This window comes from Diadema antillarum, unplaced genomic scaffold (assembly GCF_040938485.1).
Source record: "Diadema antillarum isolate AM-2024a unplaced genomic scaffold, OU_Dant_1.0 seq00000643_RagTag, whole genome shotgun sequence".
NCBI lineage: Eukaryota > Metazoa > Echinodermata > Echinoidea > Diadematoida > Diadematidae > Diadema > Diadema antillarum.
In genome coordinates this window covers 1,130,505-1,185,036 of record NW_027271557.1, presented here as the reverse complement: position 1 = coordinate 1,185,036, position 54,532 = coordinate 1,130,505, and the positions used below count along the sequence as shown (strand labels likewise).

Below are 54,532 nucleotides of genomic sequence, written 5' to 3'. Positions count from 1 at the left end.
ATGTAGTTCGCTTTCGCCACCATCACGTCAAACGTTCAAAGTCCACACGCTGACATTAATCAGAATTTTCATATAGGCCGAATATACAGTGGCGTATCTAGGGAAAACGGCGCCCGGGGCAAGCGCGAAAATTGCGCCCCTAATTTCTGAAAAAGTGTTCAACCCCAACCCGATCCCGGTATATTAGGGACTTTAAAAAAAGGTTCGCATGATATGCTTTTTCAAGCACCTAAGAGGGGTCTTTTGAGGGTGATTTAAATGAAATAAATTTTGATACATTTTGGCGAGCGAGCGCAGTGAGCGAGCCGAAAATTTTTGTATTTCAGCTTACAAAACATGGAATTCATGTCATTTTTTCTTATTAAATCTTAAAATTCTAATCTAGATATAGTGACGGCCTTATAGATAACGATTTATACCAACAAACTAAGGACTTGAAGAAATACTCTAAATTAGTATGCGCGAGTCAGCCGAAATTTGTATACTTCTGCGTCATCATTACGTTTTGTTCTTATCTTCTTCTTTTTTTTTGATAAATTTAGGCAAGCGAGCACAGCGAGCGAGCCGAAATTTTTTGTATTTCAGCTTACAAAACATGGAATTCATGTCATTTTTTTTCTTATTAAATCTTAAAATTCTAATCTAGATATAGTGACGGCCTTATAGATAACGATTTATACCAACAAACTAAGGACTTGAAAAAATACTCTAAATTAGTATATATGCGCGAGTCAGCCGAAATTTGTATATTTCCGCGTCATCATTACGTTTTGTTCTTATCTTTTTTTTTGATAAATTTTGGCGAGCGAGCCGAAAACTTGTGTATTTCAGCTTACAAAACATGGAATTCTTGTTGTTTTTTTGCTTATTAAATCTTACAATTCTAATCAAGATATGGTGACGGCTTTAGAGATAACGATTTATACAACAAACTAAGGACTTGAAAAAAATACTCTAAATTAGTATGCGCGAGTAAGTCGAAATTTGTTTATTTCCGCGTCATCATTACGTTTTGTTCTTATCGTCTTCTTTTTTTGATAAATTTAGGCGAGCGAGCATAGCGAGCGAGCCGAAAATTTTTGTATTTCAGCTTACAAAACATGGAATTCATGTCATTTTTTCTTATTAAATCTTAAAATTCTATTCTAGATATGGTGACGGCCTTATAGATAACGATTTATACCAACAAACTAAGGACTTGAAAAAATACTCTAAATTAGTATATATGCGCGAGTCAGCCGAAATTTGTATATTTCTGCGTCATCATTTCGTTTTGTTCTTATCTTTTTTTGATAAATTTTGGCGAGCGAGCGCAGCGAGCGAGCCGAAAACTTGTGTATTTCAGCTTACAAAACATGGAATTCTTGTTGTTTTTTGCTTATTAAATCTTACAATTCTAATCAAGATATAGTGACGGCTTTAGAGATAACGATTTATACAACAAACTAAGGACTTGAAACATTACTCTAAATTAGTATGCGCGAGTAAGTCGAAATTTGTATATTTCCGCGTCATCATCACGTTTTGTTCTTATCTTCTTCTTTTTTTGATAAATTTTGGCGAGCGAGCCGAAAATTTTTGTATTTCAGCTTACAAAACATGGAATTCTTGTCTTTTTTGCTTATTAAATCTTACAATTCTAATCAAGATACAGTGACGGCCTTATAGATAACGATTCATACCAACAAACTGAGGACTTGAAAAATACTCTAAATTTGTATGCGCGAGTAATGAGTCGACATTTGTATATTTCTGCGTCATCATCACGTTTTGTTCTTTTTTGTTGTTGTTGTTAATTTTTGGCGGGCGAGCGCAGCGAGCGAGCCGAAAACTTGTGCATTTCAGCTTACAAAACATGGAATTCTTGTTGTTTTTTGTTTATTAAATCTTACAATTCTAATCAAGATATAGTGACGGCTTTAGAGATAACGATTTATACAACAAACTAAGGACTTGAAAAAATACTCTAAATTAGTATGCGCGAGTAAGTCTAAATTTATTTATTTCAGCGTCATCATCACGTTTTGTTCTTATCTTCTTTTTTTGATAAATTTTGGCGAGCGAGCGCAGCGAGCGAGACGAAAATGTTTGTATTTCAGCTTACAAAACATGGAATTCTTGTCTTTTTTGCTTATTAAATCTTACAATTCTAATCAAGATACAGTGACGGCCTTATAGATAACGATTCATACCAACAGACTGAGGACTTGAAAAATACTCTAAATTTGTATGCGCGAGTAATGAGTCGACATTTGTATATTTCTGCGTCATCATCACGTTTTGTTCTTTCTTTTTTTGTTGTTGTTAATTTTTGGCGGGCGAGCGCAGCGAGCGAGCCGAAAATTTTTGTATTTCAGCTTACAAAACATGGAATTCGGAATTCTTGTGTGAACACAATAACACAATAAACATTGTTATTTGTCCGTGTCATCATCATGTTTTGTTTTTATCTTGTTTGATTTGGTTTTCTGCCCCCTTCTCCCTCCCCCCCCCTCCTCCTCCCCCGTCCGGGCAAGTTTTTTTTTCCCCTTCTTCTTCTTCTTCTTCTTTCTTTTCTTTTCTTTTTTTTTTCATTTTCTCGTTTTTTTGCGCCCCCAAGGAGTGGCGCCCGGGGCACGTGCCCCCCTTGCCCCCCCCCCCCCCCCCTAGATACGCCACTGCGAATATACGTATGTATTTCGTCTACGAGCGTAGTGTGGTATTTTCGCTCATACCAACATTGCTGTCCGTCATAGCTAGCCTATAAGGATTTTGCCCTCTTTGATATAGCTCGACCGCAGTACTTTACTTTTTACCAGGTCTTTACAGTTTAGTCAAGCGTGTGGAGGAGACCAATCCAGGCGAGGGAGTGAGAAAAAGATCAAGGTGTAACAAAGTTTTTGTTAAGACGACGTACATTCAATGGCAGTGTCCACGGGTCACTGAAGCAGTATGTATTGACCTCTGATCTCTCTCTCCCCCTGTCTTTCTTTTATAGAGATCAGTGGACACAAACTAACCAATGCCAATTTCACTCTCCATAACCATCCCTCCATGACGAGTATAAAAGAGCTTGAATATATTTTCTAACACTTTTAAAGGGACTGTACAGTACTGGTTGAGGTGGGAATTCAGGTCTATAACATTCCTAAGTGAGATAGTGAGAAACCTCTTATTAAATGTGAAAGAGCATGGGTAATTTTAAGAAGGATTCAATGTTTATTTCATGAAAATTGGTTTTGAAATGGCTGAGATAACCAAAAAAGAGCGATTCTAATAAAGTGTGGGACCCACACTTTATGACGATCGTTTTGTTTTACTTTGTTTTTGGATGTTTCAGTCATTCCAAAACCCGATTTTCATCAAATAAAATTTGAATTCCTGTTAAAATAGTATGCTCTGTACTATATCATAAGCGTTTTCTCGGTATCTCGCAGAAAGTTAAAAGCCCAATTCTCATCTCCACCAATACTGTCAGGTGACTGTATCATCCCTTTAAACTGCAAGCAGTCATAGTAAAGAAAAAAAAAAGCAGGATGAGTAATGGCGACCCTGATAGTCTCTCGTATACTCGTGTGCTTTATCAATCATCTATTTTCAATTTTCCACCGACACTTGTCATGTTCAAATAACTCAAAACATTATATAAAAAAGTAAACCCACTTGATTTTTATTAACTTTAAAGAAGAAATACACACCAGGATTTTGTCAACTTTTTAACAAAGAGGGAAGAATTCCCCACAGATCAACGCAAAAATGATCAAAATCGAATGAGAAATAAGGAAGTTACGACATTCTGAAATTTCACAATTCTTCGGAAAACACTTCTTGACCAGTCGTTATGAATATTCAAATCAGCAAGTTGATATTGTCATGCTCTCACAATTTTTAATTTAGGCCCTATTTCATGTGCAGAAATGACAAAAATCTCACATCTCAGCTTTATGAAAGCAGAACCTGCCTAAAAACCACCCAAAATGAATAATAACCGTTAACACATTTTGGTATTAGATCATGCTTTAACCTGTTTTAGCTGAAAATACATTTTTTTTTTATTCTGCAGAATTTCATACTGTATAACATTATGAAATATTTGTAAGGACTGTTCAAGAAAGATTTCCCGAAAAAATGAAATTGTATAATGTGCGACATAATATCTTTCTTATTCTTATCCAATTTTGTCATTTTTATATCGTTGTCTAGGGAATTTAATTTTTCTTTCTTTCTTTTGAAATTGATTTATTTCTTTTGGGTGGAGTTCCTCTTTAAAGGGGATGGCTAGTAACTGATCAGTGGAAATCAGTGGGAATGCTGGGGGATGATTGTTCCAATCCTTGTGGGATTCATTTAAGAGTACATGATATATCTATTGTTGTGTGAAAATTATTTGCTTCACAAAGGTCTCATATTCAAGTAATGTGCAGTTTAATGTCCCGTCACTGTTCAGGCATACTAACCTGGAGACATTAAAGGACAAATTCACCTTCATAGACATGTGGGTTGAGTGAATGCAGCAATATTGGTAGAGCACATCATTGAGAGTTTGAGGAAAATCGGACAATCCGTTCAAAAGTTATGAATTTTTGAAGTTTCTGCTCACTCAAGGCTGAATGAGAAGACTACTATAGCTTGTGATGTCACATGAGTACAACGATATAAAGAAATAATAAAGAAAATTCAACATATTCTCACTTTTCTCGCATAACAAAAGAACACTTGACTTCTCTCTTTCAGAAGGCAGGAGGAATAATATTACCCTTATTATGTCCTTAACAAGTCGAAGAAATGTGCACTTAATTCAAAAGATAAAGTTTTGTGAAATTCCCTTTTTATTTTCTTTATATAGTTGTACGCATATGACATCATACACTGTACTAGTCTTCTCATCCAGCAGTGACTACGCAGATACTTTCATAAATTCATAACTTTTGAACGGACGGTCCGATTTCCCCCAAACTTTCACTGATGTGTTCTACTAATATTGCTGCATTCACTCAATCCACATGTATATGAGGGTGAACTTGTCCTTTAAACTGCACATTACTTGAATATGAGACCATTATAAAGCAAATAATTTCCACACAACAAATGATATATAATTTACTCTTAAATGAATCCCACAAGGATTGGAACAATCATCCTCCAGCATTCCCACTGATTCCAACTGATCAGTTACTAGCCGCCCTTTAAAAGGTCATGAAGGAATTTTGTGAATGTTTGTGTGTGTGCTGGTTTGTCTTAGTGGCATTCAATGATCTAATTTGCGAACACCAATCATCATACATACTGAGCATTACCTGGAGTTAAGCAGAATAGAACAAACAATAAAACGTGCAAGTGATACACTGTAAGTGCACGCCGTTAGCTTAGTACTTGTGATAGTGTATGTGTCTGTGTTAGTGCTAGTGTTAGCATTTGTTTGTGCGAGATATATCTTTGGGTGTGCATAGGTTTATCTTTAGACTAGCGCAAATATGGTATTTCTTATTTCAAACTGACACCTTTGTTTTTATCCAATAATGAAGTAAGGTTCGTTATTCCGAAGGTCTGATGTTCTGAGAGATGAAATAAGATTCTTTATTCAGGAGGTTCGTTAATCCGAAAGGTTCGTTTAGTATACGCACGGCCGTCCAAACTATATCTTTTCAGATTAAGTTATTTCATTTTCGGAATTCGATCATAGTATGAACCTTTGAATGGGGGAACCTTTTTCTTTTTGATTTTCGGAACGACTCTCTATAAGGTATAATACGGAATTTGTGTGTTTCGATCGTAATAACCAATTTTCGGAATACGAATCTTATTTCATTTTACAGTTAAGAGACATTCATATTAACGAACATCCCCCCCCCCCCCCAAGTGGACACGCCTTCAAGACACATACCTTACATTAATTTGACTATGATCTGGACGTATATCTCCTTCTCATGTGTCAAATTATTCTGCCACAATCAAGACAACGGACTAGACAACAACATGTTTGCATGCACTTTGATCGTACACGATCGCAGAGATTACGCTTGACGTAATAATCATGATAAGTGTAGGCGTTTGAGATATTCTTCTTGAAAAGACGTATGTATTTAGATATAATTTTTATTTGAAGTATTCCTTTATACAGATAGATCAAAGCAAATTAGAAATGGTGTAAAGGGATTCGGTACGCAATACTTATCAATGATATTGTAATTATATGCTCGAAAAAAAACCCCAGCAAACAATAAAATGACGTCTACAGTAAGAATTGCATGAGAGGGGTAGGGAGAAAAATAATTATCTCTATCAAAATAGAACTGAATACGAAATGAACTTAACAGTTACCATTACCATAATGATTTTCAGAGCACTATGATAATGATGGAGATCAATACTATGGTGTGCATAGTAGCTGCTTTTTACCCCTCTGATGGCGCGTGTATCGGTGAATGCGGGAATTTACGTGCACGTTTCAGATTTTACCTAACAAAATCACAATAACTTACTGTTTTCAATCGTAAAATGAGGGCAGATGTTGAGTATTTGCTTTGTTTTCTTTTTTTATACAGTCAGTTTTCGATTATCATATAGCAAGGCAATAACGGACATGCAATTGATTGTGTTAATGGTGTGTATTGAGATCATGAAAGTGTCTGCTGTTTATCGTTTTCCCAAAGATGGTTTCTAAATTGTTCAAACAGGAAACGATCTTTGCACACCACGTGATATGACACACGTGTACACAAAAGGATACAGATGAGGGCTTTGAATGCCAATTAAATTAAAGTGCGACTGATCCACGCCAGTTGCAACCCCATTCTATTCAATTCAAATTTTATTTCTAATACCACAAATTCTTTGAAAATTACAACAAGTCATGTAATAGGGAATAATCACATTTAAACGTACATTTAAAAGCGAAAACTTATGCGTGATGGACAAATGCATAATCTATCGATGAAACTAATCGCGTTTCCTGTTTTCTACACACTAATCAAGGAGGTTCGAGAGATGGAGTTACAACTGACTATACCGGGTGTCCCAAAAAAAGCGGAACGGTGGATTTTCAGTACCTTGCTGTCTAAAAGTTATATATCTGTTGACATCATTGGAAAGAACATCTTCCGCAAAAAACAATGATACAAAAATCATTAAATTTGGTTCAGTATTTTTTATTCTACGCCAATTTCTGAAAATGCAGTCATTGCCAAATTTCGCCGGATTTTTGCGACTTATGAGATAATAATTTGAGTGCGACACGCGATCCATACGGTGAATATTGTGTATGCTCGGTGATCCATGTCTACAAAAGATACAGCTTTCACATTGGGCACGGGCCAGGAAAAAAAAAAAAACAGTGTGTGTGTGTGTGTGTGTGTGTGCCGCCAATATGAAAGCGTTATCTTTTGCTGACATGGATCAACGAGCTTACACAGTTAACCGTATGGAACGCGTGTCGCACCCAAATTATTATCTCATAAGTCGCACAAAATTGAAAATGACTGCATTTACAGAAATTGGCGTAGAATAAAAAGTACAGAACCAAATTTAATGATTTTGGTATCATGGCCTTTTGCGGAAGATGCTCTTTCTAATGATGTCAAAAAATATATAACTTTTAGAACGCAAGGTACTGAAAATCCACCGTTCCGCTTTTTTTTTTGGGACACCCGGTATAATTATTCAATCAGCCGTCAGTTTTCTATGGATGGACAAAAGAATTCCACAGGTGAATTTGTACCTTTGATGTTCGATGCTTGAAGCCGCCATTTTTCTGAGCAATCTGAAAATTCATTTTTAACGCTAACATAATATCGGGTATATGCTGCTCGTTTATATATCAAATGCAATGAAATTTCACCTAATGATAAAGCATATAAAACAAAAGTCAATTCCATTCGAAAATATGTGCAAAAGTGTAAATCTGAGCTGTATTTTGTGAAATCCACGGTGTTTGAAATTTTACCCTCATAGAAAGCCAGTTTTATCACTTTTCTCCTTATTTCCGCCAAATGAAACTAATATGGTATCATCTTCAAGTATAGTTCTTTATAAACTAATATGTCAGATTAGCGTACAGACACGTACAGTCGAATAATTTTGATATCTATTTCAGCAATATTTGAGCAATTTCTATTCGCGCACCTCCGTGCCTTTACCATCGTCTACCGCCCATCGTTTGTAAGTATAGGGATAGCGAAAAGTACCATCACAAAAGGCGTTTTCACATCAGCCCGATGTTTCGAAATAGCGCGCTGTTTTCTGACTTGGGAAATTAAAAAATATCTCGAGCTTGGATTTTTATCGGGCTGATGTGAAAACGCCTAAAGACATATCATCCTTGGAAAGTGGCTGGTGATTATGCAATGAGACACGAGTCAATTGTCTTCGCATCTGAGCGGCAGATCCATGTTTGACACATACAATTGTACTTCAAATATTTTTGAGTGGCCATATTGAAAACTTTCGGTCATCTGCGAAGCCGCGCTTCCGCGCGAACGCTACAACACGTAAAACGGGTCAAAAATCGACGCATTTTTCCACAAAATCTGCCATAACTTTTAAACTATTTAAGAAGCAAACTTGGGGCGCCCGGATTATGAATGTAGACACTTTAGGGATTATTTATGTGTACATATCATTATTGTAACATTTGTAGTCGTGACGCAAATTTGATCAGAAAAGTACCTTATGAGTAGATTTGTCTATGGCGAACAGTCCAAATTTGACGAATTTGAGCATATTTTGCCGTCTTGCAATTCTTCCACACGGGATATCTCGAGAACGGAAAGCCGCACGAACTTGGGGCGCACGGTTTTAGAAAGTAGAGATTCTGCCCATTTTTGTGATATAAGAATCTTGTTCATTGGTTGAGCAGTCCTGACGCAAATAAGCAGTAAAGCTAGACTACCCAGTCACAATTGCTGTCATAGGGAACGTGTACAATCCACACAGAGCTATCACGTGACGAGACTACCAACGAAAATTTGAGCCGTTGACCTTCACTGTCTGCCGTCGTCAGCAGTGTGAATTCCTGTGATTTCAAGCTTTTGTTTCTAGCCAAATATCATTTTCAATGCAATATCAAGATACAGTTGTATGTGAGACATTATCTAGATACGTAGCAGCCTTATGAGCAACATAACTGTTAAGTTTGGGAGCAAAAACAACCAAATATATTTCATATTCCGTCTCATTTTTCGATGATGGCTCTAGTCGGACTGGTGCATTTTCTTCGGAGGTGGTAATAATGTAAGTAGTTGCAACGGTCGCTTGCCACCTGCTGTCTGCAATCGGGTGCTTATATACACGTGTTGTGCACAGGTAATCAACTGAAATAATGTTGTCAAGGAATGATAAGGTCCTAGATTATATCTCAACTGTAGATTTAACCCGATTTCTGCCGCCTACACACAACACACTACGCGTGAAATTATGTGAACATGATGTCCCTCCACGCACGGTGCTGCAGGCCACCCCCGTTAACGTGTCGACTAGCCACTCGCCCCACACGCACTCACTTTCTCCAGCGTCTGCTACGTCGGATTTTCTGCGTGAATTAGGGCGAAAGTTTTCAATATGGGCTTCGAGCATGGGATCAAAGCGAATAAGACTGTTGTGACTCCATTTCTCGAACCTCCTTGGTTGTTGTTGGTGAGGAATGATGCATAACACACAAGAAATGCTGTGTTTTGTTTAAGGAATCCATTCACACCTGCGACAGAGCGCATGACTTCTAGGCGGATAGAAAGGAGAGATCCTTGTTTCTTCTCCTCTGATACCTTCGAGTTCAGAAACACATGCAACGTGAAAGATTCATAATAATTATTGTGTATTCTATGAGGCGATTACTATGACTTCATTACTTCAACTAATCTTGGCTATTCAGAGGAAAAAAATCGTGTTAAGGTTTGAAATTCCATAACCTTCTCATCTAACTCCCCATTTTGACGAAATACACAATTCTATTCGCTTATTTTGTTGGATTGGTTGCATTTCTGTCAAAGTGGACACAATCCCAATCATTCAGTCGTGACTCCACACCTTCATAGCCTTCTGATTCTATATGTAATGATTTTTGCCTAAACCTAGGCTAACCCATATTGTTCGATGATTCTCAATATCACTGTCAATATTTCATTGTCTGTATCTGCACTTTAAATCATGGTCCGTCTTGTTTCAAGAAACACTCTCGACTGATAAGAAAATGTGTGTGTGCAACCCGTAGAGTTATCACGCGTTATGCCCCACTCGTCTGTGAATAATGAGTCACTCAAGGGAAGCGAAATCATTCTGAAAAGTGGGATCAAAGTACATATTGTGTTAACACTCCGCTAGCTCTAGGCCCATATTGAAATTCATTTGTAATATCATACAGCCAAGGTATTATCTTCGACGTTGATAGCTCTTTGTGAGGGACGAATACTAGTAGTTCCGCGTTGTGGTATAGCGGCGGATCCGCACTCTTACAAGCCAGAGCCTCGGCCTCCCCACCGAAAGATATTACAACTATGGATCTCAGGCGACCATACAATGCTGTCCCACTCGTTCGATTATGCGTAGTGTTTTCTTTGGTCGCGGCAACCGTGGCCGAAAACGTGTTGATTTCGTGCACTGTAGGCGAAGGCTCACATTACTTCGTTGGGAAGACTATCGGACATTATCTTGTTAAAAGAGGACACAATGTTACGATGCTGCTGTCGAACGCGTATGCACACAGGGCGGAAAATCCCGACGACAAGGATCTCAACTTCGTCATATTCAACCACTCTGGCCCCGTGGAGGAGGTGTTGGAACGACATGGAGCCTTTTCAAAGGTATCACTGAACCTTAGTTCGCATTAACTTGTGTCACTCAGAAAGAGCAGTATTTGCCATTTTAGCCACATCTGAAATGTATGGTGTTATAGACTTGTGCGAATTTCCAAAGACGATTTGCGCACAGATGGATTACCAACCTATGTATTTCTTGTCGATGGGCAAAAGGAAACAAAAAAATGTTCGGGGCATTGAAGGTTCATGGAGGATAAATATTAGAAAGAACAGGATAAAAAAAGGCCTATATTAGGCATATCTGTTAAGAATGTATTTACTCTATAAATCATTTCTAACTCCTCTAAATTCTAGTCCCTACTTGCTGTTTATAGTTCACTTGACGAGAGCATTATAGCTCGACCCACAGTTTGGACAAAAGATGAGCTTGAAACTATTCCGTATTAATTGCGCAATTCGCTCTTTGAAGAATGAATATAAAAACTTACACACAAGAAAAAATAAGTAAATTGATAAGGGGTAACCTGTCTTTTTCGCTCTATTTTTGCAGCACTTCTCAAATTAAGCACATTATTCAAGAGCTATGTTGTAAATTTAGCAAGCATTTGTTGTATACAACTGAAATACACTGGTAAGATGATATAACTTAATAGTCATATTTTTCTTTGCTACAGACCCAGTGGCTATGCGGCGTCAAGAATTAATTTTGTACGATGCGTTTGTATCGTTTCTTGTTGACGCAACAGGGTTTATGTGAGCTATAGGGGCCAAGCTTTGCTAGTTACAAATATAGGACATATATTGCTTTGCAGCACTGACTAATAGTGCACTATTTTGGAAAATGTCGTCATTAAGAGTGACATATCATATACCAAGAAAGTATACCATGCAGTGTCTACCAGGCCAGTAGTCTGAAATAGTTCAAAATAGGGGTACATAATCACGTGAAGCTCTTCTGATACAATCAGCAGGTAGTTCTAATCCGAAATGTGTATCATGGAAATAGAGGGGTAACCCATGGTATATCTCATAATCATCATCGTCATTCGATGATCAAACAGTGAGATCAATTAAACTTAAACAGAAAGGTACCATATTCGAGCAAGGAACGCACGAAAATGTATACACATTGGGTGCGCAGACAATACAGAGCGCACTCAGAACCTGCGTGTACATTTGTTTCCAAGATGGCCTTAGAAACTTTCGACTTCTGGTTCCTCTACAAAGTCATAACGTCGCAGACTCAAGGCAACGTTAACGACTGCGAGGATCTGCTAGCCAGAAATCCCGACGTCATGCGCAGGCTCGAGCACGGTAACTTCAGCGTCGTCATCTTCGACCATATCTGGCCCTGTAGCCTGTTCCTGGCGATGAAACTGAAGACGCAGGCGGTCATGTCCAGTCCGATGGCCGTAGTGACCGCACTGAGTACGGCGATCGGCAACCCCGTCAACCTGGCCATTTCGCCGGAGCTTCTAACCGGCCTCAATCCACCGATGACGTTTTTCGAGGTGAATTTAAAGGACAAGTCCTCCGTCATACACATGTGGATAGAATGAATGCAGCAATCTTATTAGAACACATCAGTGAAAGTTTGTTGAAAATCAAAGATTCCGTTCAAAAAGTATCTGCGCAGACTATAGTGCAGTGTGTCAATGCGTAGAACGATATGATACTAGGTGTTACAAAAAAAATCCCATAATTATATACATATATATATATATATATATATATACATGTACATGTACATATTATATATACCTGTATATATGTTTAAGTGGCTCACTGTTTTGAAGTGGTGTAACTGAACCTCCGTTGCCGTTCATTAAAAGATCAAGTTCATAATACGAAAAAAGTGTCTGTATAGCATCTATTGGAAGACCTGATTATCATTAAAATAACGAGGCTATCAATTCTGTATATTATGTCATACATTTTCAGCGAGTCACTAACGTTCTTACAAACCGAGCCTTCCTGATGACAACATACGTGATCAACTCCCCGTTCAACGAGCTCCGCCACCGCCTCAACATCAGACCCGACATCCCCGGCACCATCAATCATCTTGTGGCCAGCTACCCGTCCCTCTATCTCACCAACATTGACTTCTCCATGGAAATCCCGACCGCGTTTTTCCCAAATGTCATCACTATTGGCGGTATCACAGCACGCCCAGCCGCCGCTTTGCCACAGGTTCGCAGCCTTTGAAAAAAACAATTACCCGTTAAATTGTAATTAAGACCACAAGATTGTTTCTTAACCGTGATTTTGTTAATTATTTATGAGCATTTCAAAATAGTTAATATCAAGACGATCAAGGAAATCTAGTTTATATCGCCTTACGTTTAGATAGTATGAATTTGTGCGAGGACACATTTGACAGAGCATTATCGTAAAGATTCCTGGCTGTTTTGTTTGAAGGATGTAAACCTTGGCCAGAAATCCTCTAATTTCTAAAAAATCAATTTACTGGGTTATCCTTGAAACACTTGAGTAGTATGCAGTTCCATTAATAGAATTAATGCAACACGATTTCAGTGACATTACATTATATTACATGGCTTTGTCATATACAAAACGGCAATGGGATGAATGTGACCACGTGATCACTAACCCTCAATTTGTAATCTTCCTCCACGGACAGAACATTCCCTATTAGAGAACATGCTTAGGAACGCAGATCTTGATAATCTAAGTTAATACTTTTCCCTCTCCCCCCTTATATAGGCCCTATATATTTTTTTTTCTCCAAAATCAACTGCTTTTAGCTTTATTTTTTTGTGTGTTTTAATTTGTCTCCAAACGTTGACATTCTTCCTACCCATTGCAATATTTCCATCTACCAAGTCTACCATGATATTAACTGTCTGTTCCCATGGTAACAGGAGTTGGAAGACTTTATGGAATCATCCGGTGATGACGGGGTCATTCTCTTCACCCTCGGGACGTACTTCCACCAGGTGAGGTCCGACTGGTTGGCACCGTTCGCTGAAGTCTTCGGCAAACTGAAGCAAAAGGTTCTCTGGCAGATGAAGTCAACGCCTCCATTTAAGTTACCTAGCAACGTGAAAACACTCCCATGGTTACCGCAGAACGACATCTTGGGTACGTCTTAAACTGCTGTATTTTTTTTACCCTCTCTTCTGAGTGATATGTTACAATATCTACATGTGACACAATCATCATTCCAAATGGATTATACTTAAAGTTTTTAAAAGAATTTTTCCCCCATTTTTGCTCAAGTGACGTATGTATACAAGATGCATCGACGGAAGAAAAAATATTGATTGGTATTCCACGTAAAGAAAGACAAACCTTCAAAATAGCAAACTGGATAAATAGAAAGGAAGGGTGATGGATGGATGGATGGATGGCTAGATAGATACGTAGATGAATAAATGGATAGATAAGTAGATATATCGATGAATGGCTGGATAGAAGATGAATAAATAGATAAATTGAAAAATGGATAGAAAAGTGGGTGAATAGATAGTATTATAGAAACATTAGATGAATAGATGGATGGATCGACAGACGGATAGACGGACATATAGTAGATTGATCACTAGATAAAAAGATATGTGAATAGGAGGACAGGTGGCAAGATAGACGGATGGAGAGATTAAAATATAGAAAGATGGACATAGACAGACGGACAGATAGTTGGAGATTGCCGTTTTCTCTTCATTCTCCAAGTAATGATCACATCATACTGCTAGTCTTGATTAAAATCGTTGTGATTGATAAGGGGGAAATGAAACAATGACCAACACCAAACAAACAAACTACGTTTGTCGTGAGGGATATTGTTGAAAGACTACATCCCACTTTTATTCCCTCCTCCCTGTACGCAGGTCATCCTAAGACACGACTCTTTGTATTCCACGGTGGAAACAACGGTTTCTACGAGGCCCAGTACCACGGCGTGCCCGTTGTGGCAATCCCTCTCTCGGGCGATGGTACAGACATGGCCGCCCGAGCTGCCCTCCGACAGTTAGCCGTAGTCATTGATAAGACGATGGTAACGGCGGATCGTCTCCACGCGGCAATCGAGACCGTCTTGAACAATGACAGGTTGTTCAGTCTTTGTTTTATCTTCTGTTTCTTCGTCTTTGCCCCCTTTTCCTCTTTGTTACCTTTCTACCTCTTCTTCCGTTCCTCTTCTGTTCCTCGGCCTCCATCTTCTCCTCCTTCTCCTCCTCTTCTTCTTTTTGTTCTTTTTGTTCTTTTTGTTCTTGTTCGTGTTCTTTTTCTCTTCTTCTTCTTCTTCTTCTTCGGTGTCGTGATAGATATTTTCTTTTCGTCTTTATCTTTCTTCCGCTTGTGCTTTTCATTTTTTGTGTGTGTGTACAGTTATTTTAATTTCATATGAAATAACATGTTTATTCTACTCTGAATTTTATACCTACCATTCTGTTTGTCGTCGGAAATTAAACGAAAGTTTAATATCCTAAAGATACTATGCAATTCAATGCCATACAATGGTTTGTTATTTCATTTTTCTCGATGATATAACTACATTCATGGAATGATATATCATTATTATGAAATCTCATTATCGTTATAACTGATATTACGAACATCGCTAACTCTGCCAAAAATCTCGCATTACTTGATAGAATAAAATGTCATTGACGTTACTTTGACTGCATTACGAGTGCATAGTGTCGTCCATTAAACTGCGTCACACACGACGTATTAATTCATTGATCATATTTTTTTTTTTCAGTTACGCGAGGATAGCGCAGAGGCAATCGGGCATTTTGCGCAGCCGTCCCATGCACCCGGGGGATCGCGCTGCATTCTGGGTGAGTCACGTGATGGAACATGGCGGCGACCATATGCGAAATCCTTCCCTGGAGCTCAACTTTATCCAGCGAAATCTGCTGGATGTGATAGCGTTCCTTCTAGCCGTGGCCGTTCTTCTAGTGATGGCCCTGTTGGCATGCTGCAGATGTGTATTTCGCTGTTGCAATCGAGTGTGCCGGGGGGATAAAGAAAAACGAGATTAACCCATTCCACCTGACATATTTCAAACATATTTTAATTTTGTAAGTGCTTGTCTGTTTCATTGCGGCAATGTGGTACAATAATAGTTGATTGACCCGCAACTCGTCATAGTTATATTATGGTTATGCATATTTGAATAACATTTCGTCACTGGAATTCTATGAAGTCCCACTCACATACAGGACAAACTGTGAAGATTCCAATAGAACCATTCACTATCCCTCACACCAGTACTACAGCGTATGCCAACTCATTCTTCCCACGCACCATTCGGGACTGGAACAACCTGCCTGTTGATCTCGCCGCATACCCATCCCTCATCGCCTTCAAATCTGCGTTGAGGGAACTCTGTAGGATGTAACTCTTCATCCAGAGATTTTTACTTGCACCTGTAAATATTTTGCACCTGATTTCAAATTTCTGTTGCCCCGGCGCGGCGTATGCGTAATGTTCTCGCAGTGCGTTCATCCTCGACCATTTGAGGGCAGCACTTTACCGGAAGAAGAAGAAGAAGAAGAAGAAGAAGAAGAAGAAGAAGAGGAGGAAGAAGTAGAAGAAGAAGAAGAAGAACAACCACAAATTCACTGATCGATACCGGAAATTTGCAGCTATCGTCCGCAAACGCGAACGATGCAGAATAGTTGTGCCCGCAACTCGTCACCCGCGCTCCCATAGACAAAGCAGATAAAAGACGTGTGCGGGTGACCGTGATGCTCCCATAGACAAGCACGTAAAAGATGCGTGCCGATGACAGTGATATACTTATAACACGCATTCCGAAGAGAAACCGTCTATAAATTTAAGATTTTCACGGAAAACTGTTCGGTTTTCACCACAGCTTGCTTGGTTTTGGTAATCCTGCCAAGTTTCAAGCGTACTGAACACAGTCCCAGGCATAAATTTTTGTCCAGTGCGCTTGTAGCAATTTGCAGCAGGTATTCGGGTCCCTGACGAGGTGCGGGCACCTCACTATAAAATGGAAATTTGACTTTCAAACTGAGTTATGAGTTATGGAAATTAATTGAATAGAATTAATTGCATAGAATTGAATTGAAAGAATTATTGTAATGAATATTATGGTACTGATATCAATAATTTCATACTGATATTGATACTGATATCAATTATCAAGAAGTTTTGTATTGTGAACAATTTTATTAATATGAATTCAGTGTTTTGTATAATACATTGCAATAGTATATTTTTGATGAATGTGATATTGATTGATGTTTTGTAAGAGAATAAATGGTAGTTTAATTGTTATGATGAAAAATATGTGTGATTATGATAATGATAATTTCAGGGAGTAAGAAAAGGTTGAATGAGGGAAAGTGAAGAAGAGGATGGCAATGTTTATAAGGAGTTGGAAAAGAGAAGATGAAGAAAAAAAAGATGAGTAGATGAAAAGAAAGTCGATTTTTAGTAGGGTTATTTCTATAAACAATAGAGATTATTTATGAAAACAAGAACAGAAGTGTGAAGAATTGTAATTGTATTATTTGTTTTTTGTTTTGTTAATGGTAAAGGTTAACTTTATTGTGTAATAGTTAATATTCTAATGTATGCTTGTATATTTGTATGTATTCATGATGATCCTTGTAAGATGTCCGCAATTCAGCCTGCGGGCTGCAAGAGATGTTATTCAATAAATACCTTTCAATCAAATAATAATGATAATAGTAGTAGTAGTGATGAGTAGTAGCAGTAATAATAATAATGATAATAATAATAATCATGATAATGATGATGATGATGATGATGATGATGATTATTATTATAATCATGATTTTATCATTATTATTGTTGTTGTTGTTATCATTATTATTAGATATTAACAATATTATCAATATAATTATGTAACACCCTGGAATTTGTAGTACGTGACTTGAATTTTCTCCCTTGATGTTGTAACCTAAATCGAGAAAACGAAAACACAAGTTACACGAACACACACACACACACATACACACACACGCACACACACACACACACATATACACAAAAAATACATACACCAAATACATATTGTCAAACCATTCATGTTCATTTTTCAATTTACTTCGTAGCCTACTTGCTAATCTTTTTTTTTTTTTTTTGTGACAGCTCTGAAAGTGGCCTGCTATACACTTACTAGCACAGTAGAAATCCGTACAAACAATTTGTAACTTGAATAAACAAGTGGAATGATTTATTGTTTTGCTGGATCTTTTGAAACGCAAAAGCAGTTGACGCAACTAGGAAGCGCTGTATAATATGTACATCATATACGAGGGGTAATATCAGATATTAGTGTACATAAATGAAAATATACAATGTATTTTACATTATACGACAACAGTATTTACAACAAATGGTTGGATTTATATCACATCTGCATTAGCTATAAACACAAGCGGTCATTGATTAATCATATCATACATTTTACTTGATCGGTAAGTTTGTTTTGTAAATACAAATACAATAATTATTTACGGCGAAGATATAATGACGCGGTGATTAAAAACACCACCATTCCCGACCTTAATTCGATGGTACAGTGTACACTATGAAGACTGCGGGAAAATTTTCGTGGAATGTTTCTTTTCACAATTACATCACTCTCTACAACACAAAACTACTTTTGCTTGCCATCAATCCCAGTCGACAGAATTACCGGTAGACATGAAGACAATAATATTAATCTCGGTAAATTTGATGTGGCGAACAAATTAATTCGAATCCTTAAAGATTTGAACCAATGCAATTGTGAAAGAAACTTACACGTAAATAGTGAGATGAGTCAAATGTGTGTGAGGAAATGACGATACCGAAATAGCAGGAATCGGGTAAAACAGGATGACTTATTGAACATTTGGATTTGGGAAGGGACTTGTTGGTGAAGAATTCTTCTAAATTGTGTATTTTATTTATGATGAAAATATCTGATGACTTACACAGGGCAAATTAAAATACGATTTTCTTAATATTTCAACCATGACTCATGTCAACAATTAGCGACCAGTCAACTTGTAATCGGCGACTTGACAGAATAATTTTGTAGCAAATATGGTGAGAAAAAAAATGACTTCAATATATTGCGTCGGCTTGCGCGATTGGTCGACTTGCGCGTTTACACATACAAGTCTTGCTGTACGTTATATTTCTACGAAGTGACTTCTTCCTACCGCGACTTCGCCTTTAGGTTAATTGTATGTTTCCTATGAAATACAAAGTTACAAATTAATGGAAACTTGTTTACACATTATACAAGTAAAAGTCAGCAAAATGCACTGGTTATAATTTCCTTGGATTATATGGTCTTATCTCATGTCCAATATAAACTGTGATATCAAAATGATACAGTCATATTTAGCACGGGTCACTACATATTATGATACTCATATAGTGACGAGTAACATATTTATTCTGTAATGCCACAAGTTAGGACATAAGTGCATGGCTACCTTGTCTTTGAGTATAAACATCACCTGTATACACGTGCACATCACGAGGCTCACAGTAGGCCAAAATTTACACATTCATATTTACAAAGAAGGCATGCGAGCAGTTATGCAATGTCACGTATACTGTATCAAATTCGATTGTAAGAGTACTTTCCAAAAAGCCAATCGCGTATTAATGTACGATAATTTTAGTACACAATATAATTGTTATACATTAATTTGGAGTTATATAAAAGTATACATACACGTACTCATACACATACAAAATGCCCAAAATGATGTCAATAAACTATAGGCCTACAAAGGAGAAAAGGCCATAAAACGAAAGGAAAGAGAAGGATATAATATATGCTGGAAAGACAGAATGAAGGAAAGGACCAAAGAGATGCATGAAGAGAAAAAGAAACAGCGCGCCGAAAAAAAAAGCGTTTTGGTGTGCGTTTGCTTCGATTACAGATCGGAAGAAAAGATAATAGAGAGAAATTACCGACAGAGGAGAGAGATATAGAGATATAGATAGAGAGATGGAGAGATAGATAGGTAGATAAATAGATGGATAGATAGATAGATAGATAGCGATAAATATAGATAGATAGATAGAGAGATAGATATTGATAGATAGATAGATAGATAGATAGATAGATAGATAGAGAGATAGATAGGTAGATAGATAGATAGAATAGATAGATAGATAGATAGATAGATAGAGAGAGAGGTAGATATCGATAGATAGATAGATAGAGAGAGAGATAGATAGCGACAGATAGATAGAGAGATAGATATCGATAGATAGATAGATAGATAGATAGAGAGAGAGATAGATAGCGATAGATAGAGAGAGAGAGAGATAAATAGAGAGAGAGGGAAAGATAGACAGATTAGAGATAGATAGATAGATAAATAGATTGACAGACAGACCGACAGAGAGTGAGAGAGAGAGAGAGAGAGAGAGAGAGAGAGAGACAATGACCGGAAACCAGAGAGATGTTTCAACCAAGTCAGAAAACGTTCTAGTCACAAGATAGTTCGTAGTGCCTGGCAAGTTTTTACCCATGATACTTCCTCCGCTAACCCTTGTTCGCTCAGCACGGCTACCGGGTCCTCTTAGCATCCGGAACTCGCTTTCATACCCCAACACCAATACACACATTGCACACTTCGGCACCTATAGGAATACACTCTGCTCTATGGATTACCCCATATCCTTTTATTTTCAGTGGAAGCCCCATGTGAAACCTCTGCTCTTTAAAATTTTATCTATAATATATACATAATTACATTCACATGTATTGTACAGTGTATTTCTCCCTTTATTTGACGCAAAATACAGCATTATGCCTTTCGTTAAGAGGTAAGATGCACAGAAAAGTAATGTCTTTGATTTGTTTTAATTGTTGTCGTTGTCGTTTTAATCAATGCCCAATCATATGAAACGGTAATTGGTACGTATAGCAACTCTTGGTGGTATGAGAAGTGTAATGTCAATGACAACAGTATAAGAATAATTCTTCTTTATTTATCTACCTTTATATTAACTTATAATAAAAGTTAATCTGCACTTTTGTGGGAAGTGCTGCTGTCTGAAATTGAATTGACAATGACGAAATTAATTGATTATACTAAAAGTTCTATAGATTTTCCGGAACACAAGAATTTCGTTGCTGCAAATATTATGATAATTATTGTAAACCGTAAGATTTTGCCTCGCGTATAAACCTTTCCTTCCTTCTTTCTCGTTACTCTTTCATGATGTTCATAGCGTAATTACGTCTTTATCTGTTATTGCGGTGGAATATATCGTACAATTTTAATTCATATACATGTACTTTGATGATAAATGAGCATTATAAAATCGAGCTATAACCATAAAAGCCAAATACACAAATTTTATAAAAGTACTGCTTCTTCAATGATGTAAATACAGAACATAACATTTTGTTTTAAGTTGACACTTTATAAGTCACATGGCCTACTTGTCAGCATCAATGACAGGTAGAATAGAAAAGTAGAAAAACAGCAACAACAATAAAAAAGGCAACCTGAAAAATAATGTGCATGGCACAGTAGCTGCACAAGATGACAACATGATGTCTAAAACGAAACCTCTGGTGCATTAGACTAGGTACAATGTCGTCATGACCACGTGGTTATGTGCGTCATAATAGACACTGAGGGCTTGTCACCTGAATGGATGTAGACATCTTTTTTTTTTTTTTTTTTTTTTTTTTTGTTCTCAGGCGGTGCCCAGTTGGTGCTGTTCAAAAGGCATGTCCACATCGTTTGAACGCATTTTGACCTCTCAGTTCAAGCAATATTACCAGAGGCAGCTTATGAGATCATTGTCAGGTTTCGTCCCCAGCAAGTTTGATATCCAATTACGTGTCCTCATTTCTAAACTCGAAGTGACGAAACTCGATACATTCCGTGGACACGTTGTAGATTCTGGCATCGGACGCGGTGAAGACGGTGACCATCACATTATCATGTATAGTACGTTGGTTCAAATGCCATCCGCACACACCAGTTCACAGAACGCGCACATCAAATGCCAACTTATGAGCATTTAGTCTCGCTGACCACTTGTGTAAACTGGATTGCGTTTTTCTTGGTGGAAATAAAGCGAATGACTTGCACTAGTTTACCTACAGAAGATCATGACAATAAGCATTACTTTCTGACTCGGGGAAGGGGGGGGGGGCAGGTGTGGGGTTAAGATGGGAAATGAGGGATATTGTTGGGAATGTAAGCTACAAAGTATTGCTATGTTCATTACTATTGCTATGGCATTACTCACTAGCTGTCTGTTTGGGGCTTTAGGGAAGTGGCAGCTCGCCATTGAAGTAGCAATAATATGAAAATAGCAAAAAAATCTGATATCTTTTTCCCCTTGGAGAGGCAAAGTCATCTGCACATCAAATGACGCAACTACGCCAAGTGATGTTGCCAAAGGTTACGCCATAGCAAATAAAAACCTACGGTAACCTTCAGGTTAGATGAAAACCGCATGGACAGCACCTACGCCCACAGTTCAATCTACAGCCAGGAGCGAAGGAGTTGTTTCAGATATTTCCGACAGCTCTGCCGCGCGGGTGCCCTTCGGAACCGAATAGTAGCCGAGGTCTTCACTCGGCCTTGTCCGGCCATCTTCGAGGTTCACGAGGAGGCCCGTCGCGACATCGTCGGCCAGCTCGGGCGGCGAGTTCCTGCGGCGTTCCGGCGAGGTGAGGAACTCGGGCTCGTTGGACGAGCAGTTGTTGTGCTGGTTCGCAACCCTCACGCAACTCGGCGAGTTCATGGGCACGTAACTCAGGGAGGTGGTGTACGTCCCTTCCAGATGAATCCGCTGCACGTCTTCGGCGCTTGGCGGCGCCCTCCCATTAATGTCCATTGGTCCGCTGCTCCCACGGTTTGGATCTCCGTCGTTGATGGTACGTGTATTTGAGAGTTCCCCAAGTTGAGCGTACGGATGCATGGAGGGATTCACGGAGTACAGCTCAACTCCGGCGTTTTCCTGAACATGTGCAAACAAAATAGTCATAGCTTTGAATTTTCATTTCCAAGTAAAACATTATTTAGTCACTACAGATATAATGGCATAACAATTCGCTGAGAAGGATCGACTATCATAGCGTCCTCAGTTTGATTAAGCTAAAGAGACATTTATTTGGTTAAAATGAGGGTATGGCATCACCACTCAACAAACTTCCTAGTTTGCCATAGTGACTGTCGACACCGTTTTGCAAAAACACACATACACACACAAAAAACCCCGCACAAATCTTTTGAAAATCAATAACCTATTCTTTTTATGACGTATGAAACCTTCATGGTCCGATTTGTTTGCTTTCACACTGATCATTAAAAGGTAAGGAGGGCCTGAACATTGGGTGACACTTCAAGACTTAGCAAGTTGTCATCATAGTATGATCATACGCACTTTGGGTTCGTCACTTGCCTCTCGTTCTATCACTTCCTGGCAGGACGGTGAGGGCGGGCCAGTCCCGTTGGTGCGCGGCAAAGTTGGCAGCCTCCGACTGCGCATGCTCTTTTGTTGCCACACGGAGGAGCCCGCTGTGTTGAGAAAAGTGGAGCTAGATTGTGAACACACACTCACTGGTTAACCCTTTGTGTGCATTGAGTGCTGATTGGCACAAAACTCTCATAGTTTTGTACACACTGTCCGAAGTCGTACAGCACAGAAAGGGTTTATTACCTTTTCATCTCATTAATCACTTCAGCATTCCCTCTCTCAATTGCTCAAAAGCAAAAAACATATATTGAAGGTCATCAGCCACATCCTGAACAAAATTTAACACCCCAATTATTTTTTTTTCCGTGTCAGAAAAGTAGACTCAATGCCAAGAGTTAAGGTATTAAACAAGATTGCCTATAAAAGTATTTTCTTTCTTTTCATGGCATTCATTCTATTCCATAAAACTCTCTTCTGCATCACTGGCTACTTGCATGAACATTTTTGTTGTTGCTCTGGTAAGGAAAAGATAGTAGAAGTTTGAGAATATTAAAGCTAGCATGATTGGTCCCTTCCTGCTTGAAGAAAACAGCTGAGTAAGGGTTGAAAGTTGTAAAAGTTGTAAAGTCTCCCCTTCTCGATTTCTTTCTTCAGTGTAGTCCAGCCAGCATCATACAATCGCCTGACGGTCCCTCATTGTTTGATGCATGTAGTAACATTCGCTGAATAGCAGTTGACAAAAGGACTGAAAAATCATAATCATTGTTTTTCCATCGTTGAGTTGTCTTTTACTACACATTGTATTGAAATAGAAGACATCCACTTTTTGATTTCCCCTCCGATCTCACCTCTTTTCCTGTTCCAATGCCATGCCGCTATGACAATGACAACAGCGAGAACACAGACAGCAGCGCCCGCAGCGATGGCCACCAGGGTAGTCATACTGAGGCCGGCATTCTCCTGGGGATCTTGGAGAGCAGCTGAAAACAAGCAACAAAAACAAGGTCAAAACGTCACGTTTAACTCGTTCAATGTCACCGCATCACCGGTGTAACATTAGCGAGCTTCAGATCTACGACGCTCATTGTGACTCCCCTCCTCGCGGGATGGATAATGAAATCACCTGTCTTGCGCATTATTGTGCAAAACACTATTTTGTCTTTGCTTTCTTTTGTTTTGATTTGCCTAAAAGCCGCGTCGTAGGGTAAGAATCTCAGATCTAAAGCTCGATATTTCATAGGTGTAAATGACGTTAAGATGAACACACAGATATGAAGCAGCATAGAATGGACCTTAAACAGAAATCAGAGGACTTCACGGCTCTTGATAACTCCAAATATCAGAACAGCAACGACGACGACGATAACAACAACAACAACAACAACAAAAACAACAACAACAACAACAACAACTGACCACATTGATCAATTTGGGTTTGTGTGCTTAGAAGTCTACTCTTCCACGTTTCTTTGCAACATTATGCCTTGGAATACGCTTCTATATCACCTTGCACTCAGAAAAGCTTTATGTTGAAAATCACAGCATATTGGAGGTGCATTTTTAAGTTCCTGGTGTCCTGAATCGGCAACTCGACAGTGTATGGCTACAATGCGCACTGCCTAACACCCTTTATCGGTTCGTGCTATCAGAACGGGGAGCCATTACACCGGCATGACCCGAACATTCAGTGCCGATTGACGAGTTCTTAATTCATGTGAAACCATTACGAAACAACATGACTGTATTAAAACCAGGCGAACGCTTCCTTACCAGACTATATGTATCTTTAGTCACCTTGTCGGAAATTGTCTTTCACCCTATGGATGTATCAGGGCCTAAACACTATACAGTTTACTTCCATTTTCCGCGTCTTTGACTTAGCAAAGTCAAATTACAAAGTCATCAACCTTTTCGCACATTCGTTGCTGTTGTTTCCTCTTAAAGCAAAGTCATGTGGTCCAACGAAAGAGCAGTTAAGTCTATTGAGCAGACGTTACTGAATGGCTGATTCCAGCAAGTCCATTGTTTCAGATATCTTTCATGTTGTTTCAGGCGTTACTTTCACTTTCGTCCAGCACCACATTTCCAATGTACAAATCTGACTTTATATCAATATTTGACTTCGGCACACCGATGACTAAAAAGGAATTAAGCCAAAAGAACGACAGCGGCAAGATAAACTTCCGCTTACAAAGGAAAATGAATCGCATGTGATTATTACACACCCCCAAAGCACCCAAAACACTAAAATAAATAAGTCTATAACAAGTCGCATATACTCTGATGCCTGCATAGCAGACCGGAATTATTCAAAAATTGTTCATGGCCATTAGCATTGTACCTTAATAAAAAAAAAAAATCCAGGCTCCTTGCATGCCTAGGTCACTTCGCATTAGAACAATTCACTGTGCAATTGTTCAGAAAAAGTCGCACGTCATAATAGGAAATGAGAGCAATTCGAATTGAGCACACTGTGGCTCGAGCAATCATGGTAGTTGTTTCGAAGTATGGCTTTCCTTTAACCTGTAGACAAAATTCACTTTACATTCCCAAATAACAATCCTAGCAGAAGTTACGGGGGAAGACGACATTTTTTTTTTCAGCCAACGGGCATGGACCTTTCACTTTGACCTTTGAACTTAAGCCCCTATCATAATCATCATCCATATCAGTGTCTACTCAGTTGAATGACTCCCTGTGACTTCCAAAATCATAGCACATTTCTTGCTAACGTCAGGGCTGGTAGACAGTAGTTGCAGCCTAAGTACGATAATACCTGACGTTGACCACCTTCACTACTATCATGTCACGAAAATATGTAGACTAACGGACAAAATGACCGAGGGCTACCTGATTAGCGTACCGACGCATATAGTGACCAAGTGACTTTTGATCCATGGACCAACTGACCCAGGTTATGGCCCGAAGACCCAAGACAGCTTGATATTCGAACTCACCAGGAGTCGGGATTAGCACCCTGTCAGCCTCACTACAGGCGTCCAGCGCAGAACTCCCACAGCTTACGATCCACATGCGGGAACTCGAGGCGCTGTTATTCAGGGGGATTCGACCCCCGAACTTGACGCATGATTTACCCGGAGTTCTCCCACCGCCGACCTCATTCTCGTATTCGACCCGGAAGCAGAGATTAGCCGGAAGTGAGCTGTGACTCTGGTTCGACTTTGAGCGCGTGACAACGGAGCCCCCGTCCTCGAAGTCGTACTGCGCGACCACATCTGTATGGGGTACGAAAACGGATCACAACATAAAATGCACTTGTAAAAGTTTTAATATACACTATTTTTGTGCGAGTTTCCACGTATTGGCAACGGCTTTGTCTACATTTGAAGCTGAATAAAAGTTATTCCGTTCCATTTAATGAATAATACATTTCCTGTCGATGTATATTGTATTCATTCATCTACGCAGATACCTTTCTACATGACGTATTCATACCTACCCATGTACAAGTGCATAATCTTATCCTGTAATTATCCGAAACAAATCCGAGAATAATCACAGTCCAAGTTTCCTTATATTTATCACTACAATACTTTCATAGTGCAAAATAACTCTAAAAGTTGAACAGGAGTGATATCACTTGTAAACATAGTTGTCGTGCAGGGATATATGCTACAAGCCTTCCATTACCGAAGGTAACTTGTCTCTGTACAATGTCAGTGACAATGTGGATTGGAGGTCTTGAGCGGTTTAAATGTATATGCAGAAAAAACAAACAAACAAGCAGACAAGGTGATGTCTATAAACGGTAACTACATAATGTCAAGACTTACCCAATTCACTAGGAGACAGCGCTGTAGTGAGCAAAATAGAAAGAAACAAGCATATAAAGGAATGAGGCTTCATTACTTCACGAATTAATTCAAATGTTACAAAACTTAAAGCTCTCTGTCCATGGCTGGTGTATAAAACAATAATGTTCTGTGAGTATACTTTGTAAAATACATTCGAAAACACGGCAATGTGATTGCGCGAAGCATTGAAAAACAAAACAAAACGAAACAGGAAAACGCAGAAACTACTGCAGAACTATATACGACCTATATGTGTGTGACCTGCGCAAAGCGATCGAATGTAGCACCATGGTCTATACAATTTCGATGTAACCTATCTTTCCGGGCACACCAAACGGAGAACAAACTCTACCAACTACTCTCTTTCAGAGTATAGTTATTGCCTTGATATCTTGGAACCGATTTTTTATTTTTGGATTTGCTCAAAATGAAAAAAAAAACCGGCTCCATTGTATCTCTTCGAATCCCTACGAATACCTAACGTATACAAAGAACGTCAAACATGTCACGAACTATTCTAGTATTAGCAACAGATGCGAACGCATATCTTCAAATTTTCGAATTCGTTGGACATTCGTTGGTTTAACACGCTCTAAGTGTGACGGGGCCCTAAGCCATTATGGATTATCATTTGATCTGTAGCTGTGGAATTATATACCAAATTAGATACAGGTTGTAATTCACACTGAGGCAGGAAAATGTTTTGTCTTGGTGTTAGCAAATCTAGGAAACATTGTCCCGTAGAAAATCCCCAAGATCTATATGACATTGCATATTGTTTTCAAACGCAATATCAGCCTGTCAGATTTTACCTATTATGAAATGTTTCAGGTTGCTCGCTAACTAGTTACACAGACTTTTCTCTGATTTTTCTTATAATCTTTTCCCCCCCATACGGAGAAGAGAAAAACTTAACTACTGAGCGCCACATAGGCATGTTGTGGGGTCATCCCACGAGCTAGACACCTACGAGTCATACGGTCCACGAGCTACACAATGAAAAAAGTCCCTCAGTCATAAACACCCACGAATCAAATATCTCACGGGCTAGACACCAATTACAATGTAAAACAGGCCCGTGAGCTAGACGCTATATAATTTTAACTTCACAAAAAAAAAAAAGAAAAACGAGTTTGACACTAGGAGAATGAGGCTCACGAGCTCGAAACTACGAAATTGAGCTCCACGATGTAATGTCAAGCTCGCGGGATTTATTCTCCAAATGTTTGTCTCGTGGGCCTTTTTGTGTTCATCTTTTTTCGTTAGTCTGTTGCGCGTCTTGCTCTTGGATCGTATAGGTCGTGGGCCTATTTTAGCTGATGTCAAGCTCATGGGCCCTGCTTACTTAGAGCATACAGTAGCTCATGGGTTGTATAACTCGCGAGCTGTACAACCCGTGATGGGCAGTAGGTACAATTGCCTACAATTCGTGGGCAGTATGACTTTGTGGGCTGCATGACTCGTGAATGTCACGATCGTGACATGCACCCCCTGTTGAAGCAACGCTAATTGATGCGATATACATAGGGATCGCTTCGCCGACAATGACTTTACTTACGGGCAGTGGAGGTCGCATGTCCGGTAGTGTAATCGCTCTCTCCGAAGTCGTTGACGGCCTTGACCTTGACTTGGTATCTTGTGAACGGTAACAGGCGGACGATCTCGAAGTGACTGCCGGAGATGTTGGAGTAGACGATGCATTCTCTTCTCACGCACGCCTTCACCGTGAAAGACTGGAGGGCGCCCCCATTGTACCCCGCCACCCAGTCGACAGTGAGTGATTTGGACGTGGTGCGGGACGTATCAACGCTGACGGACAGCGGTGGGGATGGCTTGGCTGTAGTAGCAAGATATAAAGAGAACAAAGGTAATTGTGAGAAAGCATCCTTGCATAATTTAATATAGCAATTTTGTTCGTTCAACTGTGTTTTTTTTTTGCCTTTACCGTCGATGAAAACTCACTACGCTAAAAAGTATTATTCCGACAAGTATTATTACCACTACAGAAACTTCACAACCGCTTCTGCACTTGTGAAGTTATGAAACTTCTGTTTAAAACATGTTTAAGGCAACGCAATAGAAATAATTAGAGGAGACAATAATGCCAACACGTCACAACTCCACTCACTTATTCCACTGAGCTTGATCACGCTGATCGCGACCCCGTTATCGTTGCGGGCCTCGCATCGATAATCTCCGTAGTTCTCGGCGGGATCGATATTGCTGATGTGCAGGAGGCTCGATACTAGTATGGAGTAATCGGTCTGGCGCACTATCGATTTCGTGACCTCCGATCCTCCTTTCGTCCGATTATCGGGACTGTACCACGTGATGGTGGGTTCGGGGTACGCCTCCGCAACACAGTTCAGCGTGGTGGCGTCCCCTTCGTTGCCATGGACACGGGATCGACCCTCGTTCGTTAAATTTGGAGCGTCTGAGCAGAGAAAAAAAAAGCCCTCTTTGAAATTGAGTTCACGGACATAAATGGCCAACAGATATCCTATTTTATCCCCAGAAATGTGTGATAAAATAATGATAATGATAGTACAATCACTTAAATGATGATAATTACGATAAGAGCGATGTAATAATAGTACAATGTATTCCACTTCATTATTGCATTGAGGTAGGTATTGCTCTGTTTACATGGGCAAGCAGGTTTTGACGCTTTTGTTAAAAACAAATCGAAAGGACCGAACTTCCGTCTGTTCATGACAGTGTGGACTGCAGAAATGGATGTCAGTCACATGATATCACAGCCTTCACAGAATAAAGTGACTGATACTAGTCTATATTTTATCTACTTTATTCTATACTGAAACGAAAGTGCGAACGAGATAACACCTGTCTAAACCAGCCATGAGGTAGCTTGTCCTATTTCCCGTGATAATTGGGTCTGAAAAAGGGGACCACCCTGAAAGGAATACAGAACGCTGAATGTTGATAAAAGGTAATGTATGATGGGATGGGCCGAGTATACCGGGAAAGGGAAATAATATGAATCTTGCCGGGGAAGAAATGGCTTAGGGCGTTCACCGGTGGAAACAGGGTATGGAATTGAGAACATTGTACAAACATGAACGGGAAGGAGGCTTTTCACGTGCACAATGGTGGTGCGGAAGTTTGTCTAGGTGGCTCTTGAGTGATGGTCGACCTTGCTTCGAGTGCATACATTTTGCAAGGTACGGAACATTGGTAGGTACAGCAGCGCAGGACAGATTGGCTATTTTCTTATTTTCTAGTAAAGGAACCATTATTAGAAAGGTGTTTGTAAGAATATAATGATTTCGTGTGTGTGGGAAGGTGTTGATCTGCCTGTCTGAATGTATGCAACGTCTATAATAGAAAATACCTCTCTGTCTTGCTTTGGGATTGTTTTTGCTTTGTGACACTGCCACATATTCACCTTATCTACTAGTAAATCACACACTCGTGTTTGTTTCTTTGATTCATTCAACATCCATTCAATAGAGACTGGCTGGCTCGTTGCTGTTCAATGAATTTTTAAAGACAATACATTCGGGATCATGTTATAATAAAAATGATACAATATCACAAAATGTGCCAGGGAGAGTACAGAAATGAAAGGTATTGACATTTGAAAGAAAAAAAAATCTTCTCTGTGCATTAACCAGGGAGTGGCGATCACTTCCGCTGTGAAGACGTTGAACCCAATCAGCAGGCCGGGTTAAGAAAAAATTACCCGAAGTGAAAGTGCACGAGAGAGAGATTTGATTAAAGGACATGTTTTCCCAAATATGTATTGTATGGCTTGAGTGAATGCAGCAGTATAAAAGTGGACCACATCAGTGAAGTTTAAGGAAAAATCAAATAGTCCGTTTAAAAGAATACTTAAAGTTTCAGTGCTGCTATCGCTGGATGAGAAGACCACAACGGTTTGTGACGTCACCGCAGGACAACGACATAAAGAATAATATATAAAGAGAATTCCACAAAATTTCATTTTAAAGGAAAAGTACTCATTCCCTCAACTTGTTACTTACACATGTTGAGGGTGTTATTGTTCACCCTGCTTTCTGAAAGAGGTAAGTTAAGTGCTCTTTCTTTTAGCTAAGAATATGAACATATGTAAATTCTGTTTATAATAATTATTTTCTTTATATCGCTGTCTGCAGTGACGTCACACATTATTGTAGACTTCTCATCATGCAGTGATGGCGGCACGGAAACTTGAAGAATCATGACTTTTGAACGGATTGTCATGTTTTCTTAAAGCTTCCATGGATGTGTTCTACTAACATTGCTGCATTCACGCAATCCACACATATAATATTTGGGTGAAATTATTCTTTAAGCTTTATAGGGATTTCAAAAAGTGTGCATGAGCTGAGTGACGTGGAGCTGTCCGTTCCGTCTTTGCAAACTTTATTAGATAGCAGAACTAACCCTACTCAAGTTAGCAAAATAACCTTTAAGAAGCTTGACCACTTACGGTGCACGAGAATCTTGGTGTGCACTGAGCTGCTGGGTCCGACGCCGTTGTCCACTGTGCAGCGGTAGAGACCCGCGTCGGACCGACTGACCCGGTCGAACCGCAGAGTGTTGCGCGAGCTGCCCTCAGCGTGTCCCGCTTCGTCGATGCGCACCCAGCGGATGTTGTCCGGGCCCATGGGATTACCGTCCGCCCAGCACGTCATCTCGACGTTCCGCGTTCCCTCCGTCACGTCCAAATTCCGCGTCCCCTCAGTCACGTCCGAGAGCGGCTGGCTGGAATTTACCGCTACATTGGACGGGGGATCTGCCAATACACAAAAGAGTTGCCGTTTTAGGGACTAGACAATTTCACATGTGTAATGTGTTATTACCCAGTACATGTGCACAAACTGAAACAAATGCCCCATATTATCTAAGAAACATATCTTTTTCAAATGGACGAAAGATAGGAAAGCTTACATGGTACATGCAGAATGCAGGTAATAATGAACATCAGCTTTAGAAAAAAATAATCTATGAGTTCACTGGAATGTTTAAGGCTCTGCAGAGCGACAAAGATAGCAAGAGATGGAAAATATTCAGCACGCTGTAGGGCAACATTAAATACGAAGGCGCCCTTTGAATTGCTCTTGACGTTCACTTACATTTGACATCTGGCCGACAGGGATCTGAGCAGAGCTGGTCACACATAGACGTTCTCTCTATGCAGCAAACAAACTCCTTGCCGAAGTCTTGCTTTTCAAAGCGTCTCGTGTACGTGAGCAGGCTCGACCCGTCTTCGGCAGTTCCCGAGGAAAACTCGTCTGTTCGGTTGCTCATCGAAACACCGTCGTACAACCAGTAGAGATTCGGAGGGGGCGAAGTTGCTGCCGAGCGGCAGCCGAGTGTCGTCGAATCTCCGGCAGTTACCGAAGTCGGGCACTCGTGAACTACCACCGATGATGGACACACTATGGGATTGAAATCAGTATAATAATGATAATAATAATAATAATTACTCGGATCACCTATACTACTACTACTACTACTACTACTACTACTACTAATAATAATAATAATGACTTATTTATCCAGGGTAGCCTCTTTAGTGTTGCCACTACTCTACCAGAGGGCCCAGCCATTATCATTACCCTAGCGTTGCCAGGTACCCATTTATACACCTGGGTCGAGAGGAACATGGTGGGTAAAAACGTCCTGTCGAAGGACGTAAGCACTGGGCTGGATTCAAACTGGGGTCTTCCGATGGGGAGTCGGGAGTCTTATAATGCAACAGCCCCCAACACACACACACACACACGCCAGCAATGTTTTTATCATTCATTGTTTAAGCGCAGTTGTAGCTCAGTCAATATTATGAATTGAATGTTTACTCAGTAACAGGAAGTATCATCTGATTCTGCCATTCCATGATCATAATTATCAAGAAATAACAGGAAATGTTTTAAACGGTAATCCACCTTGCACGTCAAGCCGAACACTGGATGAAATTATTCTGCCAGAACTGGGATGCGTTGCTAGGCAACGAAGAGTTTTATCCGCATCCCCCAGTGTGGGCGTAACCTCCACGACCCGATAAGACGATATGAGTCGGCTATCGCTCGGAGTCGCCTCGTCAACCTGGCCGCTCATGCTGATATCGATACCGTCCGATTCCCACGTGATCGTCACACCGGGCTTGGCGGGCGATAGTATCGCGCATCGGAGCTGATACGATTGGCCGACTTGGACTTGAACGCTCGAGTTGTTTTCGTAGTCGTTGGACCAGTAGTCTGAGATGACAACTCCTCGAGGAGGGACTGAAAGTGGCGAAGAAAAGAAAATATCAGAAAAAATGAAGAAAAAAAAAACCAAAAAACTTTCGCACCAATCAAAATCGAGGATGAATCAAACGAGCCTCGTATGAGACAAAGTTCACTTTTGGAGGAAGTTGTCCCTTCAAAAAGAGGCAATGTGTACATAAATCATGTTTTGCACAATTAGTCATTAAGGGCCCATTAAAAGAAACATTAAAGAAACATTGTTATTATGTATGGTAAAATTCAACATGAAGAGGAACAAGATTTGAAAACTGCGTATCAGATTATTATCAATTCCTGGAAAACCTCATGCTAAAATTGTCTGAAGGAGCATACGTGCTCTGACACAGGGAAGGGGGTTTAGTCTGGCAGGTTTATGGCACGGGAAGCGCATTGGTTCAAACAAAATCACATTCGTGTATAGACCTGGTAGGAGGGGACGATTCGACGCAGGCATAATATGGAACAATAATATAAGACGGCTTGTATTGAGACTACAATTTCGCAATGGACACCTACAGTTGGTGACTTCTCACACGCACTCCGATTCAAAGTCCGAGCGAGTGTTTACTGATCTTCGCGGCTGGCCTACAGAAATAAATGCCTCACATGCCAATTTGTAATGACGGAGCTAAAATCGTTTTCCAAGTAAAATCACATAAAGATAATCATGACTTAGTGTCAGGGAATTCCACATAAAAACGACTGCCATATAAAAGAAAAGCCCTTTTAAGGGTTGTTTGTTTGTTTATTTGTTTTAATTTTTCTTTCCTCGCAACCGCAGTTGGGCGTGCCAGTTTGAATGATGTCATGTGACAATAAGGCGTTTCGTGCCAATTCATATCTGGCCGGTTAAGGAATGCTTCTAAAGATTTAGGCCTCATTTTGTGCGATGGCGTTGAACGTATGGACAGACTGTTACTATAGCAACAATAATGTTGATAGCAGAATTCCTACCAGTTTGGAAGAAATGCTGCAAAAGAAGTCAATTATCATCATCATCATCATCATCATCATCATCATCATCATCATCTAATTCTGCTTATCTCTTTCATCTTTCCTGTCTTTCCCGTTATCTCTTAGATTTGATTGATTATCATAATCAATGATCATTATAGCGTCTTAGTGGGGACAATAATCATAGGGGTGATAATCATAGCAGAAATGAAGGCCTACTGTCAATCCTGCAATGTGCTGCAAAATGAGTAAGCAAAATTGAGATCACGAAAGGGAGGGAGAGAGACAGAAAGAGAGAGAGAGGGGGGAGGGAGAGGGAGAGAGAGAGAGCAGAAGAGGGAGAGAGAGAGAGAGAGAGGGAGAGAGGGGGGGGGGAGGGATGGCTTATGGGTTTCTATTGCTGTTCTGAACAACATGTTTCACAAAGGAGTTTCAAACTCACTTGAAACTGCTTGGTTTCACGTGCATGTATAGCCTTAATAGACCTAAATAGGGCCTGCTGTTAGCTAGGACACGTAGAAAGTGCTGTATTTGCAGGGATCAAGCATCGCTGATAAGGGCAGGGGTTTTAGGCAATCTTACCAGTCATTGAATATACTTCAATATATACTGTGTCTTTCGTTATTGTTAACAAATAAAACGTCTCCAAAACTTGTGTGGACTCATGTTAATGACACTTGGCCAAACATAGAAGAAGAATTCATATTTCAATATCTTAAAACGTCTGTCGTGAGAGGCTAAACGTGAATAGTCCTATGACGTTTTCATCTGCTGTTCTTGTTACTGAGTGAAGCCTTTCATTAAAGGAATGTGCAGTATTGGTGGAGATGAGAATTGAGTTTATAACTTTTTGCGAGATACCAAGAAAACACTTATGATATAGTACAGGGCATACCATTTTAAGAGGAATTCAAAGTTTATTTGATAAAAATCGGGTTTGGAATGACTGAAACAGCCAAAAACAAAGTAAAACAAAGCAATCGTAATAAAGTGTGGGTCCCACACTTTATTGGAATCGCTCTTTTTGGGATATCTCAGCCATTTCCAAACCAATTTTCATCAAATAAACGTTGAATTCCTCATAAAAAGACATGCTCTTTCATATTTCATAAGAGGTTTCTCATTATCTAACCAAAGAATGTTAGAAACCTGAAATTAGGTCTCAACCAAAACTATACGATCCCTTTTTAAAAGGGCATGAGTAAATATCGGATTGCGCTAGCAAAATTTGCGAAAGATGGTTTATCTCGGTACGACCACATCGCGGTATGTCGTATAACTCACGTATGTGCTTTAGACATGCTGTCCTAACATTCGATTCGAATGTCATTGGAATGTTAACTACAGTCTGTAATAAAAGACACGCTTCCTTCTACTGCTGTAAGTCTAGGGGCTGGGCATGATGAGTGTTAAATCATGGTGCTCAAACAGTTGGTAGACACGACAGCAGAATGTTAGATTAAAGAAATAAAGATTAAATAAAAGTCTTACAGCAATATCATGCCCAATCTCTTTCTTTGAGTTTGAGTTAAGTAGAGTTTGATTGAGTTTATGTTCTTTAGGTGGTTGTCATTCTAATTTGATATACCATGGTAAATTATATGAGTATTAGGAGAATTCTAGACCAGGTTCAAGCTAATCTGAAAAGAAAGAGTAAATTTCACAAGCAAAGCAGTGAAAATTTGATCAAAATCAGATTAAAGGTGAGGAAGATAGTATACGAAATCTTAAAGATGCGCTATTTTTTCTTCTTTTCTTTTTTTGCCAAACGATTCTCGAACGGATGATATGAATATGCAAATGATGATGTTATCACCTTGAAATAATTTTTTTTTCTTCAATTTATGCGTGCCATAGAAAATGACGAACAAAATTCAATTCTTCTGCAATTCTGCTATTATGCATAGAAATGTAAAACATAATGTTATTCCTGGGTGAATGACTTAAAGATAATCATCAGTCTCTTTCCACCTCCCAGGTCTGACATAGATATTAGGATTTGAGAGTAGGGCACAATTGAGTTTCATCAGAATACTAGAAATTTGGCCAGCTGTGACGCAACAGTTACTGCATCATTAACATCAGCTTACTATTTGTGCATTCCGATTCACGTATTCACTGTTCAAGAATTATTCTGTGAAAATAAGCGAAATTTCACAATTTCAAAACTTCCCTAATTGTTACCAAATTTTCATTAATTTTCCACTGGTGTGCTTGTAAAATTTTGCTCTTTCTTTTCAATTTGATTTCAACTGGTCTGGAATACCTATCGCAAATAACCCCACTCCCTCCAAAAAACAAAAAACAAAAACAAAAACAAAAACAAAAACTAAAACAGAATGCAAAGTAACAAACCACAAACCTTGAGAGTATATGTATACACGTCTATTATGCCATAATCACGATAACTTTGCCTGTACTCGCCCTTCTCCCCCAATTCTTTCCCTATATACGTCTGTTTATTTTACGCCGTCTACACCTACTGCTGTTTAAACAGGTTATAAATATAGTAATAATGCAAGGTGGCGTATAGAGTGTCTGTGCAATGAATGAAAAACGGTCAGAGGCTAATTGCGTCGTTTTAATGTCACTAACTAAACATGATCGAGCAAAGGTGACTACAGTGGCTTCGCTCGGGGCGCGAGAAAATCACATCGCATTGAGGAAGGAACATTATGGTTTTTTGCCCAGCACGATATGAGAATGACATTTATCATTCTTATTCTTTATTCTTTGCTTCATTTGCAGGAACATCAAAACTTTGGAGATACGCAAATGAAAGTGGTAAGAAAGAACTTCCGATGACAGAGGATTTCCTGAGGGAAATTGAAAACTTTAATAACTAGAAGTTCTTTTCATTTTGGTTAATGCTGTAAAAGCACCATTGCAGGTAATCTCCCATTTCATTGACTTGTGACCAGCTCGATGAAGGATCTATATAACCACGGCAATTTGCAGCCGGTATCTCCAAATCTCCACGGCACCGTACTAATGGAGACCAAGATAAAGGCGTTCAAGCCCTGACGTCATATTATTATTTTTTTTTCCTGGCGTCTCTTTCCCCCTCAATAATAGGTCACACCATAAAGATATTAATTGAAGTCAAAATTGAGAAAAAAAAAAGAAATGTCAGATTAATTGATGAGAAATGAGCACTGCTTACTTGGTGTCCACATCGCTGCGTTTGTTGACAAGGGTATTGTTGGAGGCAGATGGTGCAAAGTTATGTGAATTGATGGCGCAGATTCGTAACATTAGATATTCATGTAGGACTACCTGACCTGAAGAAGATTTAAAAGAATGACGCTAATTATGAAAAAGTTTCCTGTATATGTATACCAAAATGTATGAAGGCAGTGGTACGAAAGACCTGTAATTTCAGATTTTACACGTATCTCAAGATTTATTGGGTTTTTTTTTTTTTTGCTTCTTACCGTTTACTGTAAGCTGTGTGTCACTGGACAACAACACGAACTCACTGGTGAACAGTGAGCACGAATAGACGCCTTCGTCGTCGAGATTGACGCGGTAGATGGTCAAGTTCCCGCTGAACGACATATCGACGCTAAGGTCGTAGCGCTGCCTGGGAGTAGCGTCCGGCCATGACACCTCGCACGTCTGGCCACACTCGAACGTGGCGATATTCTCATTGTCCTTCGACCACGTCAGATACCCAAACTCGGCCGACGACGTCCTCGGCGCGTATGTGCACGTCAGTACGACGTTGTTGCCCTCGACCGCCGTGACCTGAGGCTGTGTCGTTATCGTGGTCCGTGCCCCGAGCGCTTTAGGGACAACCAGATGAGAGAAAGACAAAAATAACGACGAAATAATTAAAAAGAAAATTTCACTCATGTCGAAGGAAAAGCAACAAAAAATATCAGTTTTTATTCTTATCGTTTTTTTTTTCGGGTTTGGGGTCAAAGGTATACGCAGTTTGTCTGTGACATCATGAATTTGTTTCTTTTCGTACGATAATTATCGTGTTACCTCTTTTCTAATGTAATGCGCAATACCTTATAGTTTTCATTGAATTGCAGTTTAACTATAACATGTATAACAGTTCTTATCTGAAGATATTATTCCGTATTCTCATTTCATTTCCATTAGTGTATACTTTCATAGCATAGACTTTCTATTTCAAACATTAGTGTTCTGTCCCCTGCTGCGTTCTGCCATGACATCAAATATTACAAAAAAGTGACTATTTTTTAAAAATAAATAATGGGACCGAAAATGAGAAACTGACTTACATTGTCACAGTACATTGACTTTTAACCTGAACCTTACCTTTCACCTTTGCCATTTCAATAGAATTATTTACTATTTCCACGTTTTTAGTAAATCGTATTTTCATTGGACATCTAAAATAGGTACAAAAAAAAATTAATTGGCAGAAAAAGAGCTTTGTCTGGTGAAAGGTAGAAACAGACATTTGACCTATGACCTTTAGGACTTTGGCCTATCACCCTAATTACAGTAGTCTGATGGGCCAAGTATTTTGAAAATCTATAAAAGGACTGTTTAGTTTTGTTCATACTGGGTTGGTCTGATCTGAGGAGAAGGGATGAACGAATGCAGAGACAGACAACCGAAAAGCATAACAACTTTATCTTTAAGAGGACCTAGTCGAGGCTTTAAGAAATGTACAACACTTTGTGTCAATGGGAATGGGAAGCCAAACACCATGTTTACTGCTGTATGTGATATTATTTGCTCCCATCCCACTTCCTATTCCCCTCCAACAAAACGAAACAGACTTGGCTGTAAGTCATTCTTTACAGTAGCACATGACATGTAAAACACTTGAACTTCATAGAGTGATCGAGAGAGAATAAGGATACTTTGGAAAGTATCCCAGTATTTAGACAAAGCATAGCATTTCTTTCATTTGGCACCGAAACTATAATCCTATACTATTGTAAACTCGAATTGACAACCCTCGCCTCACCTGAAAACTTCATAAAACCGAACGAAACGAAACAAACAAAACAATACAAAACACATAAACGAGAGGAATATCTCCTTACCCATGTGAGTTGAAAATGAAACAAACACCGGGTATCATAATATCATAGTATTATTGACTTTTCTTTTTCAGGAATTCCTGAAAATAAAAAGTTTTCGAGACCTGACCATGACTCCTATCACATGAAAGGAAGCAGCTAAAAATTGACAAAAACACCAGATGTTTATGTATGTAGGTGGGTAAGTATGTATGTAGGACACGACATTAACTTCTCTCTCTGGTGGCCTGTTCGGGGCACTAAAATCTTTCAGTCCGCAATTTTGGTGGCCCATAAAAGAATTATATTGGCCCGAAATAAAAGGAAACATAGTAATCCATTTTTGAACTTCAGTGCCCGATCGGGCCACCAAATGATAACCTTCTTGGAAATTTGTTGGCCCAGCATCAATTTTCAGTGGCCCTGGGCCACCGATAGTGTTGATTATGATGAATGCATGTATGTATGTATGTATGTATGTATGTATGTCTGTATGTATATGTATGAAACGGTGCCAATATTCACATATCACAGTCTGGATTCGTATCCGGGTAATTACCCCTAGAGGGCAATTATCCCCGGCTAAATACTGGTTAGTGGTAAGGTTAGAGTAAAGATTAGGGTTAGGGTAAGGTTTAGGGTTAGGAGTTTGGGTTAGGGTTAAATTAGGTTCAGGATTAGGATTAGGATTAAGGCCAGGGGAAGGTCCGGGGTAATTGCCCAGGTGGTAATTGCCCTAGACCCCTTCGGAAGGCTTCTTATTGGTGTGACATGCATCTCACTATAGGCAAATCAGATTTCTAAATGAGAGGGAGATTTTCAATATTCTTTGTAAAAATGTAGAGAGACAGGGCCTCACTGTATTCCATTTTTCAGGGAGGCTTGCGTTTGGTTCCGAAATGAATGTGTGAGTGCTTGTTTGTATGCGGGTATGTAATGGGGGGGGGGGGGGGCAAATAAATGGGGGAAAATCTGGGAAAATTCTAGCCAGAATGTGTCATGGGACATTAACACTGACCTTCCTTCCACACGCACCTAAAACGGGTGCACGTCACGAGACCGACACCCACGAATCATGCACCCCACGAGTTATACAGAACATGAGTCATATACAGCCCACGAGTTATGCAGCCTACGAGTCATACAGCCAATGAGACATACAACCCACGTGTGTAACAGCCCACGAGACATACAGCCCATGAGTTCGACACTTCAGGCCTACGAGACCGAAACATAAAGCCTCGTGTTGTATGTGTCGAACTCATGGGCTGTTTTTACCTGGTGTCGAACTCATGGACCTTATTTGCCTAGTGTTAAACTCGTAGGCTGTATGACTCGTGGGCTGTATGACACATGAACCTTTTTCAATGTCGAACTCGTTGGCTGTATGACTCGCAGGTGTCGGTCTCGTGGGATGACCCCATGAAAACGTCCATTTAAAATTTATTTTATTTCGTCCTCAGACCTGTTGAGACCACCTTACACAATGTCGATGGGTGAATTCGACGATAATTTTGTCACCATGACACATGACACCCCGCCCTCCCGTCATTGGTTGCAATAAAGAATCATTCCCTCCTCAAAAAAGGAAGAAAAAAGAAGAAGAATAGTCTCGGTCGATATGTTAGCAACTACAACCCCTTTTCGCAGTTATTATTGAGAGGCTATTACAACACAACGCTCATTTGGTGCGTTTTATTCGTTTTTCATTCATTCATTTCAAAGGCGAAAGAAAAGTAGATTCTCTAAGCATTACCTGTGCAAGTGAATATGAGATTCGCCAGGCAAGTTCGCATTATCTCATCTCATTTGTATTTGTAATTGTGACGTCAAAACATCATTGTTTCGTGAAGGCATATACAGATAATCATGTAAAATGTCTCAATTCTTCATTTCCTCCTAATACTTCCAAAACAGCTTTCACTTCATGCTCGGTTAATCTGATTGCGCTGAGTTTCTAAACTTATCTCTGCCAAGAACGATTACCAATAATATTATCATTATCATTATTATTACTATTATTTATAGTGCGCTTTTCCCACACGGCCCAAAACACTTACGATCAATTCAAAACATGTTTTAATTGAATTGAATGTTTGGAATACTATTTGTTATTGTTATTATTATTATCATTATCATTATTATCATTATTATTATTATTATTATTATTATTATTATTATTATTATCATTATTATTATTACTATCATCATCATCATCATCATCATCATTATGATTATTATCAGGCATTTACATACGCTTTACATATAGTTCACCTATATCACAACGTTTAATAGAGATATATGTTTACAAAAACAAATAGAATATATAAAATTATTACCACTAGGGAAGAAGACACGTTTTCAACTATCACTGAACTTGCAGACTTGATGAAAGTGGGGGAGTTCATGAAAGTAAACTTTCAATTGTATCGATAGTTTCGATTACTTCACGAATGTGCAATTCCTAGTCAAACTACCCTCCCTAAAACGAGATATTTCAAAGTTTTGATTCGCTTTTGATGTCACTCCACACACACGTATTATTATTCATTGGGCTGGTTACGATACATTTCCCTAAGACACATAATGGCAATTATTATAAATACGCTATCGAGAAGTCTACGGTTACTCTCGGTTCCAGAAATCCATTGTAAGAGCGTCTCGTGAAATCAGCGTGGATTTTTAGTAACCCCAGTTCATTCACTTCTCGTAGCATCGTTGTGGTTTCGACAAGTTTCGACCTCAGCTATTTTTAATATAATGACACAATTATGTCGATATGAAATTGCTATTTTAAGATGTTTCTCTGCTGCATGCAGGCCCATTACATGTTTCCAAAAATCCCTAACAGCGAGCGATCCAATATGATTAATTCGTCGGTAAAAGTCAAATACTGGGATATTCTGATGTGTACATCGATAATACTGACGCCCTGCAGGATTCAGTGTACGCAGGTTCTATTATGGTGAAAAACTATAAAAACTATCAAGGAATTTAATCGAGAAAATGCATCAATATTGCATTCTTGCACAGGTGACATAATATTGAGGCGGACTCAAAGGGCTAGCTAGGATTATTTGCAATGGCTTTACAGTCGCAGTGAACGCGATATTGCCCATGTTTTCTGACTATGTCTGAGCATGCGCGGGTGGGATCCACCTTGTCAAAGATGTGTGACATAGAATTAGTACTACAGGGAGACGATGTAGGTTCCCTAATTGCTTGATTTTTCTCTCAATTTTTTTTGGGTCTAAATCATTGATCAAAAGATGATGATTTCCAACACTTTAGTACAAAGCAAAGATAAGTTCTAGGGTAACAACTTCATCACCTATTCGCATTTATTCGGTTGCGGAATCAATACCACCGTAAATTCCTGGTCAACATGAGAAACGTAAACTTACATCTTTTTAAAACTAACCCTTTACCGTTTCGTGAACTAAAAGTGGGGATATACTTAACGGCAAGGGATACCACATGACATCAATCACCACACGCCTGAAACTAAAACTAACTTCTATGATATCATATGTCCTGATATCATCATATCATCATATAAGATTAGCTCATTGGACGAAACTGCACACTGGAGCAATGGAGAGCATTAAACCAATCTTGTTCAGTGCGGGTAACCTATTGATATGGGTTAATTCTTAAAGTGACAGCTACTGTAATTAATTTGTCAAGTGTAAGTGGTTTTACAACGTGACGTCACCGGAAAACGGTTATCGGTCCCAACTTCCACATCTCTTCGTCGCATTGTTTCGCAATACCATCGAGAGACGCAGCGAAAGCAAAGCACTAACATCTTTGCTGACAGACTACTTTCTGCAGCGTGACAATGACAAAGGAGTTAATGAAAATACTCTGCCTGCATATATGTACTCAAATCCGCAAGAAAAAAATCCCCATTATTTTGTAGGTGAAGCAAGACTTTATTTTCCCAAGTGGGGAAGGTATTTGAAAGATTTTATGCCATATCATGAGCGGTATGTTATTACTAGTATTACTGTTGTTATCAAGGCTTTGGAAAATTCGGTCTTTTTAGGTTGAGCATCCTTATCGTATGTTTATCAAATCCAGTCTTCTTCCAGTTTGTCTTCGGGATATAATGACACTGCTTCTTTGGAAGAATTCCCCACTTCTACCTTTTATGTAATGGTCACGGATGTATACAAGTTTGCTTGATCACTACCATGAATTAAATAATTGGTTGAAAATCGCTCACGACATTGCCTCTGCCCGCGATTATGATCATTAATCATGCATGGTGTTATAGGCAAAACAAATTATTATCTGTACAAAGAAACACACAGAGATACACCAATGTTTACACCCGCACTCACAAACGAATACAAACTCTACATCCAAATATACACATGTTTGACTGACAAGGTATATGAAAACATAACCTGGCAAGTAGCAACTCTTCCTTGCCATACCAATCACGCATGTCTATTGCTATAAAGTCTTCATACTAAGCTGCAGTCACTGTTAAATTGCATTTGGCCGATCTTTGCGATGTAATGAAACGTACCGGGATATTTTCTTCTCTATGATCGACACACAGAATCAAATATTTTTCCATAAATAGATGCGTTATCAAACTTTCAAGTGGACTAAGAAATAACAGGAGAACAAGAATAATACCCGCTTCCCCATGCCAATCTTCCAAATTTGTTGTTTGTAAACGGCTGGAAGGGAATCATAAAGTTACGACACTCTCGATGTTAAAATATGCTCACACATGCTCAGTACCACACCACTTCCAACTATTACGACTACAATTGATGAGTTTGTTTGCAAAAACCGATAAGTCCACATTTGCCAAATGGAGATATTTGCGATTAAAGGTCAAGAAAAATAAAGAGATTAATATGACAAGTTTTGCTTTTTTTTACCATAACTTCAAAAATATACCTCTATATGTAGTGACCAATATATCATTTAAAAGGTACTGTTTTGTACTTTTTGACAGAGATCGTACTTCAAAATCTTCAAAAATGGACTTATCGGTTTTTGCAAACAAACCCTTCAATTACAACTATCATTATTGACAACTACATGACTGCGACTTCTTATTATGCTACAAGTACCGACAATATACTACAAACTACTGCCACGTGACTGCTGCTGCCATACTTCTCCTCCTACTACTACTTATTCTACTATGTCTTCCACTTCTACCACTGACCTATCACTACAAATCGAAGAAAGAGCAGATGAAAATAGATGATATTGAGGAAGACACGGGAAAGATTACAGAAACTGAGGGCATTACCCGACTGTAAGAGATTCGACATTGAACCAAAATGTGCAATTGTCATGAACAAAGTGGATAAAACAGCCATCAAAAGTTTGACATTGGCGACTTATTTCCTCTTTCCTCCACCCCTGTCAAAATTGTATGGAGTGAATGTATACGTTAGCTTTAGCAACAGCCTGTATATTTTACCTTGCCGTATGGAGTCTACACATTCACACGTAGGGCCTATGAGAGGTTTTGGCGTTGCGAACATTAAAGGACAAGTTCACCTTCATAAACATAAGGATTGAGAGAATGTAGCAATATTAGTAGAACACATCATTGAAAGTTTGAGGAAAATCAGACAATCCGTTAAAAAGTTATGAATTTTTGAAGTTTTTTTGCAGTACCCGCTGGATGAGAAGACTACTGCAGTGTATGAATAACTTAGATGTCACATGCGTACAACAATATAAGGAAAATATAAAGAGAATTTCACAAAATTCCATCATTTGAAAAAAGTACACATTCTCCTGACTCGTTACCGATAAATGTTATGGGTAATATTATTCCCCCTGCCTTTAGAAAGAGGCAAGGCAATTGCTCTTTTATTATGCGAAAAAAGTGAAAATATTTTGAATTTTCTTTTATATTTTCTTTATACTGTTGTACGCATATGACTCACAAGCTGTAGTAGTCTCCTCATCCAGCAGTTCCAACACAAAAATTTAAAAAAATCATAACTTTTGCATCGATTGTCCAATTTTCCTCAAACTTTCACTGATGTGTTCTACTAATATTGTTGCATTTTCTCAATCCTTATGTTTATGAAGGTGAACTTGTCCTTTAAGGATAAATAAGAAGACATGCTAAGCTGATTCTCTCTCGAGGTGCAGCACTCTACAGGATTTGACCCTTAACCCCATTCACTTCCCTTACCTATACATTGTGTTGATATCGACTGAGATTAATAGGAGGGGAATAACACGGTGCGTTCTTTTCTATCCTCTTTTTTCTTTCTTTCTTTGCCAATTGTTAACACATTGGCAGGAAGTTATCCTTCGTACACCGGAAGTAGTTTTGGCAATACGGATAGAAGGGCACGTTCGAACATGGAGACAATGCAATGCACTACAACATGTATGCCTGTAACATGGACTGTCAAAACTGAACCACCCCATAACACCCACTTAAATCCACATAGGTCACACATTATTTTCTTTTTCAGTAGTTATTATTAAATTTCTTTCAATAAACAATAAATACTTCTAACGTTGTCATTTGCGTTCGCACACACGCAGACACACCCACACCCACACACACAGAAAAAAAATATATACATATATATATATATATATATATATATATATATATATATATATATATCATAGAGGGCGTTATAATATAATCATACAATATGGGGCATAAAATAAAAGTATACATATGTGTGTCTAGGCCTACATAATTATACATGCAAATAAAACATATATTATGTATAAGTTTTTATTGGAATTTGTAGGCCTACATTACCAATAGTAATACATTTGTGTCATTTCGTACATCTAGGAGAGACATGGCAAAAAACGAAAACAAAAAGGAAGCGAGAGACAAATATATATATATATATATATATATATATATGCGCCTATTATGTTTCTTTGTCTGAACGAAATCTGCCGGTATTCTTTTACTATGCCTAATTCAGGCCGGGATGGTGCAATTTGTACTATTGAGAAAACTGTAACATATCACAGAGGAGAAATATTAACCAAACATATAGGCCTAATGCATCATATGAACCCAGTAAATGCACGTCATTTTATGATAAACTGATGAATTTCTATAGATTCTACAGAATTGGCTTTCTAGATAGAAAGTGGGCAGCAATTTGTAACATCACACAACTGTAACATTATACCAGAAGATATGACTTTTGTATAAGCTGTATTGGATCGCTATGGACGCTCTGTATATACGCAGCATTTCGTATAAAAGCCTCAGACCATGGAGCTTGCATAGCTCCATGCTTTTCACAATCCACAGACACTATCCACGTATACCAAGTATAGGGTCCATGGTATGACCATTGAGGTATAGTGTAGTAGCTCCATGGTTCGACCAGGGAGGTGGAAAATCTCTCTTCCATCACCCTGGTATGACCTCTATACAATACAAATCCAGTCACTGTGTTTCTAGTGTGTATACTCTCAGTACTCTATACAGAGTGAGTAGTAGTAGTTAGTACGACATTCCTTTACCCATTCATAAAACCAGAGGCGATTTTTTTGCCAAGCTCTTTTTCCCATGATAGAAGGGAGCATATAATCTACTCTTTGCGAATTGCTCTGGCCAGCTCAACGATGCGTGAAACGAGAGGAGGCGTTCACACTTGACCACAACGTCATAATAATTACAAGGGCCAATCCTCAAAAATGATCGTTGAGCTTGATGTGTTATAATAATTATCATAATTTTACACCATTATTTTCGAGCGATGGACGTTGTTCCTGAACATCTGCAAACTTGCTTAAGGCTTGCCAAACTAAAAAAAAAAGAAAAGAAAAAAAAGAAAAACGGAAGGATACAAAAAAAATGACTGTATTTCCAACTATATTACCAATAAACTTCAATTCCTACCATTAAACAGCCATGAGAGGGAACATATCTGAATCTGAAACACTTGTTTGCAGTTTGCGTGTCTACGTTGTTTTGCTTTGTTGTTGTTGTCATTGTTGCTGCTGCTGCTGTTGTTTTTATTGTAGTTGTTGTCGTCATTGTTGCTGTTGTTGTTGCTATTGTTTTGACGTGCACCTTATTAGTATACAGGCCATCTGAGCGATGCGTTTATTTCCACTGAAGGAAGTGTTCTTCACTTGGAACTTACAAGTTATGCCTAGGAGGTACTAGACTCGCCTTGTACCTCCTTGATACAGCCTAGGACCTCCTTTGAATAGTTATCTATTATGTTGCCATGGCAGCGTCAAACATCGTCTCTGCTTCCAAAGCAATGTCGGGGAAAGAATATGTAATCATTGTAAGATCGCAATACCTAATGTTGTTGAAATAAATACAAGTTCTACAATCGAGAGAGGAAAAATTGTCTAGACGAGTCGCCATCAACGTAAGGAAATAGGATGCAGCACCGAGATTACCAGGCAAACCAATTTTGGTGTACATTGTAAGAGATTTTCTCTCTCTCTCCTACTTTACTCGGGAACAACGGCAATAACAGCGGTTAAGTTAATGTACATGACCCCCAAGCCATGTCGGCAATCACCTGCCTTCCTATTCATGGCTTTTAACCCCGCACTGGGTTGATACTGGGCGGCACAAACCTGGAATAGAAAATTCCGTGAGTATTTCGGGGTAACGTATTCATTGGTAGAAAAAGTATAAATCTTGCAGGTGAAGGCAGAAACACAACATTATCCTCTAATGATCTCTCCCGCTTCCCCCTCTCTCTCATTCTGCAACAGTTTTGCCACCTCATTTGTATGATGATTTAATGGAATAGGTCTATTATATTCATTTATTTATATAATTACTTATTATAACATCGCAGTATGGAAGATGATGCTCGAAGGTCCCGCCTCCCTGATACAAGACATATAAAGGGTGACGCGAGCACACAGTCTGAACTGTAAGATTTTGCATTTACTTACCCATGATAATTTGAGGGAAATCAATGTGATAAACTTGTGAATTAAAAAAGTGGTTATTGAAGAGCTGAAATATATTCTCACATAATGAATTTTACATCTTTACAAATTTATCTCACATGGTAGATTTTGTGGATTAAAAAAGTGGTTATTTAAGAGCTGAAAAAAATTCTCATAAGAACACAATCAGATACAAGTGACGAATATAAAAAGAGGAGCAAGCATAAAATGTTCAGTGTGAACACGTCAAACGCGGAGGAAACCATTCTTTATTGTTACTCAAGTATAGCACTCACGCTCCTTTAGGTCAGTCAATCAGCATTCCACTATTGTGGGACCGGTGTTCTTACATCGACAATTGGGCGTGGCATGGGCATGGCTAGCTGTGCCGTAGTCTCATTCCAGACGTTATTTGTCGTTAAGAATCTCCTATCTATCTACGGTCAAGGGCTTATTTAGCTTTTCTAGTATCTCTTCTTCTAGTTAACACTATCATTATCATCAACGTCGTCAGTTATATCATCATCATCATCATCCCCGCTATCATCATCATCATCATTATAATCCTTACTTTTCTATCATTCTAAACTATTATCAGTAACGTTATTATCAAAATGTATGGTTGCGTTTATGTCTGCAACTAGAATGCAAACACTTTCTCACCATTATCGTTTTCAATTTATCAAAGCCCTACATGTCAAGATGAATAGCAGCGCACTCTTCAACAATCTGCGAACATGAAAACATGATCTGTTCATTGTGATGTACAACTTTGCTAGATATGATCTCAAGTACACTTTATTTACGAGATGCTTCTGTCATGTCAAAGTGCGAAGTGAAACGAAACAAAGGAAAGAAGTTGAAATATACTTTCATTAATACGTACAATAAATTGTAGACAAGACAGAAGGATACTCATATCTTTTTACAACACTGTTTAGTTCAGTTGGTGCAGTGCACGCAGATTGTCACAACTAAATGCGGAAATTCACACGCTACGTACAGTATGGCCGGGGGGGGGGGGGCAAAGCTAAATTGTTTATCTATATGAAGAGAAAACACATTCCAAATTCCAATAGAGGAATTTGACAAATAAAAACTTAAACACGTTACACAATATGCAGTGGACGTTCTGTCAGTTAAATCGGACAAAAAGGCGGTTGCAGCATGTTAAAGTCTAGAGTTTACAATGCTGTTTCTTTCCTTTTCAACGAAGCAGTTCAGTACAAATTACTATCACCATGGAGCTATCACAGAGGATAATCGAGTCTTCACGGGTCATTCGTCTTTTGACTGGAGCAATTTATTGAATTTGATTCCAATACGAAGTGGACTAGTTTTCAAAGATGATTACAGGGGATCTATATAATCACCGTGAGAAATAAAACCCGATCCCTTTCCTTTTTTTTTTAATCTAGCTAACGGTCAAAGAACCTTGTACCGTATAATACGTCTGCTGGCCACGCTGCTTAAATATAACGACAAAAACAGAAACAAAACAAAATTCTAATTGAAGACGGGAAGAGATTAAACATTGCAGCATTTACTGTCTCGACGACTTATTCATGCAAAGAGCTGAAGGACTTTAGAATTCCTTTCTTACTTGACGTGCTCGGACTGAGGGTAAACATCTTATTTAGTGACAAAGGTCGAATGCAGCTTCTGCACTCAGCAAATATTGTGGCAACATATCTTGCCGCGTGAAAAACATACTATATAGCACGTTTCTAGAGATGTGTGTGTGTGGTGTATATATATATTATACTGTATACAAATTCTATATAGAAAAGGAATGCTTTCAAATTGTCACAGACTTAAATAATTTCCCATCTACTATCGTCTCATGCAGCATCGTCGAAAGTTCCTCAGTAATATAACACTATACCCCAAGTGCAGAGAGCAGAAAGGTGTCCTTCGCATCCTCTTAAAGAACACTATATCAAAGATATTACGAACAATCAGATACCTGGCATGCAACAAATTGATTAGTACTATCCCGATGACGACTGAGAATGGAAGATGACATTCGAATGAAAAGTAAATAACTTAGGCCTACAGTAGAGTTAACGAGAGTAACTTTTTTAACCATCTGCTTACCAAAGCGGCTGAAAGCCTACAATATATATATATATATATATATATATATATATATATATATATATGATATTGTACATGTATAACAGTTGAGCCAAAAGATTGTCACGCTTCTAGTGTTCTTTCCCGTTCAGGAATAAATCCATAGTTGCGTCTTGAGCAAAGCCTAAGTAAACAAACTAGCTGACCACGACGTATTCAAACCGCGCGAAACTAGAAGTATTCATTAGCCTTTCTTTGACTTTATAATGAGGAGGATGGCGTTGACCGCTACTGCTTGATCCGTAGCGGTTATGGATTGACCCTGTTACCTTTGTTGACATCGTTTACATAACACCAACTTGCGAAGTCATCGAAAATACGCCAGAGTAGAACAGTGAGTAGACGGGAGGGATTTTTAGCCGGAAAAGTCGATACTCTTCCAAATTATGCATTCTTCAAGAGAGTTATTGACAAGAGGTTGCGTGTGTCGACTCGCTTATCACACCCTTCGATATTCCCGCATGCAACCGAGCAAGAATTGTGACATACGGCACAAACCTGGAATGTGTTACAAGTTGCACAACGCGCAAACACTTCATGGAAATAGTAAATCTTGGCTCAGCTGTACAAAGTTGCATGACTTGTGGTTCCAAACAGGAAGGAGGTAAACTTGACAACAATACAAAATTGCAAGTTTGTCAAAATATCAGCTGCACCATGCGTTTGCAACATACATTATGATATAGCGTCAGTCACAATATACAGTTGGAAAAAGAGAGTGCCTAACGAGTTAACGAACGGATGAATGCATAGATGGATGTGGGCCTAATATTCTTTATGAGTGAAGAGATAGATATGCATAATAATTAACAAGATCTAAATCAAGTTAAAAAGCTCCAAGAATATAGTAAGATTCTATATTGCTTTAATAAAGAGGACGTCCCAAATCGGGCGAGGCGACGAGAAGGTGTGAGAGCGGTTGTAGGTTTTTTTGTTTTTTTTTTTGGGGGGGGGGGGGACAAACCCAATAACAAAAATGGATTGTAGACGGATAAGACATTCGTGCTTATATGAGAATGTCAACGGACTCCAACTTGGAATAGGATAAAAAGTAACACACTACCAGTTACAAGTAGAGAACGCACCCTGACCAAAGCTGGAATATATTTCCGGTTTGTTAAAAGGCCTGGTGATGTATTTTGGTTCAGTAAGTGTACTGACCCTGTATAGGCAGTAAACTTTAGATCGGATATTGGTCATATCGAAACTAAAGGTATTCTCATCAATAATGAAGTATAGTATTCTTCGAAGCACTGAGATGGACGTAGTATAAAAGAAGGATCTGCGAGTCAAACATATACCTCCACAAACAAACAAACAAACACACAAAAGAGAAAAGAAAACAAAAACAAAAATAAATCTTAAATACTAACCAACAACTCATCGAACAATAGAGTTTGAGAAGAGAAAACAAAACAAAACAACCTTCGCGCCGCATACCACTAAAATGATCGGAAGTCAAATGTGACACAATGTCTCATTATGTAGACACTCTGTCCCTGTATCAGCGCCAGCAATTCTTTTTTTTTTTGTAAAGTATGTGTCTCTTTATACACCAACAGAAAAAAACTTACGCCATTTTATCGATATATCTACCTATCTACCAATCTATCTACCTACCTATCTATCTATCTATATCTATCTATCTATCTATCTATCTATCTATCTATCTATCTATCTATCTATCTATACATACATACATACATACATACATAAGTAAATAGATGAACAGAAAGGTACTGTATATAGATAGATAGGTAGGTATATAGATAGATATATCTATCTATATACCTACCTATCTATCTATATACCTACCTATCTATCTATATACAGTACCTTTCTGTTCATCTATTTACTTATGTATGTATGTATGTATGTATGTATGTATGTATTGTATGTATGTATGTATGTATCTATCTATTTATCTCTGACTATTTATGTATTCTATACATCTATCTACCCATCTATCTACCCATCTATCTACTTATACATCTACTTATATATCTGTCAATTTGTCTATATTTATCCATCTATCTATATCTTCCTATCTATCTATCAATAAATCTGTGCATCTATTGCTTCTCTCCATGTGTGTATCAAAATGCGTAAATCTTGTACATTGTATCTTCTATACCGTATTAATCATTCATGTAATCATAGACCCTATATCGTGAATTTAAATTTGCCTTATTCTCTTGAAGTAACTGTACACTGAAGCCTCCGCTGTTGTTTAGAGAGGTGGTCAAAGACCGTTAATACCAATAAACGAAATATGTGATTATGATAACAACAATAACAGTATCTATCTACATAGCTATCAATCCCATCTTTACATGTATATTTTATTGTTACACTTCAATGTATCACAAACTCCCTCTTTTGCCTTGTATATTCACTTTTTCGTATGCATAATTATAGGAACATCTACACAGCTCAGGCTGAAATGGTAATACCACATGATAAGGGTCGCATTGCTAATGCTAGGGGTAATGTTTTTCTATGGTGGGATATCGTCGTACTAGTATGCGGGTGTTGTCTGAGCCCCTCCCCTTTGTTAGTGACAGAAGGCTTTTACGAACACTTTGACCCAAGTTCATAAATTACGAACACCATTTTATCACACATGGCCGTAATCAAACAATCATAATCAATTACCCTAACCACTTGTTATTTTGTGATGGTTTCTAGCCATAGATACTACCCACTGATGTAATGCATTGAAACTTCTCGCCGACCATGTTCAGTTTCTGTCTGGTGCCAGTGATCATAAACAAAAGAAAATCACATAGATAGCAGGTGTTAAACAGCAAAAGATAACAACAAGACATATAGGAACAACCACTGGTATACGTTCCCTTAAAATAGGAAAGATGATGTCAGTTCTAGCGGCGGACGTGAAGATGTGAAACGTTTTTAAGATGATTTCAGCCTAAACAAGAGCGTGGGAAAGTATGTCTTTCAGCGAACGTACCTGTACCAATAGGCCGCCAGTGGCCTGCAAGTGCGAGAAGGCAGAACAGGTAGAGTTTGCACTGATCCATGATCCTACCACGTTTGATCGTACGTTTCTCCCCAGGTCTCTTGCCACCAAGTAGTGTTGTGACCTCTCAGCACCCGAGCACAGGGATGGAATGTAAGGCTTCAGTTTCCCACACTTCTTGTAAATACACACGAACACACACACCGTCACACACGCAGTCGAGCGAGGCAACCGGCCAATGAGTGTACTCAGTATCCAACCACGCCAGTGCTACCCAAAACTTCTGAGCAGCGCTTTATGTTATACTTGGCAAACAGACCAAAGGGGACGACTGATAAAAGAGAGCCCATTCAATGGCGTGGCCACTTATCTTCTGGCCTTCTTATTTTGTGCTTCCGTCGGTACGAGAAGAATAGCGACTGTCTGGATTGAATGAGATGTTGCGAAGTATAAGAGATCTCGTTGTGTGAAGTTCTGTAAGTGTCGTCTGATTGGATTACGTGCTGAGTATTGGTGTATTGGTTGGCGCGAAATCGACAAGCTGTGTGTCCTCTAGTCTCTCTGCCGTGCAGTGATTTCAGAGAGCTTTTTACTTTCGGGGGTTCGTCAGCGGCATCGAATCAAAACAGAAAACCACGTGATGTCGTACAAGCGGCGCAGCCTCAATTCGCCCACACCACAGTATCAATCGGTGTTTACCCCTCATCAACGAATGTCTTTTGGAACACTGACGTCAGAAAAAAAATATTCATAAGATGATGTAATTATTGACAACGATGGTAGCAACTATACTTCTTTTTTTTTCTGAGAACAAGTTTGCCCCATGTTCATCTCGACCCTGAATAAACTTTATGGGGCAATCCACACGATTTTCATAATTATGCAATTTTCACATCATGTTGTACATAAATCAACAGCTCCATGTATAGATTTGTGGAATTTATTGTGGTTCTTGAGCAGAGAAACAATACTTTTAAAAACCTTAAACAAATTACACCGAACAAGGATGATGACATAGGAGGTTCACATGTTTCAGAAATGTAGCAGTGTAATTCCATTACAATACCGCTTGTTTGCGAGTTCACCTGTGTATAATTTATGCATGCCTTATTCTCTTGTTCAGCTTCCTTAAGCCCCAACTCATGCATTCTTATGGTGACCCTGCCATGTCATCCTTCATTATTGCAATTTATTATAGATTTCAAAAATATTCTTATTCTTCATCCCGATTATCAAAAATTCTGAAACTCTGTCCTCAGTATAAGTAATTCATAGTTGTTGAGATGTACCGGTAAATATCTGAAAATCATCCGGAGGTCTAGAGTATGATCAG

At 38.9% G+C, this 54,532-nt stretch overlaps 2 protein-coding genes across 2 annotated transcripts; one reads left to right on the top strand and one right to left on the bottom strand.

Annotated features, from left to right (window-relative positions):
* The first annotated feature begins 10,454 nt into the window (after positions 1-10,454).
* On the top strand, positions 10,455-16,739 carry LOC139736402 (UDP-glucuronosyltransferase 2A2-like). The gene is made up of 6 exons (XM_071647153.1): positions 10,455-10,772; positions 11,915-12,238; positions 12,669-12,920; positions 13,613-13,832; positions 14,582-14,801; positions 15,457-16,739. The coding sequence occupies exons 1-6, from the start codon at positions 10,467-10,469 to the stop codon at positions 15,737-15,739; spliced, it is 1,605 nt and encodes a 534-aa protein (XP_071503254.1). The 5' UTR covers positions 10,455-10,466; the 3' UTR covers positions 15,740-16,739.
* A 5,138-nt stretch (positions 16,740-21,877) lies between these two features.
* Positions 21,878-53,461, bottom strand: LOC139736387 (nephrin-like). The gene is made up of 12 exons (XM_071647142.1): positions 53,191-53,461; positions 37,608-37,958; positions 32,878-33,216; positions 32,065-32,370; positions 31,419-31,724; positions 29,094-29,399; positions 28,524-28,802; positions 26,945-26,965; positions 25,979-26,386; positions 23,999-24,130; positions 23,118-23,251; positions 21,878-22,691 (listed from the first exon to the last, which is right to left on the bottom strand). Exons 1-12 carry the CDS (start codon positions 53,258-53,260, stop codon positions 22,209-22,211), a joined length of 3,135 nt encoding a protein of 1,044 aa, XP_071503243.1. The 5' UTR covers positions 53,261-53,461; the 3' UTR covers positions 21,878-22,208.
* Positions 53,462-54,532: the final 1,071 nt, after the last annotated feature.

Bases quoted from the DNA above. Each gene is read 5' to 3' on its own strand.
- LOC139736387 (XM_071647142.1), bottom strand. From the start codon at position 53,260: ATGGATCAGTGCAAACTCTACCTGTTCTGCCTTCTCGCACTTGCAGGC. The intron at 31,725-32,064 runs GTAAGTGAACGT...GTGTATTGGCAG, and splicing joins CTGTCGGCCAGATGTCAAAT to ATCCCCCGTCCAATGTAGCG. The intron at 26,387-26,944 runs GTAAGTCTTGAC...TACCCCATACAG, and splicing joins GCTGTCTCCTAGTGAATTGG to ATGTGGTCGCGCAGTACGAC.
- LOC139736402 (XM_071647153.1), top strand. From the start codon at position 10,467: ATGGATCTCAGGCGACCATACAATGCTGTCCCACTCGTTCGATTATGC. The intron at 12,921-13,612 runs GTTCGCAGCCTT...CCATGGTAACAG, and splicing joins CAGCCGCCGCTTTGCCACAG to GAGTTGGAAGACTTTATGGA. The intron at 14,802-15,456 runs GTTGTTCAGTCT...TTTTTTTTTCAG, and splicing joins ACCGTCTTGAACAATGACAG to TTACGCGAGGATAGCGCAGA.